Source organism: Ixodes scapularis, unplaced genomic scaffold, assembly GCF_016920785.2.
Source record: "Ixodes scapularis isolate PalLabHiFi unplaced genomic scaffold, ASM1692078v2 PGA_scaffold2__306_contigs__length_199485367, whole genome shotgun sequence".
NCBI classification, from domain to species: domain Eukaryota; kingdom Metazoa; phylum Arthropoda; class Arachnida; order Ixodida; family Ixodidae; genus Ixodes; species Ixodes scapularis.
In genome coordinates, this window is record NW_024609857.1 from 86,231,213 (window position 1) to 86,303,301 (window position 72,089).

At 45.5% G+C, this 72,089-nt stretch overlaps 3 protein-coding genes across 3 annotated transcripts; all 3 read right to left on the minus strand.

The window, feature by feature from the left end:
* Positions 1 to 35,924: 35,924 nt before the first annotated feature.
* LOC120847949 lies at positions 35,925 to 37,473 on the minus strand. The gene is made up of 4 exons (XM_040219896.1): positions 37,438 to 37,473; positions 37,114 to 37,316; positions 36,886 to 37,016; positions 35,925 to 36,790 (listed from the first exon to the last, which is right to left on the minus strand). Exons 1-4 carry the CDS (start codon positions 37,471 to 37,473, stop codon positions 35,925 to 35,927), a joined length of 1,236 nt encoding a protein of 411 aa, XP_040075830.1.
* Positions 37,474 to 63,871: 26,398 nt separating this feature from the next.
* Positions 63,872 to 64,399, minus strand: LOC121046449 (the record flags this gene model as incomplete). Its single annotated transcript, XM_040500689.2, has 1 exon — positions 63,872 to 64,399. A coding segment is annotated over one exon (495 nt), but the record flags the coding sequence as incomplete, so codon positions are not given.
* A 563-nt stretch (positions 64,400 to 64,962) lies between these two features.
* On the minus strand, positions 64,963 to 68,242 carry LOC121836545. The gene is made up of 4 exons (XM_042291470.1): positions 67,117 to 68,242; positions 66,620 to 66,816; positions 65,111 to 66,307; positions 64,963 to 65,037 (listed from the first exon to the last, which is right to left on the minus strand). Exons 1-4 carry the CDS (start codon positions 68,240 to 68,242, stop codon positions 64,963 to 64,965), a joined length of 2,595 nt encoding a protein of 864 aa, XP_042147404.1.
* Positions 68,243 to 72,089: the final 3,847 nt, after the last annotated feature.

Genomic DNA, 72,089 nt, shown 5'->3' on the forward strand with positions numbered 1-72,089 from the left:
CATAGGAAATGCACGTCTGCCATTTTTGTCATCTTTCTAATAATTCGCTACTCCCGAGTTGACGTCTGAAAAAAATAGGCAAAAAACTTTGGAATAAACGAAATTCGTGTGCCCAGTATCAGGTATGTACGTTTGAAAGTCGATTTTTGCTAGGCGTACCAAATGTCAAAGTTTTTACGGCCGCACCCTGTATATATATATATATATATATATATATATATATATATATATATATATATATATATATATATATATATATATATATATATTGCAGACAGTGGCCCTAGTGAATATCGACAAGTCGCGGCCACACCATTTGGCTGCCCGCTTTCTTAAATCCTCAACAACGCGCGCCCAATATTCTGCATCAGTTTGCATATATTGTAGGGGGGTTCCAAGGTATTTGCTCGGCAAGCAGCGGAATATTAAAGTGCACTCGGCCGTACCAGGTACGATTACATTTGTCAACATTAACAACGGCACCTGCTGCCTTGCAAAATTGTTTACACAGTTCTGAAACGCTAGCAACCTTAGTCTCTACGTCACCCTTCCGAAACCTGTGCACTTGTTTCGACCGAATAATACCTAAACGCAATGGTTCCAAATAGGGAGAAAACAATAAAGACGGAATTGGACAGCACTGGCGTACCGAGGAAAAAACATTTATAGCGAGGTACAGTGAATTATTTAAAATTAGTTTTTTTGTGCACACCTTATAGGCCATTTTAACGCCTTCAGTTATAGTCTTTTCTACATTAGCCCGCTCCAAAACCTTCCAAAGAACGTCGTGACACACCTTGTCGAATGCCTTTGCTAAATCAATTTGCAGCGTTGCGATTGAACTTCTTTCAGCTGAAGAGTTTTCCAAAATAGTCCACGCCACGTGAATGTTTGTTTCGATAGACCTGCCTTTCATCACAGGCTTGGTTGTTTTCTGACCAGCCCGCAAATCACATGTTGAAGTCGTCTGGCTAGAATTCTTGAAAAAAATTTATAGTAAAAATTAGAAAGTGCTATAAGTCGACAACCAGTTACACGCTGAGGCACAGGGGGGATCGGTGGCCGACAATAAAGAAAAAAAAAGGATCGGTGGCTGAGTGGGCTAGTGCACACTAGTGCACACCAGCTCGGAGCACGTGGAGCGAAAGCTCGCGCTGCGGAACCCAGGTATCCTGGGTTCAATCCCCACCCCTGCCCGTTTCGATCTGGCTGAGCATCGTACCGGGGTGCGGTCGTGTACCACTACTGCGTGGTGCACGTTAAAGACCCCAGGCTAGCGGTTGTACTGTACTGGGTAAATTGCTCATCTATAGCGAGTGACTCGTCGCAACTTTGAAATGGCTGACCGACTACACGCTGTATAAATATACACACAACCCAAATTATTTTGCTGTCGCATTCTTATATCATCAGATTTAAACATCAGCACTGTGTGTGACCGAGGGAACGAAGGAGGAAAAGTTTGAGTCATACGCTTCATAAACTACCCCAAGAAGAAATAGGGACAGTTCGTTCTTAAATTGCTGGTAAAACTCTCCTCTAAGACCATCCGGGTCGCATATTTTTACGGCGCAGGCGATAGACCCCCTAGCAAAGCCGCTCACGTCGGATTGGCTCCTCGCAGATGGCAAACAGCGCGCGAATATTTATTGCAGAACGTTGAAGCAATATGGACGGGCCTGTATGCCACTTCGACAGGTGTACGTGTGGTACAAGAAATTTCAAAGCGTAAAGTCAAACTGACGCACCTCACCGGTCAGGCTCACACTTCGACGACTCCACACTCAGTGCCAGAAGTTGAGTGACTTGTACGCAGAAACCGCCGTGTCCCATTTAATGAAATGATTGAAGAAATGAGCATTAATGATGGCGAAGTACACCACACGATTCACGATATTTTGCAGTATGATAATGTGTCCTCCAGTTGGGTACGAAGGCAACTTACGCCAGCCATCAAGGAGCGCCGTGTAAATATGTGCGAGTCGTTATTCTTACGGTATGAAGCTGAGAGAGATGATTTTCTTCGACGCATTGTTACTAGGGACGAATGTTGAATTCACCCTGCCCAGCCAGAGACCAAGCAAAGATTTGAGGCATACCTCGTCACCAAGACCAAGGATCCAGGCATTCACGACGCTGGACGAGGTTATCCTCACAGTCTTCTGAGACTATAAAGAAATAATAGTCGAACATTGCAGAGGATCGAGGGACAACAGAACGTCGTACTGTGACCTTCTCTAGAATAACTTGAATTCTGTGATCAGGTTGAAACGGCATACTTTGCTGACCTTTTGTGTGTTACTGCAGCACGACATAGCGCATCCCCCCCCTCCCTCTCCCCGGCGCGAGCGACAGGAGAAGACAAAAGTCAAGGTTCTACGTTTGCAGTGCAGTCTACATCGGCCATTCTCAAAGGACATGGCACCGATGAATTTTAACACTTGGTGGGAGCAGTCAAAGCAGTTTTCTGGGTAACGAAGTTCCATGCAGTTGATGAGCTGAATGCGGCGGTGCATCCCATGATTTCGGGCAAAAAACATCAGCGAGATGTTTTGTTCCGCGGCATCCACGCGTTGGTGAAGCGTTGTGCTTATCTTTTGAACACGAGGGACTATGTTGAAAAGCGGCAAATTGACTTTAACCCTTCCTCTATTATTATGCGCATGAAAAATATATTCCGGTTACTTCTTGACTCTGTACATTAAGTTGTTGACGCCACATAACTCACATGCATGGTTGCGGTTTCATCGCTGTGCTTTTTTGATGTTGTGCTGCTTTAGCACGTGTTCTTTAGCCGTGCACTTTTTGATGCTTTAAGAAGCGTGCTTTAAGTAATACTTGCCGACGGGCAGTCAATGACGCCAAAATTATCGCCGAAGACAATTTGACTAATAATCGGTGGTTAAGAGTGCAGGAGAAGCTCCTTCCACCAAAATCCTTCCCTTCTTCCACTTTAACAGAGTGAATGCTGAGAAGGAGGCGACAAGGTATTCGCCTCCTCTCCGGCACAGGCACTGGACAAAAACTGTCTTCTTCAGCCCTGGCGCCGCATTCACTGAAATCCCAAACGCGAAAGAGCGCTCAGAGCCCGTCTCTCTAACGTTCTGACGCGGCCATCGACCAAAGCTTTTTTCTCGGCCTCTTTTACGTCCGGTGTCGCTGAAAACCGGACTTCCTTTTTGAAATGACCACAGTGAAGCGCCCGCAGTAGCCGCTTTTCATATTTTTTTCTTATTTCCTAAATGGAGGCAGAACGTCTCCATTTCTATTCGGCGTGGTTTTACTGAGAGGATATGAGAATTTAAAGATAAAAACCTTTTCAGTGAGAGTTGTTTTAACTTTGAATTTAGAGGGGGGTCGAATTTCTATACTTACTTCTTTCTCCGCCATTATATGAGATGTTTAGCTTCATCCTCGCGCATTACATCACTAGTGGGGTAATATCCAGTTCAGGGTCAAATACTGAACAAGTGAGCAAAGATGGGAACCCATAATTATAAATAAAATATAACAAAGACTACAAGTAAGCTTTTTCTGAAAACTGCGACCATATACCCCCCCCCCCCCCTCCAAACGAAAGGAAAAAAATGGAGTTGTTGTTTTGCTTTTGTCGACCTAGTGAGGTGCGAAAAAATTGAAGGTGGTTTTCTACGTCGTCGTTAAACACCCTCGTGTTTTTTTTTTGTGTTCGCGGGTGACAGCGCTACCACAAACAGACGAGTCAACATGTTGCCCTAGTTAATTAAAGCTAAACATATATCAATTATTCGGTAAGTTATTCGATCAATTGCCCGGCCCTAGTAAGATGATTGTCTTGCTTGTAGGAAACCAAGAGAGAGAGAGAAAAGGAAAGGTAGAGAGAAGGCTTGCGAAAGAGGAAACACTAACGTGGTTGTCACAGCCCGATGCCGGACGGTCATCATTAGTTGGGGGAGGGGAGGAGGAGGTAATAGCTGATGACGCAGACAATCGAGTTTGTATATGTTAGTTTAAAGGGGCGATGCAAAGATTTTTTTGTATTTTCCGCAAATACCACTTAGAACGGATCCCTGACGTTAATGACCTGTGAAATACCTGTTCGTTTTTCACCCCATGCAAATCAAGTCGCAGAAATAAAAAAAAAAAAAAAAAAAAAAATAAAACGAGCAGAGTTCACCCTTTCAACTTGCAGCCAGAACAAGCGGCCACGTGATTTAGACCCGATTATAAGCCGCCAATGTAGATCATAGCCACGCGCTGGGGTCGGCAAAGCATAGGCCACGCGCTGAGTTCTGGACATTGTTATGGTTCGGCTCACTGTCGTCATTGAAGCGATTGGACACAGGACACTACCGGAATGCTTCTCGAGCTAGCAATTATCACGAGCCCAAATTGAGTGTCCACGAATGAAAACACTCGGTTTTGTCCTCAAAATTACAGTGCAACAAAGGAGTTTCTTGGTCAGTGGCGTTGCGTGCGAGTATCCTTGAGTCCCAGTAGTGCCAGTAAGCTCGTGTAAAGTGAAAAACATTCCAATTCAATATCGTTGCACCGCCCCTTTAAAGATGCGATGCAACCATTTTTGTACTTTCAGTAAATACTTTTAGAGTTACTGCTTGGCAGTCATTACATATAAAACACGCGTTAGGTTTGTTTACCACGAGATGACAGTCGATGCAAAATATATTTTGAGAAAAGCTAGATGCGCTCACTTCCTCCAACTGACCCCGTAAGTGTGACGTCACTGCTCTAAACAAACCGTTGCTAGGGGCGTTGCTATGGACTAATACATGGGATGGGATTTCGCTCCGAAAGAACGATCGGTCAAATATCGGACGTTGGATTTAAACGTCTAAAAATAATAGATATAGGAATCCTAGTCCCCATACTTACCGCGACAGGAGTTTGCCGATAATCGACTGCTTCTGAAATATTTACGACGGCAACTTCCGGTCCTCAAGACGTCTCGAGATGCCTGCAGCAGGCGACGAACACAGGGAGTTTTCGAGAAAATAAAAACCTATTTTTAGGCACGGATAAATAAACTATGCATCGCAGAAAGCTCGAACTCCGCGAGAATCTGAAGCTAGCGGTTGGGATAGAACGCGAATGTTTGAAGAGATGATGTTGCCTAGCTGAAATAAAAGATCATTAAGAGAAGCGAAATTTCTCTATGAGCCTACGTCCACCTAAGCTTAATGTTGTCAAAACAAGAAATGATATTGCGAACTATCGTGGGTATTTTTTTATTTATAAATAAAAAAAAAAAAAAACACTCGTCAGAAAGAAAAGAAGAAAGGAAAACCGTTTTCTCTCTTGCTGACAAGTTTGTTTTACTGAAATTGAGTCTACACGCGCTCAGCGTGTCATTTGTTGTTTTGACGAAATTAGGCTGAGGTGGATGTCAGCTCATAAAGAAATTTATTTTTTCTCAGAAGAAGTATTTCTCTTACACGATATGAAACCAGCGTTAGGTTCTCTTTTTTGGTTTTGGAATTGACGTGCATTGTAACGGAACAATTATTTTGACCCTAACGTGAGTGACTCGAAACCCTAGCTTTAGTTTCCAGGTTTGCAACATGGGAGTGTGTTGTTTACCTGCTTGTACCATCACAGTGAGAAAAATACCCTGGTGATTCTTCCGCTTTTTAAAAGACCCTAACTATGTAAAGAACTGGGCAAATACATCAAGTAAGTTTATATCTGTTACAAACAGTTCGTTTGATAACACAAACGTGCACTGAAGCAACTTCTGAGCCGTCATCACATTTTATAACTTGTACAGGCCTGCGCTTCGATGTTGACACACTTCACGTCGTCGTTATAACTTATATAATGAACGATTCGGACTTCACAGTATTTTCACCGTTCTCAAATATAGCGTAAGCCTTTATGGGTGCAGGCGTTCGCGCGCTCGCGGACATCGAGCGTCAATCAAGGCTGTGCACGGGTACAATACGTTCCCGAAATCCAACAAAAGTTTCACCCCGAGAATAGAAGTTTCGTCGATTGTCACCAACTTCCTTCAACGCAGTCGCGTACTCCCTCAGAAAGAACTAACGAACCCGCGACGCCATCGTGTCGTCTGTTAGCAAGGCCGAACCGCTTGGAAAACTTCATTACGGGCTTTTATTATGGCTATATGGCACTGAGACAATAGAAAACGTCTTTATGGTGAGCTATTGAGAAGACACAATGCTTTGAAAAAAATATTAACTTTTTATCAGCCAAATTCTAACCTCGCGTCGAGCTCTCATGCATTTTTCCATAACAACAGCCCTAGCGGATGTTTGTTTGGAGCAGAGCGCCATGTTGTAACGCCATCTCTTATGGGGTAAATGGGGCCGTACACAAGTGCTTGAGAGGAGACGTGCATAAACGCGTGAAACTCGACACTCTCATTCCCTTAAGAGGTAAACCACTTTGGTTTTATTTACTCCAGAAAAAAGGCGTTCGTAGGTAATAGTTATTATATGTAACAAATAAATGTTTTCATTGAAAGTACCTAATGGTAGAAACTCCAAATTTGAACAAAAACTGTATTCTGTAATATATGTTTCGGGGAATGTTTGATTAAAATACGACTATAGACATTTTTCATGTTTACAAACATGAACTGCCGCTTGCGTCTCAAGTGACATCCGGTCGCACCGTCTTTGCGAGCCTGTTGAGCTGGCTTATGTCACCAGTGCTAGAAAGCACAAATGCTACATGGATAACAAAGTTGGAGATTTAAAGAGGGTCTTTGGCTGTTCAATATTACATCTTGGAGGAGGCAAGTTGGTTGCAAGAATGCTCGAAACATTTTAACAGATCTCGCACTCCTTCGTTCTTTTGGCGTTCACCTGGAGAATAGGTGGTTAAACGTTTCATTTGCATTTCTAGCAGTGGTGTGAAGGCTGCCTTTGCTCATTCTTTTTATAACCCCAAAAGTTCTCTGGGACGTCAAAGACTGGAGCACCATCTGGTGCTCCAGTCTTTGTTTTGTCACTTCGTTAGATATTATTAGCCGTAGTCAAAACACGTAAAATAATCTTATAAATATTCAATTAAAACGTAGGGATTATCCGGGTTAATTTGTTTAATTGACATCCAGCCCTAGTTGTTTCGCCGTTTCACCTCTTTCTCTGGTGGCCATGTTGTGCCCGCTTCACAATAGACCTTATTCATTATTAGCGCCATCTCTCGGCGGCCACGGGTACTATCAGAGGCTCGGCGCCATCTTTGAGGCTTCGCCACCGCCCCGTCGCCCGTCGCCCGCCGTAGTACGAACTCCTCTCCCCGCGTTACGTTCGTGCACGTTCTTGTTTCTTTTTTTTTTTTTTTTTTGCGTGTGTTTTTTTTGTGTATCGATGGTGACAGCCGCTCTGGAATAACTTACGAATATTAAGCTCAAGTTTGTTTTCAGTAGTTTTACTACGAATCTCTTTTTATAAAAATGAGCTTCGTTCCAGCACCAGAACAGGCCGCTCACGCACTGTTTTAGAATCGTGCGTTAACTTGCCTGGCCAGTTTATTATGCCTTTTTGCACAAGGACGATTTGTACGATATATTTAGCAGGGCCGTCAGCCACCGTGTGAGTTTGTTTTTATTTGGCATTCGCGGCTGCGAGTTTAAAGAATGCGAACAGTTCTTCGCCCAGTGCGCCTTGATCCAGCGTGTGCAGACCCGAATCGCTGAGTTCTATGATGGCGGCGTTGAACGCTTAGTGTTGGTTCCCCGTTGTCTTAACCTGAGGAATATTGCAGATATGATTCCACAAAAAAAAAAACAAAAAAAACATGGAATTAAATTTACTACATACATTTTTATTTAGTTCCTTGGGGAGATCATCGAATAGTAGCTCAAAACATCATTATGAGGAGTGTGTGTGATACAGCACGAATTTACGATAGTAGTATTTTTGTTGCAGGTAAAAAATAAAAACTACGCTGAAGATCTACACTAGCATACTCACACAAGCGTATGCGAGGCACAAAAACGTAAAATGAAATGACGGGCGTGTCGCCGCGGTGCAAGTAACGTATTAAAAAAACAAAAAAAAAAAACAACAGCACTATTTTACTGAAAGCGGAAACATTTTCCTCTTATAATCATAATAATAATACTAAAAAATATATTCAATACTTGCGCATATATCTTTGGCTCCTTGAGAGAAAATGCAATAATAAATGTCAGCGACATTTTAATGTGCTCCTCCTGGTAGCGCGGTCGCATAGAGTAAGATTTCATGCTTACTAGCAATAGAATATGACCAGTGCTCATCAAAGTGGTGGCGACAAATAAAAAAGCTCCCGCAGGGCGAACCCCGATTTTTCGGGAAGTGAGCAAGAGCGACTGTTAAACTCGCCAACAAGTCCAGGTTAGCAGTCAAGAGCCCGCTTTTGTGCTTGCGTCTATATTTCTAAAATGTTTCTCGGAATCCGAGAGTGGTGTGATAATAATGAGACAGCGGGTAAGCGAGAGTTCACCTTTGCTTTTAGCACCATTGTCTTTGTCATTCATGTGCGAAACGAAGTTGTTTCGTTGACTTCCTTTTCTGCACTTTGCATTAGCCTTCAACCGGGTGTGAAAGACTTACTTGAGAGAGAAAGAAAGAAAAAAAAAAGAAAAAAAAAAGAGCAAAACAGTGTATCTGAGGTATGTTGACTGGACTTCGCGGTTCCTCTGCGCGAGCGAAGCTACGATGCTAGCCAACATCAAGCTCCAAAAAAATCACATACAATGATAGATGCTTACTGATGTTACATACAAATATCATGAGCCCTTCATGCGATTGTGAAAGTGTGATATATTAAGAAAGTTTTAGGAGCCCGGTAAAAGCACGCAACACTAACGGGCTAGTGCTCTTTTTAGGAGCGTGAATAGTACAGGAAAGCGCTACGGCTATTCAAACGTTGGCTATGATACCTTTAACTCGAAAAGAAAACAATACAATCCTGAGCTTCAAATCGGTTGTTGTTCATTTTATTTCCTTGTTGAATATGTAGCGGAACAAAGCAGTCGTACGGTCGCTGCGCATCGAAAGCCGCAAACGGCCACAGCGCTTTGCCAGTCGCCTCAAAAATGGCGTCTGAAGGAAGGTTGGCGCCACGTCCGATAGATGGCGGGCAAATCTGAATAAGGTCTATTCTTTGAGCGTCTAATACATGTGCACTATGAACATTTTCTTGATCAGAAAATACTTCGCTAAAAGTTGAAACGACAAAAAAAAAAAACAAAAAAACTGGTGTTCTTCTATATATCTTTTATACATAACATAAAAAAGCCGACGAGGTTCACAATAAGATACGAAAAGATAGGAAGAAGTAATTGATATAAATGTGTAACGCAAGTTCGTCTGCTTGTTGAGCAGGGGTTGCGTAATGTCAGAACGCCGCGCTCTGATAGACCTCAAGGCAGCTTGCTTTGAGGTCCACTTATATTTTGTTCAATCAGCCAATAAAAGCTCGGCGCTCTGACATCATCGGAGCCTCTGTGCAAGAAGCACACGAACTTGCACTCTGCATAAATCCGATACGTTTGTTTTTTCGCTTAACCAGGAAATTTATTTGTCGGTATAATATTTCTATTGCGGTGCTAGATTTGTTAATTTCGCGCCATATTGTGCTTTTGTTGTCTAGAGTCAAAGCAACGTGTAATTGCTTTTTTTTTGTTTTTTTAAGCGCTCTACTGTTTGTTTTTGTTCTCGTGTTTTTGAACTGTCTGCTGTAGCGGACCGAAACCTCCTTGAAGCTGCTGATGCAGCTTTGTTTCTTCGTACCCTGTTTATAAAAATATGAAACGAAATGAAAATGAAATCAGGACAGTGACAAACAAGGAAATGGACGATATTGTAGTGAGTGCACAGGCGAGCTGGTGGAAGTTTTTAGCTGTGTTAGAGACGTATCCTCGACTCTTCCTTTTTTCTTCTACTTTGAAACTTCCTCTTTTCCTGCCTCAGTCTCAGGCTAACATCAGAATGGTGAAGGAAATGGACCTTTTCCACATACCGACGGTACCAGGCGGTGGCTGCACGAACTAAAAATCGAGGAACTGACCTACCTGCGCTACCAGTTTCTTCGCTCTCTGAGCTGCGGCGCGTACCCACCGCGACCTTAAAGAGGGGCATCCGTGGCGTCCACCCAGACGTCGTGTTTTTCTTTCCGTCCACTTTTTTTTTTTTTTTTTTTTTTGCGCAACAAAAATATATATATGCTGCAATTACGAGTTCTTCTCGCTGATCCACACCCTCCTTCAGAACTTCCTCGATTTTTTCGTGCCGACTTCTTCCGCTTGGTATCGGGCGCTCGCGCGTGCGCAGAACGCTTCTCGGAAAAAGTTCATCCTAGAAAAAGTATGGCGTGGTTATATCGTTCGTTTCGCCTTACGTCCAGACGCAGCCGACGGTATACGAACGGATGGGACCGGCCAGACAGCGTCGAAAGCGCATTAACATGGTGTTCGTCATGTTTCTGTACGTGTTCTGTCATCGCTGAACCAATCAGAAAGAAGAAAGGCATAGTAACTTCCGCTTTTGACGCTGCTTGATCGGTCCCAGTAGCTTGTAGCGTCGGCTGGGTCTGGATTTAGGCTGAAACGAAATATAATACTACGAATGTCTAAAATTGGCGTAAGCGTTAGTAGTGGCGGAAAGGCTTATGATGGTAGGACACACAAGTTGAAGATTCTTTTTGTTTCCGCGAGAGCGCAAAAAATGTGATGGATAGACTTCTGTACCATCATTTATAGAAGGTATTATTGGTCCATACGGCAGGGAACCATCGTTTGTCTTTTTTTCGTTCCGTAATACGTTCCGTAATAATTTCTTCCCCCTCGTAAATCCGCGGGGATCGCCGTGGCTGGCTCCCCAGATGTAGCTCCGCTAACAAGGGACAGCTACATCTCACATCCTGTCACTTCATCGAAAACCGAAAACAAGCTCAAAGTCCCCCCAGAACATTCTGAAAACAAGCATGAAAAAAATTGCTGAGCACAAGTTTTCATTACAGCTCAGTAAAACAACGGTTCAAACACGACAAACAAAAAAAAGAAAAAAAGAAATGGATTGCGTTTTGTACGGAGCACTAGGGTAATAATAAACATGCAACAACAAACCGTCTTTTTCAGTTCTATCGTAAAAACGCACCAATAGTCGGACTATTAATAACTGACAAAATAAGAATGGCAGGGCGTATTCCGACATAGAACCCCCGCTTTATATTGAGCTAGATTGTCCCTCTTCCTAATCAATAGAAGTGCTCAGTCACTTTTGAAAGAAAGCGCAAAAACAAAATTGAATGGTCCGCCCAACAAGCTAGACCGCACCCAGTTTCGATGGCACAACCCCTCTGACAGTATAATCATTCCACACGTTGTCGTTTGACATTGTATAAAGACCAGTGCAGGCAATAGACCGATCTCAGCATGGCCTCCGACGTTTTTTGCGCTATCTACTTTGGCGTTTCCAAACGCTCGGCTTCCCCCCCCCCCCCCCCCCCGCCCACACACACACACACACACACACACACACATACACAACCAAAAGAAAAAAAAAAGGAAAACGAGCCAAGCCAGTTTTTCGATCTCCGCATGCGGCGCTTACAACTAAACCAGAAACGGAAACAGAATCGTCTCAAAGCACGCTGTCAAGTTCGAGCCCGCGGCATGAACCTTCCATCTTCACTGCTCTCATCATCTAAATAGAGACAGGTAAATCGAACTTCGTTGATTCGTAAGTTTTATTCGATGCTCCGGTTTTTGCGCTTTCTTTTTCTGTTCCTGCAGCAACGCAAAATCCCACCAGATCTCAGATCGGTCCTCGATGAAGCTCTACGCGCACTAAACCCATCCTCTGTCACCGTTCGGCGGGTCCCTGGTCACAGCGGGGTCACAGGTAATGAGTTGGTTCATCGACTCGCTCGCGAAATGCAAATCCGAGCGCCTGTGATCCCGTGGACTAGCCCCCCGACCAGTGACGATGCCTTAATTTACAAACGCTCAATCAATTTCTATTACAAGCAGCTCCGTAACTCTCAACAACGACTACCTCAACCCCACCCGAACCTCAATGTGGCACAAAGTCACGTCCTCCGAAAAATCCAAACGAACACCGTTCTTACTCCGGCTAGGCTTTTTCTTCTTCGACGTCGTTCTGATCCTTCATGCCCTAACTGCCCCTCCCCATACGCCAACCTGGAACATTGTCTCCTACAGTGCCCTATTGCACTATCCACACCGTTCCTCCCTAACCCCCCTCCCCTTTCCTGGAGTGCTTGGCTAGCGTCAGACGAACCGGATGACCAAATGGCCTTGGTGTTACAAGCCATGGGTGTTTTGAACACTTAATTTGTGCTCAATACTAAAGTGCATTCTCTCTCTCTCTTTCTGTTCCTCGGTTTTAAATTTTTAGCATTAATACAATACTAGGTGACAGGATGAGAACCCGGCAGAAACTCCGCCTCCATAACGCACTCACTGCCAATTTCACCAGGCTCTTACTGCGAGGGCGCAAAGATGTAATCAGAGGCTGAAAAGTCGCGCAGTATATCGATTGGGTTTTTAACCTGTCACCAACTATAACATTTGCCTAAAAAAAAAACAAGAAAAAAACATAGGGAATAATTTGCAAAAACACAACACCGCTGCACAGCAAATAGGATGTGACATAAATAAGGCTGTTGGCGCGTTTTGAAGTGATGGTCGACTATGTGGACAACAACCAAGAATCGACGCTGTGCTGATGTGAGCGGTCGCAGTCTTCAATGAAAGTTTGCTAGTGTAAGGCGCCCCTTTTCCCACCGTCGATAGATGTCTCTCTCTGAGAGACTACGTAGAAGAGTTTACCTATACCGCATTTGTATTCTCCAGCAATAGATTTTTAAACAAGGCCTTTGCGTTACTTTTTTCGCAGAACACACATAGAGCCAATCATAGCGTTCTGCACTAGTAAAGCAGCGAATCACTAGGTCGGCGACACGATTCTCCTTAAAAATGCAATTTACAACCAAAGGTGAGTATTATTTTCTCCCTTAAAGGAAGAACTCACGTGTTCCTTTTGTTCCTTTAGAAAAAGAAAAACGTTTCTTCTACAAAATAGGGAGGAAATTTGCTCCCCCCAGAAGGGAGGAAATTGGCCACCCTTTTCCTGCCGATGGGTCGAAAACTTGCTCCAATAAACTAACATGGCGGCCCATTAGTGAGATCCGGGCCGAAAGGCTTAGTCAGCTGCACGACTTTTCGCCGGAGTGACAGTGCACGGCGTATCCGACGCCTTTTACGTACGATGAAACATTCCAAACATCCGCCTTCAAGCCCCGGGCCCATACCTCGTACGGGGAAGACGACAGTGTTCGCGTGTAGCGGTTCGGCCTCTAGGGCACCGTAGTTGTGATTGATGTAGCTTCCTCCATATGGCACTCAAAACAGCAAAGGAAGTTTGATTAATCACGACACGCAGGACAACCCGTTATGTATACAACGATTGAAAGTCGCGAGAGTAGAAAAATACAAGTATTTGGGAGTGTGGTTAAACGAGGGGACACAGTGCCTCCAAGAACATGAAAAATATTTGACAACTAAAAGCAACAGAAATACACGAGTAATGGGGAAACGAACATTAAGGAATTCTAACAAATTCGAGGCGGTGAGATGTATCTGGAGGGGGGTTATGGTACCTGGTTTAACATTTGGAAATGCTGTCTTGTGCATGACGCCGCCGGTGCAGTCAAGACTGGAGATTAATTTAGCGTGGCGTAGGCAGGCTGGCACTAGGAGCCCAAGGGAAAAATCCATAACGAAGGTGTACATGGAGATATGGGTTGGCCGTCTTTCGAGGCAAGGGAGGCAAATGTCAAACTAGGATTTTAGGAAGGGCAATGGGAAACGGACGAAAAGAGATGAATAAAGAACACTGAACCGACGACTCGCGTCAAGGTATTGGTGTAACACCGAGGAAGATGGGCGGGCAGAAACAGTGAAGAATATTGGAAGGGAGAAGGAGAGGGAAACGTGGTATACAAGAATGCAGAAGAAGCCAGCTTTGGAAATTTCTGGGCAAGAAAAACTGATATTAGAAAGAAAGGAATATTCGCTAATTCTAGAGGTAGTGCGTTATTGTTTGGGGCTAGGACAGAGGTTTTGAGAACCCGGACGTACAGGGGCCAAATTTGAGGAGGTGGATACAAGATGCACGGTATGTGGGGAGGGTGTCGAAACGCCAGACCATGTCATCATAGAATTTGGGGGACTCGGCCGCCCAAAGATATCACGCGGGAAGGCTGACTTCCTCAGGGCTCTGTGATTCAAGGAAAACGGTGAAAAAACCGTCTTCAAGAAATAGAAATCAATAAAAGAAGATTAGAGGAATGGTGGCGAAAATCAAGGAACGAATAGATTAAATTGATGTCATAAAAGTCAATGTTGAACTAAAAATACTACTTGGCCGGGTGGCGCAAGTCACCGCCCGATTCAAAGGGAAAAGCCACCACCATCCATTTATTCATCCATCCAAGTCAGGAGGGCACCCTTTTCAATATCGCCATTAATACACAAACAACAAGGAATACTATACGATTTGCTACAATGACATACAAGGGGAAAAACGCACACACAACAACACACCAGCGAAACCAATCACGCACACTCCCCTACGAATGCCAAGTTCACCCGCTCGCTGTGCATAGCAGTCTTATTTTTGAATTCGACTTGGCCGGTTACTGCCACATATGCGGCATAGAGATTTTGAGGCTGACATACCATTACTCCTAATTAACTTCAAGATTTCGAAGGGAATAGTTCGTCTCTTAGTCCAGAGACTTGAGAAAAAAGCAAAGTAGATTCCTTACGTGAAATGTATTAATTACATTTTTTATATTGATTTCATGAATATTGTTAAAATGAAGCATTGACGCTGATTTCTAAAAGAAGCTATAGGAATTTATTTATTTTATTTAATTATTTAAACACCGCGATGATTATATTCCTATCTAACGTCCGCCGAGCCCCAAAACACACAGACGGCATTCATGAAACTGACGTCTGTCCTGTGTGCTGATTCCACTTTTGTCTCGTCCCTTTGCGCTCTTTTTAATTATGTAGCCGCCACACCCTCTTTTTATTAAAATATCTTCAATTTAAAATCAAACTACCCTTCTGTAGTCGTAAAAAATCTCTCTCACTTACTGAGATTGGTAACGGGCTAGAAATTTACCACATAAGTAGTAATCCTTCTCACATTTTTGTACGTGTAGGACTACACCTCTATCGAGCCGCTGTAAACCGCGAACGCTAAACTGTCTGTCTTCTGAACCTTTCTTTTTATTGTGAAATGTCGGCGTCTCGGAATGTTAATGGCTTATGCAAGTGTTCTCCACTTCCTTTTGAACATTTAAAATAAAACGAAATGTTGGCGTTTCAAACATCGGAAATAATTACATCAGTTTTAAGGTAGAGCCTAAGCGACCATTGGTTTCGCTCGGCACTAAGCCATGATATGCAGCACACGCGTTGAGACGTAGCCCAGCACACCCATCTGGTCAAACGAAACAAGCCGAATCATTGCTTCCCATAAGCTCCGCGGCCCGGTCATGTTGGGGCGATCGCCCAGTATTGTTATATATTTTTCAATTGTTGCTGAAATGCTTTGCTCGTTATTGTTGAAAAAAAGAAAAGAACAGCACTGATGACCAAGCGTGCTATGTGAGGTGGTGGAAAGGGAGGAACCGGGCGGGTCAGAAACAGCAAAAATTAAATTTCCTTTCTTAATCTAAATTAAATTTCCTTTCTTAATCTAAGATGCAGGGATGGGCAGTATTTCAAATACAAGTATTTGAAATACGTATTTCAAATACTTTGTGTATTTTGCATTTGTATTTAATTACAAATTGGGTAAGGTATTTGACGTGTGTATTTAAATACTGAAACGTGGGTACCCCAAATACAATTGTAATTAAATACAATTTTGTGGGCGAAAATACATCCCTCAAATTTATTGTCACGACTCATTTTGCTCATCCTAAGACGTGTCCAAAGCTGCTCTTTCTTCATCTCAACGCCAACCGCCACAACAAACCAAGAAAATTACACTGTACTGAGAAGGTCTCCTCTTTAATGTTGCACTTGCCTCTATTACGTTAAGTAAATGCTGTTGCCAAAGTTACAATTCTTGTTCTTATGCATGTGGTTGTAAGATATAGTGTCCATCCTTTATTCGGCCATGGGGCTTTTTTCTTTTTCACCTCCGGCTTTATTTTAAAGGCACTGTCCAGAGCAGGAAGAAAACTATGTTCTGCACCGAAGGCAGCGTCTCTCAATCAAGCACAAGCGTTTAGTGACTTTGATTACGGTGCTAGTCCAGGGCAAGAATAGTGACGAAATGTACGTTCACCGGCAGACTGACTAAATAAGTGCCTGTGACAACTTGTGATGCTTTTCAGCCTAATTTTCATCCATATTTTTGCCTGGAACATTCTAAATGCGCGGGTCGTCCAGATGTTCGGAACTGGTGCGAGTTGCAACAATAAACAATTATTTAGCTAGTGCTGCGCGTCTTGGTCGTCTCAGTTCTTTGTTGGTCTATACCAAAATCAATGTAATCGACAAAGAAAGCTGCTTGAAGCTCTGTACTTTTTTCACGTATTACGTCAAGGCTGATTACATTTTTTTTTCTGATTATATTTCTATCACGTTACTAGAGCCTCGCACACTAACTCCCGAGTGTGCGATGCAAAATTAAAATGAGATACCCAGAAACCCGTTGCAGGTGCCTTGAAGTCGCTTACGCAAATTTTGAGGAATGTATTTGTAAAAGTATTTGAAGGAGACAAAATACATTTGGTTGTATTTGTATCTTGTACTTAAATGCTTTTTTAGAAATGTAATTAGATTTGTAATTAAATACATTTTTGACGAAATATTTTGTATTTGTATTTCGATACATATTTGCATGTATTTTGCCCATCCCTGCTAAGATGCAAAAAGGTTATTCGAAATTTCTATTAATGTGATATAAATTCAACGTACCATTCTAATAACTCCAAGTATCTAAAGCAATCAAGCACTCAAGTAGTCGTCGTACCGGCGATTCTACAGTTGCCGGTACAACCGCCACTACCGCCGCGAACATCGAGGAGGAAGCTTTCGTCCCTAGCTTTCTCAAGTGCCACCAGACGGCGCTGCATGGAAATCGATGAAATGAAGGAACAAGAGCAACTTTCTCCCCTTCCCTGTGCGACAGGAAGGAAAATCGTTTTTTCCTCTATTCCTCCTTCCTTTCTTTTAGAGTGTGCTATTTTTGTAGATATAATTTTAACGCCGAGACGTTATCGCTCACCCGTAAATTGGTGGCATCTTTCTGCCGATGGTGGTTATTCGCCATCCACAATGCTTTGCAGCAAAGCGGACCCACATATAATCTTCTTCAACAGTGCATCTATTAGGTCTACTCGGATTTAATACTTTAACAGGTGGTACCGTCACGACAAAGTATTACGAAACAATGTGATACTATGGTATACTTGGTCTTGCCGAGATCAAAATTATGCGAGAAACTGCACAACACGCCGGTATTGTCGGCCTCCGTTTGGCGCATTACAGCAAGATGCGAACCTTTACGATGATTTTTCAGCAAATCGACAACGGCCGACACGCATCGTCGATTGGAACTTTCCGTTCGAGTGGCTTTAATCACTGACAGCAGGAGAACGTCAGGGAGGAGTTTCAGTTGTCCCGCCTGCAGCGCGAGCTCTCTGCCAAAGCCTCTTATATGCTGACATAGCCTGGCAGATCACCACGAGAAGCGGCCGCCGAAATGGAAAAGGTGAAACGGAAGACAACGGATGAGAGGAGAGCCACATAACTGGCGCCCCGCGGCGGCGAGACGCCGAAACACACTTCTCCCGAGCAAACAGGTGTGTTTCGGGTCCTCGCCACTGCAAAAGCTGTGCGCTGACATCCCGGTTCCCCGAGAAATGGCTCTTTGATGCTCTCTGCTACCAGATCCTCGCGCTCCGAATCTGCGACCGGCCACTCATGGCTCCGCCGTTGAACTGCCATGCTTTGTGAGTACAGAGGAGCCCTCTCTGCATTCGATAACGAAACGGCGCCTCGTAAGCCTCGAGTGTGCGCGTGCGGCCAAAGGACAGCGACCGGGAACGAGCGCGTGCTGCAGGCCGGGCGTTCGAAAGACGTCGTTCTCACTTTGTCAGTGACTATAGAAACGCATCCGTTTCCAGCACCTTCCGTCAGAACTACCTCTGGCATCTTAAAAACTCGAGAGCTCTGCATGTATGAACCATAATAGTGATTTCGCAACGCGTGGAACTGACTGTGTAAAAAAAGTTAAAGACGTTTACAATTCTCCGTAATGCCGAATTAGAGCCCAACTCTTGAGGAGGAGGAAGGGAAGGTACGCAGAGGAGGGTACGCGCCTTTTCCCCCTCCGTACCCTCCCCTCCTCCTCGCCAGGTGCCCTCCCATTTAGCGGGAAATTTTCGTTAAATTTCTCGCTAAATTTAGAAAAAATCTCCGCTAAATTTAGAGGCGAAATATTGCCGCTAAATTTAGCGGAAAATATAGCGCAAGTTTTCCCGCTAAATTTAGTGGGGAAGTTGTTCCGCTGAATCTAGCGTTGAAATTTAGCGAAAATTTACCCGCTAAATCTAGCGGGCCACTGAATTCGTGTTGAGGTCACGTGACGTCAATTTTCTCGCTAAATTTAGCCGTTGAACTTTCCCCGCTAAATTTCGTGGGGAAATTTCCTATAATGCAACGCGCGCAGATACGCCGACAGCGACGCCGCTCAAACCTGAAACGGGCGCCACCGTATCACAAGCTGGTCCGCCCAGTACAACAAAAGATGCCTTCACTCTGAGACATGCACACATTTAGGCACCCTAGTCAATTGAGGAGGTTTCAGCATGCCACAATCCTTTTCCTTCCTCGATATATAGCCTTCTTATTCGCCCATTCCGGTCATGTGGAAAACAATTGCCAAGGGTCAGCCGGGTTCCACCATCGTCGCTCACGCCAGTGCTTTCATTGTGGATATCTTCGCGCGTTTACTACCTTTGAGTTCAGTGTTATTTGGCATAGTAACGTCCAGCGAAACAAGAGCGCGTAGCCGACGCTGCCGACCTTTCGCTGGCACATTGCGAGCGTTTCACACATTGGAGATCTCATTAGATGTAAGCACAATGAGGTGCTTGAGTTCATAAAAACAATAAAAAAGAAGTATAAAGCAGTTTTATTTAGTGGAAACGCGCAGGTTTCTGACAGTGGAAGGCTAGTAGCCGGTCACAAACGAAAACAAAATCACTGGCTTTCCACTTTGGAAATGCCTTCAATCACACAGCAGTATGTGCTTGAACTTACAACATGACGGCAAGGCGTGAAAAGTAAGCAGAATGGATTTGTTTTTGTTGGAACCTTCAAAGTTTAGCAGCGCAGCGACGCATACATCAAGAAACCAGCAAAGGATTTTATTATTTTATTTATTTATTTTTACATACTGCAGCCCCGTTGGGGCTATTGCAGGAGTGGGGAAAAATCACAGTTCACAGAATTCATTATTGAATAAGACAAAAAAATCAAAACATCGTAAAACAGGATTAACCGCTGTCAACCACACAGATAAAGTCGTCTGGAGGTAATAAACGGATGTTACCGGGTAGCAGATTCCAATGTTCAGTTGATCTAGGGAAAAAAACTGTATTTGAATATGTCAGTGCGTGCGTAAAATGGTGAAATGTTTAGATCATGGTGGCTCCTTGTTGATGACTCTATGTGAAACCTTATGTATGCGTCTAATGAGGTGAGACGTGGCGAATGAACCAGACCGTAAAGAAATTTAAGGCTCTCAGTGTGACGTCTATTGGAAAGAGGACTTAAGCTTAGAGCAGAAAGGTTTACATGGCCAGCTTTCTGGGACATGCCGGCCTAGTTCCTGACTTTCACGCCACGTGGCGTATCAACCTTGAACGGACTCTGAAACGCCGGTGCGTCGGTACACCGCTATCTTAACCTCCTTTCTTATCGCTCGTTCCCCCTCACACCCTTTCATCTTTTTACCCAGCGACCGCATCTTGAAGAAAACGCTTCATCACTCGTCACAGGCGTAGAAGCCTATCGGTCGGAGAAAAGCGAGGTTTGGGGGCAAGTGTTACCTACTATTGTAGAGTCAGTGCCGTATTCACCTCAGCTGGTACTATACGCGAACCCACACTAGATTATTCTAGCGAAGAAGTGTCGGACGCTCGACCACGTGACAACGCGCCCACCAATCGCGGCACGAGGGCGCGTTGTCTCGTGGTACTTTTATATTTCGCGTGCGTTCTTTTTAGGCCGGAAAAAAATAAGCAAGCAAAGCCTACCTAGGAAACCTAAGCCTACCATGCTTCAAACACCTCAGTCGTGTGTCTCAAGGCCGTCCACAAGTTGCAAATATATTTCGTATCTCCTTATGCGCGAGCGAAGTCAAAGCTAGAAGTGCGAGCCCAGCGCTGTGATTGTTCCTGTTTCGCACGTGTGCCTGTGGATTGCAAGCATTATTCAAGGCAGCCTGCTTGTACTTGTACCTTTGGCTTCGCTCGCAGATAACGTGAAACGAAGTATAGATGTTTTTCGAAATTATCCAAGCCCAAGGAGCATGCTACAGTGTAATTTGACGCGACGTGCACCAGTGCGTTCTGACGTGCACACACTGATGGACGCGCGGGCAACGTGCCATTTGCTTAAAACTTTTGGTTTCAAATTACCGCTCCAGACGGCAGCATGCAGAGCGCGTGTACCTACAAACACAACATGCTTCTTGATGATTGGGTAATTTTTCGAAATGTCTGTTAACTCCTTGACCTTTCAATCAATATTAGAAAAGTAGCTTACTTGTGTTCAGCATCATGGTTGATGTTATATTGCTGAACCCATTTGATATGTTCTCCCGCTGTGACGACGAACTTGAGAATAGAAGTCCGTCCTAGACGCATGATTGAAATCAGTGCTTCTGGCAAGATGCTCACAAAAAATATCCATCGTCAACTGAAAACTAAAAATTCACTTTAGTGCCCCTTTAATCTGTGTTGGCGCTGGCTGTAAGTAACACTATTTAAAATGGTTTTTAAGAAAATTCGCCAATTCTATTTGTTTTACTAGTGGAACTTCCACGCACATGATTTAAAACACCATTTTGATTATATTGGGAAATTGGACGAAGAGCGTTGTCAAGACGCACAGAACATCGTGGAATGGATGTCGAGAGTGTCAAACTGCCCTTTATATGATGTATAAGCATGTCGATGCACAGTGTAAAATTTGAATAGTTCAGTGGAAAAACTGAACGCCTGGCGGTCCGATTTGTAATGAGGGTCTATCATGCGAACAAGGCTACGAATCGCTATTCGCCCGTCAGACCAGGTACAAGACTGACACGCCGCTCTAGAAAGCCCAGCACAGCGTAAGAAGATTAGTTCACAAACACACGCCCCGTTGGAGCCTGGGACCTTGCTAGTTTGCAGATAACTCATTCCACCAAAACACAAAACTAATATTTATCTTTTTCTTTTTAAAGCATGTAGAATGTCGCGTTCTGCTTAAGATTGCACGGCAATGACGCAAAAAAGAGAAACTTGGAGGACACTTAAGCTTCGCCTTTAAGAGTGGAACGCGATTGCGTTATCTGGCCCTGTTCGCATCGCCTTCTCATTCGCTTCTCATGCTCTTGAGTCACACAACGACCTAGTTCTCATGACACAACACTCTTCGTTCCCAAGCCGTGCAAGCTGCCTTACGTGGCTGAGTAGCGTGCTGGCGCGCAACCGAAAGGACGTGGGTTCAAATCCCGCCTAAAATTCTTCAAATTTTTCTTCGTAGAAAATGAATTACTTCATAAAGTGAAATCATTTGAGACATGCGGCGATCTTTAATTCGCATTACATGTAATCTTTTTATCACTTTCATTCCACGCGTGACGTCACTTTTCACGTGAGCGTTGTAGGTTGTGAAATTTCCGCGCGGGCTCATGTGGCTGTGATGTCATCACCCTGTCGACCAATCCCGGGCTTTCGCGTCACGTCACCGACGTCAGCTTTTCTGCAACACGAGCTCATTAACGCTATGGCGTTAAAACACACTGGAAGCTGATTCTATTCACATGAAGACGCGCCGAAAGACGACAAGGCATTCCGCCGCAAGGAAGTGTTCTTTTAAACTGTCGCAGCCCTTTTGCAATAAAGCAAAACAAACTGAGTAAGGGCATACATTTATCATATCCCCGCACGGTAGTGCCGGGTATCAGTTTGTTCACTCCGCTGGTTGCGTGATAGGAAAGCAACACCCAGTCGTCAGTTGATTGTGAGCGCGCATAAATGTCTATGACATTTTACCTACACTCGGGTTCACCCCTAAGCTGACAATGCGATGTAAAGTACATGTTCATCGGACGAATCAATCGACTGCCTGTTATCGCTTCACCCAGAGTGTGATCACGTGTGGCAAGAAGGACAGGTGACTGGTCCAGCAACTACGTAGCTTCCACCACACTGTCAGCTTAGGAGTGTTGGCGAGGAAAAACCAATAAATGTGCCTTGAAACATCAGGGCCGGCTTGCTCGAACCAGCGTCTTAGATGAGACCGTTTGAAGGAAAGAAAGCCTGCCATACATGGGGCGCGTGAGCATTTGAGACGCGACTTCACGCGCCACTCCGCTCATGCGCTAGCTTTGGCAGTGCTTTCTTTCAGACAGTCCCATCTCAGACAATGGTTCGAGCTAGGGTGCCTTAGTTCGAGCAAATCGGCCCTGTTTTAAGGAACCTTATTCTTTTCTGTTTACATGCCAAATCAACGCGGAGCATCTATACTTCGTTTCACCTTCAGTCCGAGCGCAGCGGACGCTACGAGCCATCCCAGCCAATCCAGCGCCGGGAGAGTATCACGTGACCTTGTGGTTGGGCGGAGCGACACGCGGAGCTTGAGATCACGCGATACTCCCCCGGCGCTGGATTGGCTGGGACGGCGCGTAGCATCCACTGCGCTCGGACGGAAGGTGAAACTAAGTATAGCACAACCCAGCGAAGGATTGATGATTTATTCAGAAAACCTAGGGGTATTTTGACGTGCAACCAAAATGTCGTGGAGACAAGATCGAACAGCCACGCTGCTTCATGCGTGGGGGCAACAAACAAAAATTGCTTGTTTATTATTGGTCCGAGAAGCCGAAGGCGATTATTCACGATGCGCGAAGCGTAGGAAATAAATTTGTGTCCAAGTTCTTGCGTGACCAGAATAGGGGTTGAAGCGACGAGCTCGAGCCCAAACAGTGGAATGGGGTTTTAATTTTTTTGTTGTGTGTACCGCAACCATTGTTCTTATCCTGCGTAAAATTGAAAAGGACAATCGTGGTGACGCAACAGTCGCCATGGAAAACGAGGGACGTCTCTACAAGCAAGCCGATCTCCACGAACCAAGGCAAAGACCAGAGAAAGGAGCGCCAATACAGTAGCGAAGATCACATAAAGAAGCTTCATCAAGTCAAAGATGGCATTGACGTCCCTTAAACCGACGCGGACACAAACGAGCCTGAACGTGCATCGCTTGAGAGTCGGGACCATCCTACCCGCGGTCGAACGAGGAGAGGAGAAACACACAAGGCGAGCATCCAGAAGACGGCAAAGCGGCTGGCCATATTACAGATGGCCAGGGAAGCCACAAACAGTCACCAGCGACCCTAATCACTCATGTGCACCGATTCGCCAGACGCCTTCAGAAAATGCACACTTTTCTATTGGCAGGGCGGCGTCACACTTCAAATTCAAAGCTTCGTGAAATAACCGAGTCGTCATAAACTGGATCTCGGGTGACGAAGGCAATCCGGGAAACAAAAGGTTGAACAACACCGCGATTGCGCAGCAGTACGGATGTACCCACTCACTCGCGGTTCCTCGAACCGCGAGAAGATAGGCCCGGCATAGCGCGGTCTAAGACGAGGCATAGAGAGATGATCTGTTAGCCTGCAAACTCAGGCTAACCTCCCTCCTGCCACCAGATTCTCACCCAATTTCACCGGGCTAGAGCAGGTGGGAACAGGTGATTCTCAGGCGGCATCAGACCAAGACAGCTATCACCCATAATCACTCTTTTCTGGCAGACAAGGTTTTGCAGACCTACGGACCCAGACGACCTATGAATCGCCCCCAACATTGAACACTGTAGGGCCCTGGCGATATGTTCGCACTTCGTAAGGGACTGGGCCGGGGTCTCGCGATATCGCGAAGCGTGGCATAAGCTCTTCCGAAGAGGAAACGAAGTTCACATCATACGAAGGATGGGCCCTCCCGAATATGGGAAGCTCTCATAGAAAACATATAGTGGAATCTATTAGAGTTTCTCCGTCTATGAGGGCTGGCGAAGCATGTGTGGCTACCTGTTTCCCTCCCCCTTCCTTTCCTTTCACCCCAGATGGCGTTAACCAAAAAAAGATGACATGAATGGTTTTCTGAGAAGCGATACATACATATTGTACTACTACTACTACAGGGAAACAGTAAATGCACTTTGTACTACGACTTATCTCAAAACAAACCCAGATGGACAACAAACTCGAGAAAGCGCCCCATCTAGGTCGTTCTCCTTTCCATTAGATCTTCTGTATCCCATACAGCGTACTATGTTACATGCACGACTGTATTCATTCTTGCCTAATCTGTGCCTGGATTACTGCCAGCATGAAAGTTGTGGGATTTCCCCTTTGGGGGGGGGGGGGGGGGGGGGGTTACCACTTAGAAACACAAAAGGTTCTTTGGGTCCGGATAAAGACGTGTTTATTGACTGAAATGCCAACACGCTTCGCTCTTAGACAATGAAAAGTCTGGGCGCTGGCTCAATTGCCAGTATCACCCGGTCGGTTTCCCGCGCTGCCGCATTAGACAGATTCACGGGAAGTCGGAGGCCCACAAAGAAAAACCGAGCTCCGTAGAGCCAGGGCCTCCGCCGACGAGAGCCCATGGCCCACCTTCGGGGCCAGCTTATGTAGCCTCGGAGAATGGACGCGCCCGGAGAGGCCACTAGCAGTCGCGTCCATTATAACTCTCAAGGGTGTGCCGAAGGCGCGTTCACCCAAAAGGGCAAGGGAGAGCCGGCCCCTTCGGGGAATTCGGCCTCGTGGTTCCTTGTATCCGGGAGGCCGACGCCATTGGTGACGACGACTCCCACGGCCTGCTTGAAGCTAGGCCTGGATAGGGATAGAGGGAACCCAATGGTTCCCACACTCCCCCCTTCTCAAGGCTAGGGTAGGCCTAAAAATAAAATGGCCTACCGGCTCTCAAAAACAAAATAAAAAAAAAACGAAACGCTAGAGCGAAAGAGCATGCCGCGAAGAAAAGTAAAGAAATAAAAAAACGATCAGCGCGGTACATGCTGAAAACTCTAGCTCGCTGCTTGACAGTGGACCCCGGGTGCAGCCGAACTCTGCAGCCCACGCTTCTTGGCAGGCTTACCGGGAGTAGCGTTGCAATGTCCGTGTAGTGGCCTGGCTTGTGCAGGAAGGACGGCCCGGACACTCCATGACGAAATGTTCGAAGAATCACAGAAAGTACGGCGGCTGGGCATCTCTCCTGGGGGACGCACTAAGTGGCACGGGCACTGTCACTGGGTGCGTGACGGGATGCGAGCTGCTTGCTGTCGGCACGGGTCCACAGCCCGGGTCCGCGACTGGATGCCACGTGTTGCTGGGCTGAGGACGAGTCCAGGCAGCGGGAGGATGGCTGCCGCCATCTTGGCCAGCAGCCGACGAGCCGGATCTGGACACGCAGGCCGGCGACGCTGCGGCGACGATGACGCTCCCTGGCGTCGATGCCACCTCAATGTGGCCCCATGAGTCAGGAAACGCCGGCCACTGGAATGCGGCCTGCCTTCTGCCGCCCTCTCCCGTTTCTTTCCCCAAGAAGGAAGCTTCGGAAATTCCGAGCAAGGTGGAGCCGTCCAACTGAGGACACTCGACCAATCTCTGGGTGCACAAGGCCCCAGAGATAAAAAAAAAGAGGCAGAGACAAAGGTGTCTTTTCTGCCGTGAGTCACGTGCATCACACTTGCTCGGCTTCACACTCGATTGCGGGCGCATTGCGCCAAACGCCGAGAAGCTAGAAGCTATCCGGGAGTTCCCCGCACCAACGGACGTAAGCTCACTCCGTCGCTATTTGGGAATGGTGAATTTTTATCGCCAATTCATCCCGAACTGCGCCTCCCTCCAAGCGCCACTAACGCGGCTACTCAGAAAAGCCGTGAGCTGGAGTTGGGGTCCCGAGCAGGAGGCAGCTTTCCGCTGCACTTCGAAAGCACTCGCGGACACCGCGGAACTAAAGCTTCCCGACTTGAACAAGCCTTTCGTGATCCAAACGGACGCGAGCAAACTGGGCTTGGGAGCGGTCCTGCTCCAAGAGCACGAAGGTGTGCTTCGTCCCGTGGCTTTCGCTAGCCGCTCGCTCGTGCCGGCAGAGGTGAACTACAGCACCTGCGAACAAGAGTGCTTGGCTATTGTATTTGCCTTAAAGCGCTTCGACATTTATGTCGACGGGACCACATTCACGATCGAAACAGATCACCAGAGCCTAATATGGCTGTCAAGACTTCGCGAACCCGCCGGGCGGTTGGCGAGATGGGCTTTGCTACTGCAAAAATACGACTATGTCGTGCGGTACCGGAAAGGCAGCAGAAACGTTGTGGCCGACGCACTGTCGCGAGCCCCCGTAGACTGCGCAAATCTTTCCGCGGGGAGCCTGGCCGAGCCAACGGCACATGCAATGCCCGGCGAAGCCGAAATTCAGTCCCAAAAGGAGGCAGCACCACTGACCTCCTCGGACGAGAGCGTGAACCACGTAGACGCAGTGAGCGCAGTGGGGATCGTGTTCAGCAAAGAAGAGCTACTGAAAGCTCAGCAGAATGATCCGTTTTGTCGAAAGGTGATCGACGGACTCTCGAGTGAGTCGGGCTCCGTGGAGTCGGGCGGCGCGTCCGCCGGGCGTACGACTGCTGGTATTGCAGTAAACGCCGAGTGTCGGGATGTATCTGGTACTGGTACTGACACGCTGGATCAATTTCTGCTGAACGCCGATGGGCTCCTGCTGAAGTATATCCCATCTGAGAAGGACACAGATAATGTGTTCAAGGTGGTAGTGCCAAAAAGTCTGAGGTGCGCAGTAATGCGTTACTATCACGACTCGCACTTGGCCGGACATGCGAGCGGCTCCAAGACTTACACAAAGTTATGTCACATCGCAACCTGGCTGGGCATGAAAAGGGACGTATTCCGCTACGCCCGCACGTGCCACACTTGCCAAAGCTTCAAACCAAGAGGCGGCAAACCTCCGGGCCTAATGCAGCCGACCCACAGCCAAGAACCATGGTCTTTGGCGGCTTGCGACGTGGTCGGCCCTTTGCCGAGGAGCCCCAAAGGACACCAATATTTGTTGGTTGTCACGGATCACTTCAGCAAATGGGTAGAACTTTTCCCACTACGAAAGCTGACAGCCCGAGCGATCATGGAGAAGCTCATGGAGGTATTCACCCGATGCGGGTTCCCGGAAGCTCTCCTAACAGATCGAGCAAGCTACTTCGTCGGGAAGGTATTTGTGGACGCTTGCAAAGCCCTTGGCATCAAGCACAAAACAACCACACCCTACCACCCACAGGCGAACATCACGGAGCGATGTAACAGAAACATCAAACCCATGCTGGCAGCATTTGCCGAAAAGCACCGCGACTGGGACGCATACATTCCTGAAATTGGGTTTGCTCTCCGGTCCACTGTCAATTGTTCGACAGGCTTCACCCCCGTCTTCCTCACATTCGGAAGAGAGTTGGCGAATCCCATGGACCGTGTCCTAAGGGCGAACGCCGGGGCAAACGAAGCGCAGTCGACACAAACCGAACACGCGCGCTCGCTACAAACTCGGATGACGGAAGCCTTCTCGGAGGCCCGTCACAATCTCGGGGTAGCGCGAGCTAAACAAAAGGCTCAGTACGATCGCTCTCGCCGAGATCTCCGCTACAAAGTAGGCGATCTCGTGCTCAGACGAAACCACGTTTTGAGCGATGCCAGCAAAGGCTTTTCTGCTTCGCTGGCACCAAAGTGGCTGGGCCCGTACGAAGTGCGAGAAATACTTTCACCGCTCGTGTACAAGCTGACTGACCAAGAGTCACGAAAAGTCGGAGGGCCAGTGCATATTTGCGATCTCAAACCCTACCACAGAAGGGAAAACGAGGAGCAAAACCCAAAACCACTCTTGCGCAAGAATGCACGCGAAACGCGAGACGACGCCAAAAACGAGGCGCCCCGCTGCAATCTGCGAACTCGGAGAAACTAATATCCGGAGTTTCGCAAAGGCAGTCCCAATAAGTGGCGAAATGTCACACTAAGGGAAGTGCAAGGGCAAAGAATGCACCAGCTGCCTTCGCGAACGCGTCAGCCACCATTGTTGGCAAGCCGTGACCTAAATACAAGGCCACCTCAACGTTCGCTCCCGTACCATCCCGTACGGGGATTCCCCTACATACGGCATCTGAGGGAAAGGGTAGGCGTAACGCCCATTGGTCAGTTACTGCCGCCCAGGCTCACGTGTGTCACTACGTCATCGTAGGGGCACGGCGAGAGCAGTCGTCACAAGCGGTGAGAGACCGTGATGTCATTCTGCCGCAGTACGACTCCATAGTGACATCCACGAAGAGGATCTCCAGCCAGGACGGTGCTTCGGGCCGTTCGGGAAGCTGCGTCAGCCTGTTTCCTGGCTCCGGGGTTTTCGACGGCGTTCTTGGTCCACGGGTGCTGGCGATTCCTCGAGCAGCCCCGCGACGCCAGCAAACCAGGGGACCGAACCAGCGGCCCGTCGGCTGCGCGCGCCGCCGGGACTGACAGCCTGCGCGGGGTCCTGCCCGCCCTTCGACTTCGGGACCCGCGCGGCGACGGACAACACTCTGTCCAGGGGCCGGCTGTTCCCGTCCAAAGGGCTCCACGAACCACCTCCACGACGGTGAGCGAACGCCGGGAACGTCGCAGCAGACCGTAATTGTGAACCCCGGCATGTGGGGGTAGGCACCGGACGCGGTCGTTTTTTTTTTTTAGTTCTTTTTGTTTTTAAGAGCCGGTAGGACATTTTGTTTTATTCAAGTCCTACCTAAGCCTTAAGAAGGGGGGAGTGTGGGAACCATTGGGTTCCCTCTATCCCTATCTAGGCCTAGCTTCAAGCAGGCCGTGGGAGTCGTCGTCACCAATGGCGTCGGCCTCCCGGATACAAGGAACCACGAGGCCGAATTCCCCGAAGGGGCCGGTTCTCCCTTGCCCCTTTGGGTGAACGCGCCATCGGCACACCCTTGGGAGTGATTATGGACGCGTCCCGTTTTCGAGTGACCTTCTACCGGCCTCCCCGGGCGCGTCTATTTCCCGCAGGCTACATAAGCCGGCCACCCACCTGTGGCCGAGGCTCTTGGTTAGGGGGGGGCTACGCTCGACGGAGCATTCATCGTTATTTTCCTGCTCCCCCTTTTCCGTGATCCTGCCAGTTCCGGCAGCGCGGACCCTTCTCCTGGTGATCCTGTCAATTAAGGCAGCGCCAACCTCATTTCTCTTTTGTTCCGCCTACGGGCGCAAAGCGTGTGGCGTAAGGCCAATAAACACGTTTCTACGGTATCCCTGTGTTTGGTGTGGTCTCCCGTCCACCGGAGCCTAGCGGCAACCAACGGACGGACCCGGCCGTAGCCGCCCTAGCAGCGGACTGCGGAGTGGGTTTTGCCTCACAGCGATCAGCAAGGTAAGTCGAAACCCACCTTTTGCAACCGACGAGTTACGGAGTGGGTATTTGCCTCACTGAGGACTTTGGGGTAAACTAGAATCCCACAAAGTATATGTAAAAATTCTATGTCTGTCTTTTTAGGTGTTGCTACTCCGCAAATTTTAATATTGTACCACAAATACTGGAACCGCGTGCAACAACACAACGTAAAAGAATATACATATTTATGTTAATACGTTGAGCACACATATATAACCTCGAAAAACATATCTCGAAAAAAGAGCGCATGCCTAACCAATCTTCATTTGACATGTAACTACTGGAAGTAGCTATTTTTTTTTTGGAATAGAAGATCAATACAGAGTTGTAAATTAGCCTTTTATTCATTAAAATTCAAGATATTTCACTATATAAATATCAGAGCAGTAGTAAAGTAACTACGCTGTAATCGCGAGCAATATAATGAAACTAAGCAAGTAACATCTTAGACAAAACCCCGAGACTGGGGAAAAAATTAGGGACGGTACAAACACAGCGAGTACGTGGGTTTAAAGGCGCCTATCGTGTCTAAACAGAAAAAACTCACAGCCGCAATAAGATTATGTCTATGCGAACGGCATTCCAGCGGCTGATCTATATTTTTCAGCCAGCTCTCCACCCGGATTCCCTACAATGACTCTGTCAACGACAATTTCGACTGTAAATAGGGAGGCATTAATCAAAATGCTAGTTAAATAGTTAAACCGATGGAGGTTGTCTCTATTGTGGAGTGTATTGACTGCGAATGCGCCAGCGTAATCTATGGATTAAGCATTTTCTCAAACATGACACAAAGAAGAAAAAAGAACAAAAACAAAACGTCGGAATTGTCAATTTCTGTCAATAAGAATACAAACTGCTCGAACTCTTCGTTCTAAGGAAAGTAATATTTTTAGCATAGCTCATGGGCACAAACTGGTTAGGCCATCATACAGCTTCATAAAAATTCACTGAAGTCCGGATCCTGTCCCGCGACCTTGTCTCCGAACGCACAAGCATTGAAGACCCGATTGCATTAGACGTGATCGCTCCAGCCTTTTGTGCCGGAAAGCTGCCAGCGTAATCTAAACTCATCGTCGATAACAACGCCGACTCAGCAAAGATTGGTCAAGAGGGAAGCGACAAGACATTAACGGCCATCAAAAATATCGTGCATGCGCTATCAGTTCCATAATTCAGCTGTTATATAACTGTACTACGTCTCACTAAACCCGCGCAATACAGCCAAAGTTACAGCCGTCATAAGCGAATCAGAAGATCGAACATCGTCTGCTTTTTGCTCATGTGAGCGGACACCGCCAACGCGGATTCATGCGCCGCAGAGTGATAGTGCAGAGTGCCGTTTGATTTTCTGGTTGGTATACGAGGCTGTAGCTTTGGCGTCACTGCACGGTTTTAGTGATACAGAGTATAAACCTTTCCATCGCTTATCACCCGGGCGACAAATGCCGAGTCACTGGGCTGTGGACGCAGGCGCAGCGTACGATATTTCGCAAAGGGAGCTATTGCGCGTGCTCAGAAAGCGTTCCACAGCCCAGCAAAGAAAAATGGCAGCTCGCAGACGGCGTTTATTGGAAAGGTCTATAGATAGCGCGTCGAGCAAACACCACCTATGCTCTAATTAAAGCCTGTCAACTGTCCCCTATTTATTAATGAAAGTCACCACACTCCGACGTTATCAACTTAGCGACTGAGCCTGACCTGGACGTCCGCGCAGTGACTGAGCACGAGTCCCAACCTAGCCATGCACAACGCTGAGCACTCCTGTTCAATCTGTACGTTAGCCCGGTTGTAGTATGATGGTGTCAAAATTCAAATGTGCAAGCCCTGGTGTTTCCATGCGCGTAGCATCCATTAAGGCTGCGGTCCCACCGCGGCCATCTTGAAAGGCAAGAGAACAGTTTTTAATTTATTAAAAGCAACGTATAAAAAATGAATCAATGAATGAATGAATGAATGAATCAATGAGAAATGAATGAAAAAGAACAATGGAAAGATGTTTGCTACGCAAACATCTTTCCACTGTTCTTGGGCATTTGAGGAAGCAATGTAATAGTCATAGCTAGATTATTTAACTAGATAATTAGCGACAAATTATTGCTACGGAGTTCAAAGTTTCCTCCTCTAATATTAACGATAGGGGGGGCGATAATTTTACACTACACACAAGCATGACCGCTGAAGGCAAAAGCGGTTATCCGATTGGCGAGTTTGCTTTGCCTTCTTTTATTTTTTACAGAGCTCTCGAATAAAAGCGTTGCTTTATCGTGTGGCGGCCATGTTTGTGGGCGCTGACTCAGCAAGTGAATAGACTATTGCGTCGAGGTGACCTAGATCAAGCTCCCTCTAAACCACTTTTGTTTATCTTTACGATTATCTTTCGCCCTGAGGTAAATACAAAGAAGCCTTCGTTCCTCTCCTCTCGGCCAGCACGAAGAGAGAAAGGGCGACAGATCCATTTACTCTCGATCCCATATTTCTGCAAAACGTCCATTGACACATCATATGTCAATCTTCGCCAATGTTTGCGCACGAACATTCTGTGCCCTTCAGCTTTGTCACCATGATCAAGACTTTGCAATTTTTTCCACAGGTTCCCAGCTGAGCCGTACCTTGGCAAAACACTCAGCGGTTTGATCATTTCCATAAACGTAGGCAACTTCAGTGCCACGTACCTCAGCAACCAAGACGTATCTCGCAAAGTTCCCCGGGAATCATATTGAACAGTTACCAGGGTACATGTTTTAAAAATTTTCAGACGTCTGAGGCGTTCTCTGTAGGTTCCCAGCGGAGGCGCACTTCGCCAAAAATACGCGGTCCACTGCTTCGGGGAGAGATCTTGTCAAAGGAGCCTACTTCAGCGCTACGTATCTCGGCAACCAAGACGTATCTCGCAAAGTTCCCGGGAATCATATTGAACAGTTACCAGGGTACATGTTTTAAGGATTTTCAGACGTCTGAGGCGTTCTCTGTAGGTTCCCAGCGGAGGCGCACTTCGCCAAAAAATGCGCGGTTCCCTGCCTCGGGGAGAGATCTTGTCAAAGGAGCCTACTTCAGCGCTGAATATCTCGGCAACCAAGACGTATCTCGCAAAGTTCCCCGGGAATCATATTGAACAGTTACCAGGGTACTTTTTTTAGGAACTTTCAAACGTCTGAGGTGTTTTCTGTAGGTTCCCAGCAAAGGCGCACATCGCCAAAACGTGCGCCTTTGCTGACGAGTGTAAAGTAGTCTTTCCCGTAGCACTCCTCTTCTTGTTGGAAAGATGCCTTTACGCGGCGGAAGCTACAGGTGTAATTAATTATCTCGCTGGGAACCTGGGATAATTAATATACATGAAAACTGCTTGAATATTTCGATAGCATAAATATTCTAGAATATATACCTGCGGGAACTTATTGAAATATTGAGGGGTTGCTTTATTAAGTCACTGAACGTGAAAAATAAAGCCAGATTTCAATGGCAGTCTATGGGGGAAATCACTCTTATTTCCTGGGAACCTAGAGAAAGAGTGACGAAGTGGTGAAAATTTTCCTGAAGTTATCAATCACAATGATCTCAATAATTCCGGGGGAACTTTGCGTGATTTTATTCGGATCGCTAGATCCGACTGTTTTTCAGCGATATTGCACACCTACCAAGAGAGGGCGCAAGTAGATCGTGTCCCAGAATCTTGGGGTTGGGATGGGGAAAAATCTCCTTCGTAGCGACGGAAAATAAAACGTACTGCTTTCTTTTGGACTGATTCGATTTTGTTAATATCACATTGTTTCCAGGGATTCCATATTGTTGAACCGTACTCAAGGATAGGGCGTATTAGTGTTTTATATGTTAGAAGTTTGGTTTCTTGCGGGGCAACACGAAGGGTACGTTGAAGTTAGCCGAGTTTTTTAAGTGCTTTGTTACAGGGGGAATCGATGTGTTTTGACCAAGACATGTCTTGCGAGAAAAGAAGACCAAGGTACTTGCATTTAGGAACTCCTTCTACTGTGTCGCTATTGAATGAATATGTAAATATGGAAGGAAGCATACGCTTAGAAAAGGACATTAAGACGGTTTTGCGAAAGTTTATGGTCATTCGCCAGGTCCTACACCAAGTGCAGAAGCTTGCAAATGAACTGTTAAGAAAGTTATGGTCTTCAGGGGAATTAATCGTGTGGTACAGGGCACAGTCGTCATCGTAAAGACGTATTTTAGTGGCGATGTTACGTGGTAAATCGTTGATGTGGAGCAAGAAAAGAAGCGGACCGAGAACAAAGCCTTGTGGGACACCTGATGACACCTCGACAGTAGAAGAATTGGAGGAGTTAAAACATACATATTGAGTGCGATTGGAAAGAAAACTTGATATCCACTTAACTAGGGAAGGGTTGTTTAGTATCAGATTAATTTTGTACAAAAGTTTAGAGTGATGAACGGTATCGAAGGCTTTAGACAGGTCTATGAATATCGCATCCACTTGGTTGCCGATATCGAGAGACTGAGTGATGTCGTGAGTAAATTCAGTAGGTTGTGAAATTGTACTGTAATTACGTCGAAACCCGTGTTGAAGATCACATAAAATGTTGTTAGTTTCAAGGAACACCATGATGTGTTTGTAGATTATGTGTTCTAATAATTTGCATAAATGAGATGTTAAAGAAATTGGCCTGTAATTAGTTAACGAATGTTTGTCGCCGGATTTATACAATGGAAGGACTTTTGCAAGTTTCCAAGACGAGGGAACTGCTGCGGCTGACAGGAATTTTTGAAAAATAATAGCGAGATACCGACTAGTCCAAAGAGAATACCGAACTAGAAATGAATTATGAATGTTGTCAGGGCCAGGTCTTTTTTAGTATCTAAATTTAACACCATGTTTAGCACGCCCTCATCACATACAGTTACATCCCCAAGTGTAGACTGTGAATCATTATTGAAAGGAGGAATTTCGAAATTGTCTGTTGTAAACACCGATTGGAAGTATGTATTAAACGCAGTTGCGATTGTTAGTGGGTCGCTACTGGCTACATCATTAATTGTAATAGAGTCTGAAGTAGAACTACCGGGTAAAATCGATTGCCAAAATTTGCGGGGGTTGCTTTTCATTAAATTTTGCAATGTAACTTGAAAATAGAAATCCTTCGCTGAGTTAGTTTTAAGTCGAAGTTCTTCCTTCGCTTCGTTAAACTGGGTAATCTTCTCTGGATTACCGGAACGTCTTACACGCCGGAGTCTATTGACACGACATGATAAATGCAATATTTCTCGTGATAACCAAGGAACAGAAATATTTTGTTTCTTAGTTTTGGTAGGCACGAAACGCTGGATACAGAGTTCAACCATCTGTTCAAAAAAACTAACCAGAGAATCGACATCACTGGAGAAACTTAGCTGCTCAAAGCTATCAAAGAAATAACTTAGTATGTCAGTAATTGACACATCGTCGGCGCGGTTAAAGTCGTGAAACACGGAACAAACAAAGCGCGTTTTCGGAACAGATCAAGCGATTGAAATCAAAACAGCCTTGTGATCCGATATGTTATCAACGACCTCACAATTAAAACCGCTTTCAAGAAGAGGTGAACTAATGAAAATCAAGTCCAAGACTGACGTCTGTCTAGTACACTGCTGAACCACTTGCTTCAGACCGCATGACAACGAAAAGTTTAGCAACTCTCTACATATTGATACATCGTGACCGGTAATTGATAAAGAAGACCATTAGAGTCCAGGCAGATTGAAATCACCCATGCAGATTAGGTTTGAGGAATACAAATTGTGCATGTGCATAAAGTCACATAGGACGTATGTTTGATCGATAGGGTAACCAGGCGGACGTAAACAACGCCAACTACTATGGACATACTGTCAAAGTAAAGCTTGCACCATACTGATTCAATATCGGAAGGGCCTTGAATCACAGAGAACTTAATGTCCGACCGTAAAAAAATAGCAACACCACCGCCTCTACCGCGACCTCTATCGCCTCTGATCACACAATAACCCGGTGGTGTTACTTCGGTATCGTATATGCCGACATGTAGCCATGTTTTTGTGACGCCAGCAACGTGAACGGAGTGGGAGGAAATTAATGTAAAAAAGTTGGGAAATTCGTTAATTAGGCTTCTAGCGTTAACATTCATAACACGAAGGTCTTGGCAACCACACCGGAGTCAACGAGGACCGGTAGAAGAGGCTGCAACGGAAGCCTCAGGAGTGCGTTTATTACACTTCACTAATGCGTTGGTGGCGTCATCCCAATTACCTCTGACGTTATCAATAAATACGTGGTCAAAACGAAAGCGGACACTAGAGCCATTGTTCCGAAAAGAAGCGGACGCGTCCCACATTTTTTTCCGAATTGAACGCACGTAAGGGGAGAAATCTTCCGATACACGAAACTCCAAGCCTTTAAGCATAACACAGTTCTTCAGGACACGAAGTCTTTCACGTAAATCTAACAATTTCATAATGACGGGGCGTGAACGACCGTCCTGACTTCTACCAAGTCTATGGCACCTCTCAATTTGCGGGCAATCCATTGCCAGTTTCTCCGAGAAAAACTTTGAGCCATTTGACATCAGCACTTCATTACTTTCGCTAACTTGCTCTGGGAGTCCGTGCAAGATAAGATTGTTTCTGCGGGAGCGGTTTTTTAAGTCGTCATTTCTTGACACGAGCCTATCTACCACATCAGTGAGTGATTTAAACTCAGTGAGCAAATTAGCACCTGGTGTACCAGAGTCACCAGACGTACTAGGCAAGGACTCAAGAGCAGCCACGCGCGACTCGAGAGCATCAAATCGGGAGTTTACTGATAGGTGAAATAACTTGATCTCGGCAATATCTTGAGCCAGTTTTCTCTGACCTTCGAGCAATTGGGCAAACATGTTTGCAACAGTGAGCTGGTCGCCAACATCTGCATTGTCGCCATCACTACCACTACCATCTGAAGCCGTCGAGTGCTCGGTGGTCGAATTGCGTCTAGATCGGGTGTTGGGCCCCGAGTTAGCTTGGCTAGTCTTGTTCGTTTTTGGTCCTGGTTGGACTCGACATCCCCGCTCAATATAAGGCTACTCAAGCAGCGTACTAATTCAGAGGAAACGTCAACAAAACAAAGAAGGTGGCCGTAACCATGTGGGCAAGGAAACAGCAGCAAGAGGCGGTTATCAGAACGGACACAATAAGCACTTTCAAGATTTAATACCTGCGTGAAAAACAGACAGCGATTGAGCATCGTTCCAGCGCTGCTGTCACCTTGTCCACTGAAAGCAAACCCAGCCGGAAGGCACTTTATATTCTTGTTGACTGACGTCACGATGCTTGCTCTGTCGAAGATTGGTCGATCCAGGGTGATGTCACCAGACTTGCGGAATGCCGGGAAGCATGAAGTCGGACGAGCCACCATGACTATCATCCACTTTGAAGGTAGTGCAGTCCATGCGTGTGCAAGCCGGGTCGATCACGTACTGAATGGGGGCCGACGGGACAGGGATGACCGACGTGGCATGGAAGAGACGTCCCGAAGCGTTGTCGAGCACGGAATCGGCAAGGCAGGCGAGGAACTGCGTGAAAAACAGACAGCGAATGAGCATCGTTCAGCGCTGCTGTCACTTTGCCCACTCATGATACAAACCTTAGCGTTTGAGTGTGAACGGTTAATATTTATTTGCGAATACTGCTAACCTCCTCTTGGAGGTTGAAGCAGGCGTGGTTGCACATTTCAATGGACAAGAAGGTAAACAAAGCTATATTAAAATATAGTTGAAAAGCAATTTCAGCCTTTCCACTCTGATGAAGAAGGAAGACCAGCGGAGCTGTACTATGGTGGGAATGAAGTATTTATAAATGTAAGGATTAAGGTGTGATTGAGCAATTGGTTATTTTAACGATTAAAGAATCAGACATATGGAATAATCCGGCGCTGTTATTTATTTCGTAACCGAGTGACCATGGCCTCGTAATCGCTGTGGTACACCGCCATAGGGTGTATACGCTGACGGCAGGCACGTTCTTCGGGAATACGAGGTGTATACACGTCCGATGCCTTGTCGTGGGCACCGTATGTTCGTTCAGAACTTCAGACACGCAAGCCCGAAGCGCTCAAGCATAAACGAAGTGAACCACTTTCCCTTCTGGCGTGCGATGTCAACGTTAAAGTCGCCCGTCACTATGGGAGACGTGTCGGGGATCCGGACATTTCGGTGTAGGTCGTGTCGGTGGAGGGCGTTTTGGTGCGGTCTTTTCGGTGCACGGACTTTTCGGTGCACGGACATTTCGGTGTACGGACTTTTCGGTGTGGGTCTTTTCGGTGTGCGGACATTTTGGTGCACGGAATTTTCGGTGTACGGACATTTCGGTGCACGGGAAATCAAAATCACGAGTTTTTTTTAAAAGTTTTTTTTACGTAATAAGCACTATTTTAGCTAGAAATTGTTATTTTTTCCGCACTTTATAAATGTTTAAACTTGGTCATTCATTTACAATCACTTACTGATATACCACCTGAGTGACTTTGTTAGGCGCAGTACCATGCTGTGTAAAGATTGGAGACGGTGGACATTATGGTTCGTTTGTCGGTGTCTCTTTTCCAACCTACGCATTATACTTTGTTTCAGCTTCGGTCCGAGCGCGGCCGATGTTATGAGCCAAAGGGCCAATCAAATAGCGCAAAAGAGCAGCGTCATGGCGTATTCTCTGCACTTGATAGGACTAGCCGGCGGAGGAGTACGCACAGAGAGGCGGCGAATACCGGCTGGTCCTATCAACAGCAGAGCGCACGCCGTGACGTTGTGCCTCTTTCGCTGTTTGATTGGCCCTTCGGCTCATAACATTGGCCGCGCTCGGACCGAAGCTGAAACGAAGTATAGACGCATCACTTCGTGTTTACACGTTGGTTTGATACAGACGTTTTCGGCGCCTTCTATAAAGGTGTGGGCTTTATCATTGGTAATATGTGCAGGAAAGGCCTTAACAGCAAGCTTGAGTTTGTTGAAAATTACCCGAGACATGTGATGCGACTATAGTGTGTACGTTGGAAAAGAGACACCGACAAACAAACCATAATGTCCAACGTCTCCAATCCTCGCGCAGGAGGATACTGCGCCTAACAAAGTCACTTACGTGGTATATCAGTAAGTGACTGTAAATGGATGACCAAGTCTAAACAGTTATAAAGGGCAAAGAAATGAATTTTTAGCTAAATAAATGCTTATTACGTTAAAAAAAAAAAAAAAAAAAAAAAAAAAAAAAAAAACCGCATCTCCACGTGGTGAATGGTGTTGATTGGGGCGAAGCTCTAGTGGTGCTTGTCTGCGTAGACGCTGAGCCGCATCATGCCGAGCCTTTCGTTCGTTTTCATCCATGTCACGCTGCGGTCAAATGCTCGAATGCGTATATAACCACGTTCCATACCACACATTCTCTTTCTCACATGGATGAAAACGAACCAAAGGCTCGTCATGCTGCGGCTCACCGTCTACGCAGACAAGCACCACCAGAGCTTCGCCCCAATCAACATCATTCACCACGTGGAGATGCGATTTTTTTTTGCCCTACACGAGCACGGGAGCGCGTGCTCACGTGCTCGTGAGCACGAGCACCCGACGCCGGACATCGGACGGATATACGGACATGGCTAGCCCCTAAGGAGCTTCGTCCCTAAAAAAACTTGCTATTTTGATTTTTGTGCACCGAAATGTCCGCGCATCAAAAAGTCCCACACCGAAAAGTCCGTGCACCGAAAAGTCCGTGCACCGAAAAGTCCGTACACCGAAAGGTCTGAAACGTCCGTGCACCGAAAAGTCCGCACCGAAACGTCCTACACCGAAACGCCCTACACCGTAAAGTGACGTGTCGTCACCGAGCATGACCCAGCCGAAGTCGTCCATCATGAATGCTTCAAAGTCTCTCTTGGGCGTCGCGGGGGGTAAGGGAGGGGGGAGACGTACACGACGGCGACCATCAGACCATCGCGCACCTTGACGGAAAGGCTCGACAGCTACCGCCATCCATGAGCGACGGCGGCAACTTGTGCCGACAATTTTTTGGTACCGGACATGATCCTGGGAACCTAGCCCTTAACAGCTCCGCTGTAGAAAAGAACAAACGGTACAACTCGGGTGACCAGGACCTTGAAACTTCATCAGCTCGCCTGCAACTTCTGGTATTTATAACATATTTTGCATGGTATTTTCCTTTCGACGGTCAGCCTTCTAATATGTTTAAGAACAATTCGACTGAAGGTCAATATACTTTATTCATTATTAGCGCCATCTCGTGGCGCCGGCGCGAACTATCGAGCCTCCGCGCCATCTTTAAGTCTTCTCCACCGGCCCCGCTTTGCCTGCATAGCGTTCTCCGCGAAAGTTCTTACGATGTTGTTCTCCTGGGATGTGGTGAATTTTTGGTTCAGAAAAATTAAGTAGTTCCGTTTAGAAGTACTGAAAGTACAGCAAAATTCTGGTGACCAGGAAGACTGTTCGGCATGCACAGCGTGGCAGTCAACGCAAGAAGTAGCCTCATAGGAGTATCATGAGCCGCAGTTGTCCCCGTGTTTTTATTGTTGCTGTCGTTTTGTTTACTCTGGATGCAACCGGGACAAATGTGCGAAGCAAACTTAACCGGCCATTATCACAACAATGGGGAGCTTCATATATAAAAACAATTTGACAGAGTCCGCGGCAGAAGCAGGCCGCACGGGTACTGCCATTTTATTACTCGGATAATCTGATGTGGTAAAGCGCTACAATTATTCCGATATTCGCTGTTAAAGCTTCACATTGAAAAGCAAAAACAAGCGCAATCCGTATAGTTACTTCAGTTGGCTTCTTATTTATTCATTGAGTGCGCAACAAGACACAGCAGTAAAGCGGCCTCACTTTCCCATCGCAGCGCTCTGCCCGTCACCTTAAACATGGGTCGCCAGCCATGTTTAGGGCTACGGAAGAAGGTTGGCGCAACGTCCGACAGATGGCGCGCAAATCCAAATAAGGTCGATTGATGTGTGCCCCAGAAGGACTGCTCTGTTCTGTTGTTCGTGTAAAAAAAAAAAAAAAAAGAAATGAGAAGAGCCAGTGTGACAAAGGCATGGAACTAATGCCCTTTTGAACAAAGTTCGCGTATCTCGGACCTTATCCTCGCTGTACGGCGCCTTGTTGATAGGATGAGATGGGTCTTGGTCTCCTCGCTACGAGAAGGAAACCAAGATTCCGCTTCGCTTGCGAATGATTACGACGTGGTAAAAGATTGGTGCAATCTACCGCGCGGCCTTGTAGAACTTTTGATCTGCTTATATTTTACGCGACGGTATTTTCACGTGTGGAAGAGTTGTGACAATGTCGCAAGCGACCATTTTTCCTAGATTAGTTTTTTTCGCGCAAGTATCGAAAAACCTTTAGCTATACGTAGATCGGAAGTGTTTCAGGGATACGCGATAAATGGCGCCAGTGTGCCAGTGCGTTCTTTCGTGGTTGGCGGTCGCGTGTGGTTGCAACGCTGTCGATAGCATTCAAAAGCAAACTTGTGAACCAGTCTCAACTGCCCAGGACATGCGGGTTTCTTGCGTTGGTATCTACGTGGCGATCTATGACATTGTCTTACTCCATCTCCCAGAGCTCGACAGCTGACCGTAGGTCGGGTACCGCTGTTTGACAGGACAAAAGGTTTCGCTGTCAGTTAGAAACGCGACAGAAAGGCTCGTTGACTGCGTCGAGCGTGCCATTATCGCGGGCAGTTCTGCCTTTCAACGGCTTCGCTTTTGTAGAATGTTTCCCGGTTTATCTATTCCAACCGCTCGCGTTAAAAAAGAAGAAAATTGCAAAGGCCATCGACAACTAACGGTGATAAAGCGTAAAGTGAGCCATGTCTTACAGCACGTAACCAGCTAGCTTCTCAGCGCAACATTCGGGTGCAGAGAGACTGTGGCGGGACTGCCGATCAGCAGCCTGTGGCAGGCGCGTTTGTAAAGTGGGGAGTAGGCCAAACAGTGAAAGCCAATTTCGGACGATGGTCTTATAGAGAGTGCTTAATTTTAACCTTAACAGATAAAAAAAAAAATAATTAAAGTCTTGAAGATATATATTAACGCGCTCTCTGCAGGAGAGTTATACGACCAAGGGGACACATTAAAGGAGATAATCGTCACTATAAATCAAATATTTTTTTGACTTTGTTAATAATCTTTCAATTATTTAACATAAAATGTGGTTCTAATTAGAAACGCGCTGAGCGTTATCGAAAACCACTAAATAACTAAATTTGGAGCGCGTGCGAATGGCGCCGGTGTGCTAAAATTACCACTTGTGCGACAAGGGCAAGGCAGGCGATGCGAAAACACGGAAGATAAGACTATCATTCGCGTTTTCACCCCTCCAGCCTTGAGCCTGTTGCACGTGTGGTAACTTTAGCAGACCACCGAAATTCCCACGCGCTCTAAATTTACTTATTTAGTGGTTTTCGCGATGACGATAAGCGAGTTTCTAATTGGAACCACATTTTATGTTCAATAATTAAAAGATTATTAACAAAGTCCAGGTAATGCTTCGACCGTAGCCTTCTACCGACAAAGCCTGGCAGATCGCCACGAGAAGCGGCCGCCGAAATGGAAAAGGTGGAGCGGCAGACAACGGATGAGAGGAGAGCCACGTGACTGCGCCCCGCTGCGGTGAGACGCCGAAACCCACTTCTCCCGAGCGAACAAGTGTGTTTCGGGTCCTCGCCGTTGCAAAAGCTGTGCGCTGACGTCCAGTTCCCCGAGAAATGGCTCTTTGATCTGTTGTACCAGATTCTCGCGCTCCAAACCTGCGACCGGGCACTCTGTGGCTCCGTCGTTGAACTGCCAGGCTTTGTGAGTATAGAGGAGGCTATGCTTTAACCTATAGTGACGATTACCCTCTATAATATGTCCCCCTGGCTGTATTTTTTTTTCTCGCTAAATTAAGGGTTTTTGGTGAAAATTAGGAAATTTCTATTTGAAACAGTGTGTTTATTTGCACTAAATCAAAGCTTAGTTTACATGCTTCGACTTGTCGTGGCGATCAGCCATCTATATTATTAGAAAGTATTACTGTATCTTTCGCAGCGTTTTAAAAACAATCTGTAAAACCCCAAGAAGAAGAACAATCCTGCGCATGATTGACCCGGCCACCGAGGCAGTTATCCATTCGTATCTAGGCATTTGACGCTACATTTCTTTGTTTTGGTCGCGGGTACGATGGTTCTTCTCCTTAGTTTACATCGATATAGCTCTATAACTGCGGGCGATATGTGGCTGTGTTGGGGGCCACATGTTGAACAAGATGATGCCCGCAACAAGCACCAAATAAGCATCCCCTATCACAAAAACTAATAAAAAAACAAAACAAAACGAAAAAGCAATTTTACATCTGTGCCAGCGACTGAAAGATAAGACCCAAGTTCGATTCTCAAAGCGAGATTTTGGTCACCTAGGGTTCGTCTTCACGGTTCTTGAAAAGCGTATTGTTGGGGCTCGGTTGGAGCCCCCACCTTGAGGTAATCCTCGTAAACGCCCCTCGGCGTCAAAAAAGCTCTGGGTCTCAGCGCTGGGTGCGTGACGGAGCCAGCTTCTTCGAGCTATTTTTATCGAACATTTTATGTATAAGAAGGCGCGAGCGCTGGGGGTGTATGGTTTATAAAATATGACTATGCGACAACATTATTTTTTCATGTCCTGATTTATATGATGTTCAGCCGAACCGACCGAGGTAAATACCCAATAATTAATAGCTCTAGTAAGTATTTGTTTATCACAGATCCGACGATTGAAAATCCCTGCCCCAAAACCCGTACAATGTATTCACCCCACTCTGAAATTTGATGGCAAGATCCATAGGGAACGGCGTCCGCGAAAGAGAAGGACGCTTTTTCGAGCACCACTCATCTGTCATCGCCGACTCTCTGCGGTTGCTTTCTTTACGAGATTTGTTTACAAAGGGAAGAAGGGGCGCTTTTACCGAGGGCTTGGGGATTTGTTGAAAGATGGAGCAGAGGAGGACGAGCTCGGAACGCGAGCGACGTTCGCAGCAGCCGCCTCCGGACTCGGTCCTTCGCCCACGTTTATTTGTGATCCTTCCACGTTGAGTATACGGCAGGGTGCGCAAAGCCCTAAAAGTACTTCATCGGCGAGAACTTAAACGCGGCTAATTTTTATAATTAAAGCGTTGGATTTTGTTTGTTTTCGAATATACGCAGGCATTACAAAGTGCACAAAGAACAGGAAGGAAGGAAAGGCGCAATCAGCACGGATGACAGCACCGTTTTTTGTGTCGTGCCGTCCGTGTGGCTTGTGCCTTTTCTGCGTCATTGTATTTTCTGGCGCATTTTATTACCCATGTGATTTTGGGAAGTTGTCGGCGTATTGCCATATTTTGTGTCGTTTTGTGCGCTTAAGGACGAATAATGCGAGTGCATGTTCGTAAACAAGTACGCTCTTGTTGGGGTTAATTACGATAAACACCGCGTACGGCAAATTTGGTTAATGCGAGAGACGTAGAATGATTTTAACAATCGAATAAATTTTCAGGTTCTAATCCTGCAACAGTCTATTGCCATATCCCGAAGGAAAAGTAGCAAATTCAGGACGGACTATTTTGCTAAGCATGCGCATCACGTACTACATACCGTTTCACGATAACTTGGCAAACTGTGGAGGCTGCGGTCCCCGCCACCCAATAACGTCGTTGGAGCAAGGCAGGTGACAACACTCCATCGTCGAGGCCACGGAGACCTTGTTACCGCCGCATCAACAGCGCCGTCCGCGACAGAAAGTAGTTCTACGCTTCTTGTTATTTTCGTAGCGTTGCGGTCAGACTCTTTTGATCGCAACACTGCACAACTCGTAAGAAAGACGAAGACATATTACTTTTCATCAACACTTAATTCGGATCAATACTTTTTCGAGAACAACATGACTTTTGAACGATGTTTGAACGATCGCTGCCGTGAAATCGACCGCTTCCGCTCAAAACGCCGCACTTGTATTAGCACCTTACACAAACTCGCGGGTGAATGGAGCTTATAATTATCTCATGAACTGTTGCCGAAGAGCTCGCTACTCTAGCAGTCGGCAATGTTGCGGCGTTGGAAGTTCATCCGAAGCTGGTTGGATTCGCAGCAGACGACCTTTGGCCAGCACACGACAGCCGGTTCCTCCGTGCCTCGCCATTTGGTGTAGTATAACTAATATCTTGAGCTGCCAACTATATATTTCTAGTGAAAACGAGGCTGAGACCCGGTATCAAAGATTCAGAAGTGTTTTCTTAATTCTAATTACATGATTGACAGAAGAGATTGGGTGTTGCTTCATGCTGGCTATGCCATCATTGCTGCTCGGAATCATGTAGTACCTTCTCAGGTTCGAGTTGTTGCTTTCCACAAAACGGACTAATTCCGGCAGTATCCACCCTCCTTGAATATTTTTCCAGGAGTATGCTGTAGAGCGACTAACTAAGGGATTTTCTGCAAAAACAAAGCTATGCATTTGCCTCGTTTCGAAATAATCGCCATTCGTTTTGGAGGAACCTAATTGTCCTGATACGATTAGGAAACTCGCGTTGTGGGCGTACTTCAAGATCGTATCATAACATAAAATAGATCCTTGATCTTTTTCATACCCCTGGTCCTGTGTTTAGGCATGATATCACGTTTCAATCATTTAACAACAAACACACTGCGATTCAACTGTTCATGTTTGTTTTTCAGCAGTGATCATCATTCTTTAATTATATTATTGATTAAAACGAGGCTCCTGTGGGGCCATTAGGAATGAACTTCAAAATAGTATTTATCTCTTTATTATTGATTGCAACGAGGCTCCTGTGGGGCCATTAGGAATGAACTTCAAAATAGTATTTATTCCTTTGATATATATATTTTTTAAAATTAAGCTTACGGGTCTTGTTGACATATTCTAACAATTAGCATAAAATCGGGCGATCTAAATCCATGGGTTAAAAAAAAATCTTTATGAGCTTAACATAAAGAAAAATAGACAATCAAAACTCTAAAAAAAATTGCCTACCTATTATGAATGTGTAATGTACAGTTTTATTACTAAAATAAAAAAAAATGCATATTTGAGTCAAAGACAGCATTATTTCAACATTGACCTTTTAAACACTCCTCGTAATAAGCCTAAAAGATTTGGCAAATATTTACTTCAGAACCACTAAACCTGCACAACTAACGAGTTATGATAGGCTCTTATATTTTAACGAGCGAGGTGCCAACAGCCTCAGTCCATACTTTCAGCCATGTCTAGATGCTTACATTAGTAAACCACAACCAATGTTACTAAAAGACTCAGTTGGGAAACTCACCGTTGAAACCTGGGCCGCTGGCGTCCACCGAGACCGAGCTAAATACGACAACAGCGCCATTGTTAATCTTTTTTCTTTACTGTGTTCATCTTGAGCTTTGAGAAATCATGTTTTTGTGTAAAAACAAACAAAAAAAAAAACCACTTTTTCTTGTAACTTTTATTGGAGTTTGGCACACAATGACTGGCGCGTGATCTTTTGTAAAGTATTTAGTTTGCAAGGTTTTGGAACAAACTTAATATTGTTTTCGTACAACCATGTTTCAGCGTTGATTTCAGGTAGCGCGTCCCGACCTAGGCGCATCATAACCTCGGTAGTAAATCGCGGCGCGTCCCCTGGGGAGCGTGTCACTCCTCTAACCCCATCCACCGTATATGATTCGGCTCCAAAATTGTCGATTATAGCCAAAATAGAAGTCACACAGGACGCTGTCAAATGCGGTATTCGTGCAGTTCCCCGAGTAGCTGCTGCGGTGGAAATGGCGGCGTAGCGATCGCCATTAGCTCGGTTCTCGAGTAGGGATCGGTGCCACTTTTTCAGAGGAGGCTCTATGGCAGTTTCCCAACTGAGTGGTTCTAGTAACGTTGATCACAACGTAACAATTTACAAAATCCTCTCGTGACCGCCATGGAATTCACTTATTTGGGCATTAAAAAAGCCCCCCCCCCCTCCAAAAAAAAAAGAAGAAAAAAGGTTACAATAATTACCCACTTCTGAAGATGTAAAATCATAAAAAAAGTAAATAAAAACACACCACACAGCATATCCCGGTTTGTTTCCCATTGCTTGCATGTAAGCAGTCTTAGACTTTTGACTAAAATCCTACTGACCGAGAAACTTGTCCGAAATTCTCCTGTCTACAAATGAGGCGACTTGACCGTATACACCAACACAATGTTTACAAATAAGTCCGCATTTGCCCACACCAGGTATGGGCACTGCGCGCGCGCAGAAACCAGATTCGGGAGGAGTGAAGCGTTTGCACACGCGCAGTACCGAATGCAGCGCCACCGCAGTGGCGTGACGTCAGAGAGGTGAGTTGGTCTGTACTCCGTTCCACACTAACACCAAGCGCAGCCAACGGCTTCTATCCGACGGAGTGAATCAAGCAGCGTCAAAAGTGCATCGTCACGGCACTCGTCGTCTTTGGGCGTTTGCTATCACGGGCTCAAACAATCACGCGCAGGAAAAAAAAATTTCGAGAAGACTCTTAAGACTGCGTACATGCAGGAATGCGAAAGCATTCCTACACGCAGCGCATTCCTACAAGCAACGTGCCACGCCTCCCTTTCTCACACGGCGCTCCGGCGGTGACATCACGGTCCCCCACTGCGAAGGCGCGGCGAACCTCGCCGGCTTCACGACAGCTTCCCTGACGAAAGATCTGCGTGGCTGTGCTTTTATTTTTGTGTGCGTGTGTTTTATTGGGAATGGGAAAATAGCGCCGCTTGGCTCAGCCAATGGAAACTTCGGTGCTGTTTTTCGCCGGCTTCACTCCATGAGGCATTCAATGTTTTTGCATTAATAAAAAAAAAAGATAACGCCCGATTATGGCGCGTTCATTGTGCATGACTGCCTTAGACTCTGGTAAAAAGGCCTAAAAAATTAAAGACTTTTACAATCCCCTGTAACGCCAAATTAGAGCGCAGCTATGAGGAGGAGGAGGGGAAGGTACGGAAAGGAGTGTAGCCCCTCCTCCTAATCCGTACCCTCCCCTCCTTTTCTCGTGCTTCCCTCCCATTTGGCGGAAAGTTGTCGGTAAATTTCCCTCTAAATTTAGCGGAATTTTTAACGAAAAATTTAGCGGGGCATTTCCTTCGCTAAGTTTAACGGGGAATCTTTTCGCTAAAATTAGCGGGGAATTTTTTTCGCTAAATTTAGCGGGGAAATCTACCGGTGAATTTTTTGCGCTAAATTTTGCGGGGAAATTTTTTCGCTAAATTTAGCAGGGAACTTTACCAATAATGCAACGCGCGATGACGTCACGTCATTCGTGACCCTCCTGACGTCACACGTGACGTCCCGTTTGACGTCATTATCCGAAACGTGTCATAATGCAACGCGCGGTTATGCCGACGGCGACTCTGACGGCGACCCCGCTCAATCCGGAAACGTGCGCCTAAGAGCTGCGCTCTAACACGACGAGCGCTGTTAGCAGTTTCGGTGCTGCTTGATTGGGCGGCTTGGGCTTATCGGGTCGCTCGGCGAATTATCCATCAAGAAAGGATAATCCTTTGTCAATGAGACACACCGACGGCATTCTGACGCACTTGTCTCTCGCTTTGTTGATAAAAAACGCCGCTATAATTTCCCTCTCTGTCTTGTCCTTTGCTCTCTTTAGGAACTTGTTCAAATTCAAAAACTGTTTACACCCATGTCGTTTAACGTGCTCAGCAAGATGACCACCCAAATTGCTTCGTACCGACAGATTATGCTCGCGCTCTCTCTCATTGAAACACCGACCCGTTTGTCCGGTGTAAATCCGGCCACAGCCCAAAAGGAATTTCGTAAACAACCCCACTTGCACAGTTAGTGTATGTGCATGACGGCATGTTTTTTTGCTCATTGACCACTTTTCTGCCCAGTCAGCATAGGACATATCTTGCCAAGCTTGCAGGGAGCAAAAAAAAAAAAAAAAGGAGATTAATATCATATCTACTAGCTATCTTTTTTTAAATTATGCGATACCTTTTGCATATAAAGCACAACTTCCACTGCTTTTTTTGTTCATCTGTTCTAGAATGCGCTTTTTATTCTGTAGCCCTTTTAGGCTGTCGCAAACACTTGATAGTAGCATTTTAGGGTACCCCGCAGGTTTTAACTTCCTAAAACGCAGATCGAAGCCGGTTGACAATTTGTGCTCGCAACTTTTTGTGAAGGCCACCAGTAAACAATTTATCCTTTCTTGATGGTTTTATCTGAAGATAGGCGCGTGGTAGGCATGGTAATCTTAATGTAAAACTATTTTTTTTTTTATGTCCTCAGGCGATGGTATATTGCCACGCGCGTCGCCGAGCGCGCACGTGCGTGGCCGAGTGGTACCACGCTTGTCTGTCGCGCGGAAGTTCTCCATTCGATTCCAGTCAGCGGAATGTCCTTTTATTTATTCTCTCAATTTGGCGTTCTCGTATGTTCGAGAACATTCTCGCCTGATTGATTTACGAATGTTCTACGCGCCGAAAGGTCTACGCCGAATGTTCCAGAAACCGACGAGGGTACATAAGGGATGCCGCATGGCGAGGTGCACTTCGCGTTTTTTTATCTCCCCTTCTCTCCCCTTCTCCCCCCTTCCCTCCTGGGTATAGTCGGCTGCTCGCTGTGGAAAGTTTACTCGCCTGTTGCTAGTTGAAAGATGTGGTTGTGTTGTCCCTGTTTTAATTGTTTTATTCTTTTTTCATCCATGACTTGAACCAACACGCTCTTCTCCCAAGCGATGCAATAAACCTAGTTGGAAGTCAGCGCAAGTCCTGTCGTACGTGTGCCTTTTCTGTCCTTGTCAAGTTCGCGCTATTTTAATCACGTCTACTGCTATTTGACTTAGTGTGAGACGGAGCAGAGTGTCTCCTGCAATCCGCTTGAGCACACAGGATGTTCAAACACCGTGAAACGTACGAAAAAAACCCATTTCCAGTCGGCGTGGATTGCAACGACCCCGCCCTAGTCAAGAACAAGTGGTTTTGAACAATTATTTAGGGACACTTTAATATCTACAGCAACATGTACAGGCCCGAGCCATATAAATTCATCTTAAAATATTCGACGAGGTATGGCCATATAGTCAACTCACGATTGAGCTAAATAAGCTTCGCCTTCATCCGTGGTTTGCACCCCGTTACATCTTTACTCGACAATCTCTCATCTTGAGTACGGCGTCTCATCCGGATTCCCCCGAGGCAGCGTCCTTGGGTTGCCACTCTTTTAGTAATTGTAAATGACTTCCACCATCTGACGACATCTTGTGTTCGGCTGTTCTCCGATGATGGCGCGATTGGCCAAGTTGTGCGCAACCGGGTCGATTAAGCGGATGTCTGTACAAACCCAACTTAATCTAGGAGATGACCTGTGCAAAATGTTCAAAATTACACTGAACTCTGAAACGTAGCTTGTTTATTCCACTTTCTCTCGGTGTTCTTTGTCGTTTACCTACACCACGTGGAGCTACCGATTTTGTTTGCGATTTCAGAGCTGGGGCGTTGAGTACCACAGGTTCCACCACAATTTGTCTTGACCAGTGAGCGACGTCGCAATCGCGAAATCGCCCACACGCAAGCAAAATAGCGCAAGCAAGATCGCATCATGTAAATTAGGCATTACATATATCTTGGCACCAACCATTGCACCTGTGATGGAACACGCATATAACACGCAGTTTCCTACGCTAACTTCACCTTCGGATATTCCGTCACAATCTAAAACTTGCACTTATCTTAGTGTAGAATCTAACTTTCATTAAACCTGTTCGATCACAACTCGGTATTGCGGCATCCGTCTTTCCTCCTGCAGCATTAGATGACAGCAAGCACAAGACTAGAGGCACTAATTGTGCACCCAGATTAATTTTCATCATTGCTTACTAAACGCAAGTATTATCTGAATAAGCATGATTTAATAATTGTTTTAAATCTTTGCCTTAATCATTTGTTTTAATCCCAAAGACAATTATCACGTCTGGTTTTCTTATGTAAAAGTTTCTATCATAACAGTAATACAAAGGTTTCGCTGCTACTTCACGAAATTGTATTTTTCCTTGCATTGATGATGTGTGCATTTCTAAACTTTTTCCATTGTCGAACGTGTATTATAATAACATGCCTAGCGGGACAGCATTATGATCCAAAGTGATCATGCCGCGGCGTGATACCATGACGTGATGCTGTGTAACTTGACATGATGTCAGGGGACACCATTACTTGACATCATAAGGTCTCGTGACGTCACGTGACCACATCGCGTGACGTCATGTCACGTCACGTTTAGATACGGTGGGGCATCATACTGTTCTACATGACGTGACTTCATGTAACACCAAAATTCTACACCGTGACGTCACGTGCGTTTCGTCTTGTGACGACGTCGCGTGACATGAGGCATAGCCTCCGTATAGAGGAGGCTATGCATGAGGTCGCGTGCCCCCCCCCCCCCCCCCCCTCCCCTGCTCGTCTCTCATCACTCGACGCGCCACCGTATTCGGCGGACAACTGCTATGGTAGCTGCATTGTATTCTTTGTACTACGTATGTTTTAAAGCACAGCGTCTGGTGGCGTTTCACCGTACTCTGGGGAACACAGTTTTGAAACGAAAATCTATATAGGACGCTTTAAACAACGTGAGGCGGACTAAAGGAAGTGAAGGGGGGGGGGGGGGGGGTGTCTCCCCTCCGCGGGAGTTCCATAACTGAGGAAATCTAGTAACGTTGTTGGCACCGCAACGTCACGTGAAAACGTGACTTCAAGAGACGTGACGTGACCACGCTGACAAGATTGGCGTATGCAGGCTGTTTCAAAAGCGACGGGGAAGATCGTTTTTTTTTAAAGAAGTAAATTTGAAGTAAAGATATGCTTAATTCGAGCTAACGTGTCTACCACAGGGGATGTCAGGGTGCGAATTAAACGTTATAATTAGCAACCTATAATTACCTAACATTCTCTAATTTACTTTTTAAATACTCGCTTCATTAGCCACATTCTAAGTTAGAGACTTGTCATCTAAATATGCTATAGCAGTTGTCAGAAGCGAGGAAACTAGATACTCCGCGTTATTTAATGGCGAAGCTTGATTGCCTGGAGGCTGAAAACCAACCCCCCCCCCCCCCCCCAAAAAAAAAAAAAAAAAAAAGAAAGAAAGGCCGAAAGCATAGCGCTTGAGGAGACATCAGAGTCTGGCACTCCTTCTGTATACAAACCGTGACACTTAGGTCACGTGCCTCTGCCAGATCGGGTCGCAATAACTCGCTACCAGCGGCAGCGCCGGAGAGCCGGCGTCACTTCCGATTGGGAGTTCGTCGCTCTCTTCATGTTATGGGGAATTGCCTTGGCGAACTTGGATGGCGACGACGATGACGAGGAGTGCTTCCTAGGCGCAGTGAACAGCGGCGACATGACACGACGTCAAAGAGACGATCCTGAGTTGCGCGCGCTAATCGAGCACCTCGAAGGACGAGGGGGTACTGTTCGCCTTGTCTTCTCGAGGGCCCAGCCGACCTTCGTCCTCCGACAAGCTGTACTTTACAAGGAGAACTTCGGAGACAACAGCTCGCCATGGCTGCGGGTAATCCTTTCCGACCTTAGAGCGGAGATCTTTCAAGCCTGCCACGACGACCCGACGTCGGGACACCTTGGCTACAGCCGTACGCTGGCCCGAATTCGTGAAAGGTATTACTGGCCCAAGCTGCCGAAGACCGTTCCCCTCTACACACGATCGTGCCACGAGTGCCAGCGACGCAAGAAACCGGCGACGAAGCCGGCAGGTCTCCTGCAGCCGATTGCTCCCCCGACCGCACCGTTCCAGCAGATTGGAATGGATCTACTTGGTCCTTTCCCACCATCGACGCAAGGAAACAGATGGATTATCGTCACCACAGATTATCTCACACGGTGCTCCGAAACGAAAGCCCTTCCTTCAGAGACTGCTGTGGAGGTCGCCAAGTTTTCCATCGAGTCCATCTCATGAAGACTAAACAGCAGCGAGCCCTTGCCACCACACAAGAGCAATCTTTTATGCAGTATATATTCCAAATGGACCGACGCTCGCAAATCTAAGCATTATTCGCCGAGTATTACGATCACTCGCTTCTACGAAATGATCCCTTCATGTTTTATACTCCTGTACACATTGCATTCCGACCAAAACAGTAGTTTTTGCATCAACACTGGAAAGCATGTCTGCTACAAAACGGGAAGCTGAGAGTCGGCCACTAGGGTGGCACAATAACTACTTGTAAGTCCTGCCTTCTATGCCAAGATGACATCATATGCAAACTATGTAACACATTTATATACATGTTCAGTAGGGTATGAGCTGATCAGTTCTTGTTAAATCCACAGAACTGAAGATATTCAGTATCATCACCTCAAATCTCCTCGCAACCTACCAGAGAACACCGCAGTACAAAATGTAGTTGTCTGAATTCTAACTTCGGCTATGAAATGTTTTGATGACGGGCCAATTCATAATTAGAATATGCCAAATAAGAGAAATATTTCGTTTTCTTCATTTGTTTAAAATACCCTCAAAGTAATATGTTAATGAGAAAACTGAGCTTACAAAAACAATAAAAAAATGTGCGTACAACATGAGTGAGAGCATTTGCAATTACTCGACGCTGAGGTATGAAAAAAGACTGAAAAGATGAGCCTTTAGAATTGGGAATACCAGTTTATTGTTTATGATCAAAGCACGACGGGATGTACGATAGGGGACACGAGATTGTTTTAATGTGATATTTAAAGATATCAATACGCAAACGGAGTACGGCGATGCACTAGATAGGACAGATCTGAAGAGTCCTTCATGGTAGGAACGCTGGCAGTGCAGTGATTTTTGCTTACGATGAAGCGCACTAAGCAGTTTTGGACGGATTCAGTCGAAGAGATTACCGATGAAAGGCTGGAAGACACGACAGCCGTATATTTCAATTTTGGACGGATAAGTGTTCTGTACAAGGTGAGTTTGAGTAAAGAGGGAACGAGGAGCACATTTTCTTTCAAGTATTATAACATACGGTAAGCACTGTTAACCCCATGTTTGGTATGCAGTTCATGTTGTTTTTATAAGAAAGTTGAGACGCCATATGAACACAAACATATCTGCAGACAAACACTGAAACGAGAGGTACGTTGTTCAGATGACAGACATGACACGAAGATTAAGCACGTGTCACTCTCATATATTTGCATTTGTCAGAGTGAATTGTTTCATTAGCCACTGTTCACAGCACTGTTTGGTTCGATTAAGGTCAGGTTGTAGCAGAATGGCATCAAGTATATGAGCTTATTTCCAATATATTAACCAATCGTCAGCAGGCGTATGAAAGAAAAGACGTCCAGTGCCGAGACATTTCAGTCAATGTCAAGTCAAGTCAGCACAAAACCCTGTGAGGCCCCTGAGGTAATTTGAACAGAAATATGGTTATTGTCGTTAGCAGTGACACATTGTAGGCGATGAATTACAAAAGGCATTAATCTAATTCAGTATACGGGGTTCAGTGAATACAGTTTATGACGCATGAGGTTGTGAGAAACATTGTCAGATGTATTTGCAAAATCTATGAAAATACAATGAGATTTATAATCATTGTCAAGAGAGTGACGCAGGCAGAACGTGACGTATAGCAGTAGCATCTTCTACAAAAATTGCCTTCGAAAGCCAAGTTATGAACTTGTGAAGCAGTTATTTCTTTCTAGAAAATTAACCTATTGAAGGTAGATGGATGTGTTCGAAAACTTCATGTAGCACACTTGTTAGTGAAATGCAGACTTGTACGTAATCCGTTACAAGTAACGAAATTACTTGTAATCCCTTACATTTATCAGTAATTTGGTAGCGGAATAATTACATATTTTCTAGAGTAATTTTAAAGTAATTCCCTTACATTTTTGACGTAACGGATTCCTTGTAATCCGTTACATTTTTTTTCAGAACCACCCCCCCCCCCCCCGCCCCCATTCTTAACAAAAGTTTTTCATCCCTTTTTTTTTTTTTTCATTTTTGTAAAATTGAGCGCAGTGACACTGTCACCCGAATCGACCAGCGCAAAGGGAAGCTTGGCACTATTCAGTTCCGCAAAGCCTTTTTTTTTTTGCGACACCAAGCCCCTGAATTTATCATTTTTTTAGACCCTAACATCAATGTTAAAAAATCTAAATGAACAATTCACGAGAAAAAAAAAAGAAAAAAGGCAAGTTATTTCCGCTTTTTTTTTTTTTTGTCCCTTTGTTTTTTTTTTTTTTGCGATTGAAGGCGGGGAGAGGTGGACACCAAGTCATATTGCGCCTCTTCGAGAAGCTCGGGGCGGTAAGTGCACTGAAAAGAATTAAGAATGTCCTTCTCGGATATAGTGACCACGACCATTTTCATAATGTCACAACAGGAAACGACGCTCCGTCTACCCTATCCTTTTTGTGAGTCAGCTTTTTGCGAGCACTTAGAAAATGGTAATAGTCTTTCTTTCTTCTCCTTCCTGTTTTGCCCCAGCAGGACGCATCTCACCTCAAGCAGATATTTTTACAAATAAAACAAAATGGTGACTGACGTAGACTTGATATTCTGGGTTTGAGGAGAGAGTGAAATTCGTGAGTGGGGCCATAGCGCGGCTTACTTAGTACTCTACACTACACTACTGATGCCCGTGGCATCAGTAGACGCCTATCTGGAGAACACCGGAGTAAACTGCAGTCGGTTTGTGCTCCGTGCGTTTTTGAACGGCACGAAGAAAGGTACACACGGCGAACGTGCGTTTACATTTTCCTGTTTTAACTGACGTTCTAATTAATTGTTGTTATGAGTGTCCTTCTTTTTCTTTTATTACTTATATTCATATACTGGAAACTTTTTTTTTCTTCACCAACGTCTCAAGTGAGGCTCGAACTGTTCAGAGCCAAAGGAAGAAGAATATCGAGCCAAACCTTTATTATTATTTAATTATCACCTTACTGTTACAACTATGTTTTGCTATTGATGGCTTCTACAGCTTCGCGATTTAGAGAATGGTGAATTTTAGTAGATCGGTCCGATGACTCCGATAACGATATCCGATACTTTGCCGCCGTCTTTGCGTATGCATCATATCGTTATCGGGTACCGTTATCGCGGGTATCGGAGGTACCGGTAGGATCTACTAAATCTCTCGAATAGCAGGCAACGGCTGCAACGACGAATCTTTGCTCTACATTCGAAGCAAATAGTACTTCCCTTGCTTCGCTGAAAAAGCTCAATGCAGAGCATGAAGCATTTGTGAGGAACAATATGGCACTTCCATCCAGTGCCTCAGCTCAAATGGTGTTCAGCGTAGCAGTCGACATATTGAGTAAGAGGAATGCAAAATGTCTGACGAGACATTCGAGAGCCAGCTGTTGCTCAAAATACTCAAGGTCATTAAATGGAACAGGTGGCAAGAATAAGAACTTGAATAACCCTCTTCCCTTTGTTTCTTACTAGAGGACAATAATGTTAAAAGTAACGCCACGAAAGTAACGGATTACTTTTGGGGGTAACGGTCAGTTACTTTCATGGGAGGGTAATTGTAATTGTAATAAATTACAATTTAGCCTTGAGTAATAGTAAATGTAATTCCTTACTATTTTTCAGTAACGTGCACAAGTCTGGTGAAATGTGTCGATATTTAAACGCGTTATGTTTTTTCTCCAAATTTATGTACAGGAATCACCTTTTTAGCTTCCCAACCGTTTGTTGATGTCAAAATAACTGCATATAAATTTGGGCATAAACGATCGATCAGTTCATGTTACGATGTTTAAAAAAGTTAATTTATTCCATTGACTCCAGAACATGATGATGGTTTTGTATTATTAATAATGCTGACCACTCCTGTGGTTCTTTGCTAAAAAAACAAAAATCGAAATGGTGGTGTCTGCTTAAACATCAGTTGCTGTAAAATACATGATAAATAAGTAAGCACAGTTGCACTTTCAGTACCCAGAATACCAATAACATCAGAGGACTAAAGAATAATTTTAGTTACTATTGTGAGATTAACGACACTCCGTAACTGTAAGGATTCTTTAATACTTGGTAGAGTATGATTATAAAATTGTGACCTAGCTTCACTAAGAGCGTTTTTCTACTTATTATCTACGTTATGGTACGTAGCCCATCGTGTATCTGTGGTGAAAGATTGGCAATGCGAAACAGTTATTTAAATTCAATAGCATTTAAAAAAAAAATTACCCTGTAAGAACATTGCGAAGCGCTCCGAGCAACGAAAAGAAGCACCTCTCCAGGCGCAGATGGTGTCACTGCTCAAGCCCTAGATAACCTTGATGCCAAGAAACTGGAGCGGCTACATGCAGCTTACAACGAGATATCGATCTCGGGAAAGATGCCTGTCACGTGGAAGGAAGCTCTGATAGTGCCGATAACAAAACCCAAAAAACTACCAAGCGAACTTGATTCATACCGGCCTATATACCTGCTGTCCCGTGTCGGAAAACTAATAAAGCGCATGGTACTAAGAAGGCTGCAGTGGTTCGTCGAGGAAGAACGTTGTCTCACAGATGAAATCACAAGTTTTAGACAAGGGTACTGTACAGTAGACAGCATCACGGACGTGGTTTCTCTTATTAAGCATAATAAAAGTCGGGGCCTACACACGCTGGACGTTTTCCCGGACGTGGAAAGCGCATTCGACGCTTTACCACTAACACTGTCCCGAGGAGGATAAAAGAAATAGGAATCATGGGTCGACTACTAGCACTTATGACCTCGTTCCTCAAAAGTCGCACCCTGCAGGCACGTTTAGGAAGCACAGTGAGCAGCACAATGCCTGCAGGGGTTAAAGTTCCACAGGGCAGCTGCTTGAGCCCCCCGCTTTTTATCATCTCACTGGAAAAACTTCCCGTTACCGCGAACTGCAGTAGACTAGCAATCCGTGTGTCCGTTTATACGGATGACTTAGTGCACGAATGCAAGTGGCTCTCACTCGCATCCGGCGTCCCCTGGACGGCCTTGGAGTGCGAGTCTCCGTGTCAAGAACAAAATTAATGTTCTTCCCTCCAAAAAAAATTGTACTACGGTAACGAATTGTGCGAGCTGGTAAACGTTTTACCTGGTGAAAACAGCTGAAACGACAAAGACGAGATAAAGAAACATATACGACAAAAATATTGGGTTGTGTGTATGTTTATACAGCCTAGAACTTGGTCTGCCTTAACGGGTGACGAGTCTCCCAGCTGTAGATGAGCAATTTGGCCAGTGCAGTACTACCGCTAGCCTGGGGTCTTTAACGTGCATCACACAGTAGTGATACACGATCGCACGCCGGTGCGATCACCAGCCATACTGCCACAGCCGCCCTTTTCGTCCCGAAAATGGATTTGGCGTGGAACGAGCGCTTGAATAAAGCGACGTAATCTACATCCGTACCACTAGCAGGAATAGCGTCCGCTTTGATACAGACTTTAAAATTGCCGCCTTGTTCCGCAGTGATGTACACAGTCTCGCGTGCCAGTCTTCAAAAGATCAAACGCCCAACGTCAAAAGATGTAGATCTAACAACTGCAACAAAAGTTAAACCGCTCTGACAGCGGAAGGTTGGAACCTGGCTTTGCAATGGGTGCCTGCGCATTCAAGGATACTTTATTTTAGCCGAAACCTCACGCGCGCTTTCACCGCCACTAGACACGCTCATCTTCCCCAATGTCAACACGATAGACCACGAGGAATACCCCTGCCAGGAGAGACAGCAGAAGTAAAAAAGAAACCTGCCGCAACCTTTTTCCAAGAGGTCACTTTCGATGCCAAGAGGAGAAGTCACAGTACTGAGCCAGCTGTGCGCAGGCGCAGCCCTGGCGCGAGAAACGTGTTTTCTGCAGCGCAGCATCCGAGTGGCCTCTTCCCCTCTGTACAAACACTACAAAGTAAAAAGTGACGTCATGCACCTCATTTTGGTGTGTCCAAAATACGACCAGCAGCGCGATGACCTACGAAAGAAAATGCAAAATGCTGGTCTGAGCGTCGTAACACTGTACATCTTTCTAAAACCGCAGGAAACAGCCCACCACAAGAGGAACACCCACCACACTTTGTTCCCGGCGCCTGCACTCAACAGGGCTGTCAGAGACGTTCTAAAGATATCACCGAACCCGTCATCGCAAAACTGAGAAATAACCTACAAATTGTAACTCACATAATCAAACCACATACGCACCTCTCACGTCGCGCTGACTATCAAGTCTGGTTATTATTTTAGAGCGCATATAGACGTCCGTTTCCGGGTTAAGCGGCGTCGGCGTCGGCATCAGCGTCGGCGTAACCGCGCGTAGCATTATGGGACGTTTCCCATAATGACGCCACAGGGGTAAAATTTTCCCGTTCAATTTGGCGAGAAAATTTTTCGCTAAAGTTAGTAGGAATTTTGTTTTCTAAATTTAGCGGGGAAATTTTCCGGCAAAATTTAGCAAAACATTTTCCCGCAAAATCTTGCGGGAAACATTTTCCTCTATATTTCACCACTAAATTTAGAGATGAAATTTAGCAAAAAATTTATGGTTAAATTTAGCGGAGAAAATTAATTTAGCGCGAAAATTTTCGCTTAATTTATCTGTAAATCATGCGAAACTTTCCCGCTAAATGGGAGGGGAGGGGAGGGGCACACCCTCCCCTCCGTAGCCGTCCCTCTTCCTCCTCAACAGCTGCGCTCTAATTTGGAATGAAGATAATTGTAAACGTCTTTATATTGTGTCGCCTTCCTTTACACCAATAAAAAATAAAAATAAAGCAATAAAAATAAAAATAGAAATAAAAGAAAATAAAGAAGTAAACGAGAAGGAGTTGGTATACCTAAACTCCACTCGAAAGCAACACGTGCGTTAAACTTTAAAATGCTTTAGAAGAGTACAAAATACCACGCAGAAGATGAATTGTCTTACTTAGCAGCGGAAAGAAAACAACGAAGTGTTAGAACAATATTTGGTTCTTCTCTTTTTGGTTTTATTTTCTATTGTTTATCGGTGTAAAGGAAGAATACGAAAATACAAACGAGAGCTGATAGTCAGTGCGACGTTAGTGGTTTCTTTTTCTGAGTGTGTGAGTTATCTTTTGCGCTGTTACCTTTGAGTCATGAATAGCCAACTCGCCCAAGCCTACATTTAAAGGGGCGGTTGTATGGATATTCAATTAAAAAGTGTTTCACTTTACACGAGCTTGCTGGCACTACTGGGGCTCACGGATACTAGCCCGCAAGGGCACTGGCCAAGAAACTCCTTTGTTGCGGTGTAACTTCAAGGACAAAAGCGAGCGTTTTCATTCAACCCCTCCTTCCCGAAACTTGATGACGTAACTGAGGAATCGCCATACAACCCCCCTCCCCCTTCCTCCCCCCCACCAGTGACGATATTTGAATGCGGCACATAGATTAGACCCGAGCATTGCGTGAACATTCGATTAATGCTCGTGATACCTGATGGCTTGGGCAGCATTCGGATACCGGCAGGTGTCCAATCGATACAATGACGACAATAGTCGAGCCAGAACAATGTCTGGAACTCAGCGCGTGTCTTGTGCTTTGCGATCCCCAGCGTGTGGCTATGATCAATACTGGCGGCATATAATCGGCTCCAGATGACTTGGCCACTTCTTCTGGCTGCGAGTTGAGGGCGTGAACGCTGCTCGTCTTTCTTTAATTTTTATCTGCGACTTCTATTGCGTGAGGTGAAAAACGAACGTGTGTTTCATAGGTCATTAACGTCAGGGATTCGTTCTAAGCGGTGTTTGCGCAAAATACAGAAATCGTTGCATCGCACCACCCACAGCACACACGCCTGTGTGATGTGCCCGCAAATCCATGAGGCCACCAAACGCCAGAGGCAACACCATAAGAACAACAACACATTCGTAGTAGTCCAAAGTTAAAGCGCGAAAAATATGTTCGACGAAACCGTCCAATCCGACATGCGAACTGCCGGAATGACCTTCGGGGGCGAGGGTTTTCGTAGCACCGAAGTGCGTTGAAGTTCTCGCCTCCAACCGTCGTATTGCCTGATCGGACGTTGGATCGGACGGTTTCGTCGTACATGTGTTTCGCGCTTTAGTGACAATTCGGAATTTCTTAGGTACTTTCACAGATGACGGCTATGACCGGCCTGGTGAAGAGGAAGTAATTCCTCTTCACCAGGCCGGTCCGAAACCGGTGGTGATTGGTCCCGAATCCCGGAGAAAAGCTCACTGGAGGAAATTTCACTGGAATTAAGCTCACCGGAGAAAAGCCCAGCAGTATTTAGACAGACACCCCAAAAACCTCACGTGGAATTAAAAAACAACAACATTGAAATGTATTACCATAGCCGTAGCCTAGTGGCACGTAGCGTCCGCCTCGGCTACCGAGGTGGTTGGTTCGAAGCCCACCGTCGGACACCCAACGGCTAAACGGGGACGAACATCCCCCGACCCCGGCGCTCGGGTTCACATCCAGAAGATGACGTTCGGGAGAGGTTCCGCAAACCCCGCTAAGCCTAGCTGCGAACACTTAACCGCAACCGTTCGTCGGTTGCGGGAGTATGCCGCCTTTGGAGACGTTGTCGCGTTCATGCGCAACAACCATTTTGAAGACCACAGTGCGAACACCATTTGCTAGAAGATATCGATAGAGCTCCAGACTCATCTGTCACAATGACCCCCTATAGAGGGTCACGAAGCCGAGGGAAGAGTTCTTAATTCAAAGTAGTAAAGACGAGTTGAAAGTTCGATTTCGGACTTTTTGTGAGCGGCATTATTCGTGAACGCTTATGAAATTCATCATAAACTCACCGACAGCTCAAGAAACACAGGGCGCGGCGAGTACCGTACATCTTATTATCGGTTCGCAGCCAATCAAATGGCGGCATTGCCAGATAGGAAAGCATAGAACGGCCAATCAGGAGGCAAAAAGCGTGAACATAACCGGCCACACCCTTTGTTGCTTTCAGTGACCATAGCATGGATTCAACGTCATAGGGGATCGCGTCACGTGGCGGTTGTTTCGAAAATACATTAAGAAATGTCGCAAAGAGTATCGCGATCGATCATCGTTCTCGAGGCGACTGTTGAAATCGAACGAAATCCCGAAGGAGGCCTCAATAATTCGAGAAACATCGGCTATTTTTTTTCTTTAGAAAATGAAAACATTCACTGATAATAATCGTGTCGTGTGTATGTTTATACACCCGGAACTTAGTCAGCTCCAATGGGCGCCTGCTGTCTCAGCCATAGATGAACAATTTAGCCAGCGCAGTACAACCACTAGCCTGGGGTTTTTAACGTGCATCACGAGGTAGTGATACACGACCGCACGCCGGTACGATGCTCATCCAAATCGAGCGTCGTACACCGGCGTGCGGCCATGTATCACTGATAATGAAAACATTTATTAAAATATTAATACTATTTTCGCTAGCGATATAAGACCCGCAAAGTACTACTGGACTTGTTTGTCAATTTAAGACAAAGCAAAACAGGAATGGCGTACGCAGTTTCTGGTATTAAAAAAAAAAAAAAAAAAAAAAAAAAAAAAGATCCGGAAAGGATAATAAACACGAACGAATGATTGGAGGACACCAGACCGTAAGTGGAGAGATGTGGGAGAGTGACAGAGAGTGGAATAAATAAAATATTTCGACACGGTGGGATTTTACTTGCTCCTTATAAATTATTAACCGAACCTCGAGCACGAAAGAAATAAAAGAATTCTAATATTATCCCGAGCGAAGGATTATTTTTAAATTCGCTCAGCTGGGCTGAATTATAAGGATGATAATGAATTCGCTATCACCCCTTGCAACATTCTAATTAAAACAGGCAGTACTAAAGCGCGGCGTTGAAGGTACTCGTAAATAAGTAGCGGGACGAATTTATATATGTTGATAGAGTGGTATCTTCAGTCTTTTCGGGATTTCGGGGCACGGTAATTTTATTCCCCGCTCGACAAATTTAGACTCGTCTTTTTTGTCTTCATTCGGGTGAATTTAATTTCCCTAAGATAATTCGCTTTCCGGACTTGGATTTTGTTTCGACAGGGATAATTCCTCGATATTGTTTCATCGTTGGAGTGGAAACAGGGCTTAGCCATAATTAGGATCACGCTCTCCTAAACCAGATAAAAAACCCTTTTCTTAACATCATCGAGCAACATTCGTGGTTGCCATTTCTTGGGCACGAAACGCCTGATTGGATCCGCGTACTTTCCGAACGCTGACGTCGCTCTCGTGTCCCATACATGGTCAGAGGAAGTGCGCCCGAAGGAAGGCGGTCCGCGATAAATGGCGCAGCAGTCACTAAAAAACGCGCACTTTTTAAAACTTTCTTTGTTGTTGTTAGAAAGATGTTTTTGCATCATGAATTAAACTGTGAACTCGCCGACTGGACAAATAAATATGCCGAAGGGTTAAACGTCGAAAATAAGGCGCGTACGCACTGACAAGCAAAACCGAGGACGACAAAAAAGCAGCTGGAGCACTAAGAGTACAGATTTCACGAGATCTGAGACGACATGACAGCATTGTAGCCATGACTCGAAGTTTTTTTTTTTTTTTTTAGGTCAGACATTTTAGACGTAAATGCACAGCAGTACGGTTTTTCCAATTATTTTGTGTGTGGTTTTTGATAACCAGCCTCAAAATAATTTCGAGTCTCACCGTCCAAAAATTATCTTGTTTATTACTGTTGAACATTGATTTTTGTTTATTTACAAAGAAACCTGGATCAGCGTCCGACATTATTGCAGGGTGTAGGTTTAAATTCAAGTTCATGAAACATAACTGAAATACGGAAAAATATAAAATATAGGCACGATCTGGAAACGACGTTATTAGCGCCGAGATGTTTCGGTGGCGCCCTCTGATGGTTTCCCTCCTTGACGTCACGACTGGGATTTGCCTCGCCGTGACGTCACCCGTTGTTACTTTTCTTCGTTAAAAGGATTAAATGTAGCGAGTTCGTTAAGAAGGAAGGGTTTGTGTACAATATTTACATGTTCGTTCCAGTTGCTGCCGGAGTCACCATCGATTCCTCCGTTCTCGTCGTCGTCTTTATATCTTCTTGTTACATCTTCTTCTTCTTTTGCACTAATTATTCAACAAACTCCCCCGAAAATGAGCACAAGCTCATTCTTACAGTTCCAGGGGATATAATAACTGTATCGGCTGGCAAAGTTCACGACCACTGGGTGTAATTATTCTGCAAGACCGCACCTTGCCGTCCCTTCCTGGGAATGTCTCGTTGACCCTGCACAGTTTCCACATGTGTCGCGGTAGTCTATTGCCCTTGAGAAGGACCAGGTCACCGGTTTGTATACAGCTTGAATTGCTGGGTTTAGCGATGTGGGCTGACCTCAGTTCTAGCAAATATTCTGATCTCCATCTTCTCCAAAATTGATTCATAACTGTGTTTCGATATTTCCAACCTCGCGCCAAGTTTTCGGGGCTTGCTTGATCTTCTTCTGGCATTTGATGGGAGGGAAGGCTGGTCAATTTGTGTCCCACCAGAAAGTGTGCTGGAGTGAGAGCCTCTCGTTCTTTTGCATCGGTGGAAATGAAAGTCACCGGACGGGAGTTGACTACGGCTTCTACCTCCGTGAGGACAGTTGTCAGTTCTTCGAAATTCAGACTACTGCGGCCTAGAACCTTACCCAGCGAAACCTTGACTGACCTCACTAGTCTCTCCCAAAACCCACCCCACCAGGCAGCTCTCGCTACGTACGTTTTCCATCTAATTCTATGGTTTGCAAAGTACGTTTGCACTTCCTCCCCTTCTATCGATTCAAACAATCTCTGGATGTCTTTGGCTGCTCTTTTGAACGTTGAGGCATTGTCGGAATAAATCGTTTTCGGGATACCTCTGCGTGCCACGAATCGTGTGAATGCCAATAAAAATGCTGTTGTCGTTAGGTCGCTCACCAGTTCGAGGTGCACAGCACGTGTCACGGCACAGGTAAACAGGACGATGTAAACCTTGTAGCTTCCGCAGTCACGTCGACAGATAAGCGGCCCAGCAAAATCCACCCCTGTTTTTTCAAACGGTTCGCACCTTAATACTCGGTCTGCCGGTAGTGGAGCTACAGGCTCGGAGGCTGGTGCACAAGTTTGCCTTTGGCAAGTTATACAGCGACGTATGACCTTTCTTACGGCTTGCCTTCCCCTTAGAACCCAATAGGTTTCACGTATTTGCGTCAACGTGTCTTGAACTCCGGCGTGCAGCAGTCGACGATGTTCTTCAGCGATGAGAAGGAAGGTGAATCGGTGCTCTGCAGGTAAAATAATGGGATGTTTCACTTCTTCTTCGTTGCCGCTAAATTGCAATCGGCCACCAACTCTTACGATCCCATCACAGTCTATATTTGGGTTAAGCATCTTGATTTTTGAAGTCTTCTGAACTTGTCGTTGGTCTCGCAAGAGTTTGATTTCCATTGAAAAGGTCTCATTCTGTGTTGTTTTTATCCAGAATGTTTCAGCTTCTATAATTTCCTCGCTCGTGAGGAGACCACTTCGTTGGCCTTGTTGTTTTACGTTGTTTATAAACCGTTTTATCCACGCCGTCACCCGAATCAACTTGATAAATGAACTGTAGTCTTCCAAGCTCACCAGTTGATTATCTTGAGGTACTGTGAGTTGTATAATAGTCTCTTTCTTTTCTTCCGCGAGGTATTCATTGCCTTCTGGTTTGCCCTGAATTTGACTCGGCCATGATGTTTCGGAGCGATGCAACCAGATTGGTCCATTCCACCATGTCTTGCTCTGTACTAGAGACTTTGGCATAAGTCCCCGTGTTAGGAGGTCTGCTGGATTTTCTGTACCAGGGCAATGCCTCCAGTTCCTTGGTTCCGTCAGAGCTTGGATTTCCGTGACTCGATTTGCTACGAATAGCTTCCACCGGGTTGTTGAACCACGAATCCAATACAGGACAATCGTAGAGTCCGTCCACAGATATACTGGAAGTCCTTCTAGCTTCAACTTGCTCGTGAGGAACTGCGTCAGTCGAGCGCCTATTAATGCCCCCATGAGCTCTAGTCGCGGAAGAGTCAACCGTTTGAGGGGTGCCACTCTCGATTTCGCCATTATTAGAGCCACCCTCTTCCCATTTTGTTCTTTCGATGTCAGGTATGCTACAGCTCCATATGCTCTTGTACTTGCGTCACAGAAGACATGTAACGCCTTTTCTGTTTCGTCTTTGGAAAAGTCGAGAGCAATGAGTCTTGGGACCGCGATGTTTTTTAGTGCAGTGAGGTCTTTACACCATGCGTCCCACTCTTCGTAAAGGTCAGCAGGTAATGTCTCATCCCAATCAACTCCTCGCTCCCATAGCTGCTGAAATAAAATTTTTACAGTGATTATTGCAGGAGCCAGTAGTCCCATTGGATCGAAAATGCGAGATGACGCTTGCAACACAAAGCGTTTGCTGTCCTCTCTTGAGCACAGGAAGTTGATGAGAGAAGTGAGATCGACTTTGATCATGTCTGTCCGTGTTTCCCAACCAACACCTAAAACTTTCGTTGGACCAACCAGTTCGATTAGTTCCTCTTGGGCGGAACTTTCTTTCGTCAATTCATCTAATAATATTGGACTATTTGACTTCCACTTCCGAAGCTTCATTCCTGCCCTCTTCATTATCTCCCTTGCTTCTCTGCAGAGGACTTCTGCTTCTTTCAAATTTTCCGCGCCCGTTATTAGGTCATCAACATACAGGTGGTCCTTTAAAATCTTCGTGGTTTGAGGAAATTCTTCTTCCATTAGGTCTAAATGGTGTCTCACCGTGGCCGCCAGGAGAAACGGACTTGATGTTGCTCCAAAGGGAACTCTGGTCATTCTCCACGTTACTACTTGTGGTAGTTGATGTCCTTGTTTGGGTGTACTGTCATACCACAAGAAACGTAATGCGTCTCTGTCTTGCTCCGCCAAGGTGACTTGCAAAAATGCCTTCTCGATGTCAGCTGTTACTGCGATGTTGTGTGTACGAAACGCGATCAGTAAATCGATCAAGTCAGGGTTTAAGTTTGTTCCGCTGGACAAGACGTCGTTCAGAGAAAGTTCCCCAGCGGTGCTAGAAGACGCGTCAAAGACAACCCGTAACTTTGTTGTTTGTCGGTCTTGTCTCACAACTGCTTGATGTGGCATGTAATATGCGGGATTGCCGGCTTCCTTTGTATTTACGACCTTTTCTGCGAAGCCATTTACAAAGTATTCCCGAATGGTGGTGTCGTAGTCCATCATAAACGCTCTGTTTTTCATGAGGCGTGCGGTTAACGACCTAAGTCTTCTTTTTGCATTCTCCTTGTTGTCGTTCAGCTCGTCAACTTGATCATTCCATGGCAGAGAAACTTCATAACGTCCTTCTTTATATATTACTTTGCTCTCAAATTCTTCGAACAGTAGATTTCCTTTGGTCGGCGACTCTTTTGCAGTTATCCCAATGTGTTCCAGTTCCCAGAATGACCGCAGCTGTGCAGATATGTCAGTTATGTCAGCTGTAGTCACTTTCAATACTCCTGTGATCGATGAGTATATAGCAGTAGACGAAGTTGAGGGCACGGGACCTTGTAGAGTCCAGCCAAAGATAGTGTCGACGGCCATCAGCCCTTTTTCCAAGCGCTTTACACTTCCACTTACTACTTCCCAGTAATAGTCAGCTCCGATTAGAAGGCTGATGCCTTTCTCACATTCGTTGTTGCTGAAAGCGCTATCCGCAATGAGCATGTCTTCAGGTATGCTCAGCGCTACCTCTGGTGGTGCGGCAATGATGTCGGCACAAATCTGTGGGACCTCTAAAGCTTCAATGCGTACGTCTTTTCTGCTGTACTGATTGCGCAGCCATAGTTCAACTCTTCGACATGTTCTTGGAGCAGTTGGTGCGCCTTCTCCAAAGGTAAATATGTTCAAGTCTTCCTCTCCGAGAACCTTCAGGTGAAGTTTCTCCGCGATGTCCTTTCTAACAAAAGTGCGTTGACTTCCACCGTCAATCAGGAGCCGAACGAACGCACGGTCTCTTTCTCCTTCGGCCCACGCTTTTGCTGTTTGTAGAAGCACTTGGCAAGGCCCTCTGTTTTCCTTATCAGTTGCCTTTAGAGAGGACTGGAGCAGATTTCCGGTAGGGACTGCTTTGTTACTTCTTATTAAGGGCTTGTTCAGAGTTTGCTTTTCCAATACATTGTAATTCGGGTCGCACATCGTTGTTGCATGTCTTCTGGAACAATTATCACACTTTAGCCACCTTGCGCTTTTGCAATTCTTCGCACAATGGTTAGGTTTAGTGCATCGAAAGCAACGATTGTTCCCTTTCAGGACTTCTTTTTTTTTGTCCAGGGGCATGCGCACCGAACAGTTGGCAGTTATATGGTCAGCTGATCCGCAGAACAGGCACTGATTTTCGTTGGTGTTCGTTCCTGTCGCGAACATAGCTGTCGAAGGAGGATATCGTCTAGGTCGTTCGTTCCTCCAAGTTGAAGAACTGGCCATACTGGCAGTTGGTTGGACTCTTTGGTTTCCATGCTGAGTCCGCTCTCGACTTTCGATTTCGCTTTTCAAGAAGTTCAAAAACTTTTTTAGTTCGTTGCCTTCGTTTGTCGCTTCCGGTGTTGTTTTTCGATGATATTCTAGTTCGAGGTCTGATGGCACAGCCTTTCGCAGGACTGTTAGTAGGAGTGTCCCGTACGTGTTTGAAGAGACACCAAGCGCCTCAAGGCTTCGGACTCCTGTCTCAACTTCGTCATACAACAACCTGAGCTCCTCCACGTTGTGAGAGTTACTGACTGTTCTCACTGCCAGTAATCGTGACATGTGTTCTTCTACGATGAGCTCTTTTTTCCCGAATCTTGTTTTCAGGAGGTCCAGTGCAACGGTGTAGTTTTCACCTGTCAGTTGTAACCCCTCAATTGCTGTAGCAGCTTTAGCTGTAAGGTAACTTTTCAGGTATTTAAACTTGTCAATTTCAGACAGAGAGACATTTTGGTTGATTGTAGCGTCAAACTGGTCCCAGAAACCTTGCCATGACCGTATGTCACCCGTAAATTTTGCAATTTCCAGCTTTGGAAGTTTGACCGTTGCGTGTTCTTGACTGATGGGCCGTGGTGGTCTTGAACTTGCGCCTGGCATTGAGGTGTCCAACGTCATGTTAGTCATTCGTTCATGCTCTTTTAGTTTCCGTAGGACTTTTGTTTTCGTTGAGCTAATTCTTTCGGCGTAACCTTCTGCGTTTACCATCTCCTGTTCCAGCGTGTCATCGATGATGGCTCTCTCAATCTGACCGTCGATCTCTTTTAACGCAGATTCTTTGAGTATCAAGATGTTAGGCCTTTCTTCCAGCTCCCCGATGGACGTTGGTTCCATGCCTAGAAGAGTGACGATTTCGGAAATGATCCTGGTGGTCGCCGATCGAATCACGGTTCTTCTTCTTTTAAGTTGTTCGATGGCGGCTGGCGTCAGTTGATCCATTTTCGTTGAGGTAAGTCCACCCGGGTGATCGTTGGGTTTTACGATGGATGTTCCAAGCCTTTTTTTGCCTTTCCTTGACTCAGCTACTCCCGGGTTTCGGCACCAAATTTATGTTACTTTTCTTCGTTAAGAGGATTAAATGTAGCGAGTTCGTTAAGAAGAAAGGGTTTATGTACAATATTTACATGCTCGTTCCAGTTGCTGCCGGAGTCACCATCGATTCCTCCGTTCTCGTCGTCGTCTATATATCTTCTTGTTACATCTTCTTCTTCTTTTGCACTAATTATTCAACACCCGTTGCTATTCTGGCTACTTACCATCGGGTGCGACGACGAGTTCGATGGTGTGTTTAAAAAGCAGAGTAGAAGCTAGGAGCCATCGCAATCCGAAACTAACACCGTCAAAGTTGACAATCTGACAGTGCTCATATGCCCATGGTTTGGCCAATCGTGGAAAGCTGACCACAGCGACGCTTTTGGCCGCGCACATTGCTAATAATATCAAAGATTGGAAAAAAACTCTTTGTAGTTAACGACCATAGAAAATACAGTCTGGATACAGATTCGATGGCGAGTCACCGCGAGATCCGTGCTTCGAATGCCGCATGGCAATGAGTTATAGGAGAAACATGGCACGCGGCATTCGAACCACGGGTATTGCGGTGGCTCGTGTTTGCAGACTGTTTTTTGTATGATGTATAAGCAGTGTGACCCCTCCTTAAAGGCACTCTCAATCAAACACAAGTTGGAAAACGATACCAAACCACATTGTGAAAATTAGTCCACAATATACCCTTCGGCAACCTATTCCACTCATTAATGGAGTGGATTAGTTTTCCGAACTCGGGGGTGCGCCAAAGTTACCACTCGTGAAGCGGGCGCAAAGCCAGCAGCGGCGGAACGCGGATAATTAGATCGTTATCACGTTCCGCCACTGCTGGCTTTGCGCCTGCTTCACGAGTGGTAACTTTGGCGCGCCCCCGAATTTCCCACGAGCTTCAAGTCGTTCTAAAAAGAGTTGATTCGATGGTTTTTATGACGCTCAGTAGGGTTGTAATTGATATCATATGTATACTTTAACTAATTAAAAGTTAATTAACGAATTTTAATTATTTAGCCGACTTATCGTAAAGATTAGCCACCCACACAATTAATGTCCCTCTGGCCGTATAACTCGACCTGAACAAACCGTATTAGTGCATCTTTTACGGAATTCGTTTTGTAATAAATATTTTCAAATAAAAAAAAAAAAAGAAAAAAAAAAAAAAAAAAGAACAGCACCCGGTACATATTCGAGCAGTGGTGCCATAACCGGCAGACGATCCTCAACATTGAAAAATGCAATTTACTAACATTCACTCGTAATACCATCGCATATAGTTCAAGTTCAAGTTCAAGTTTTATTCGCCTCAAAGACGTTCGTTCGAACGTATTACATGAGGGGGGGGGGGGGGGTAGAAAAATACAATCAAATGCAAGATGGAATGGCAATCAAAGAACTAACTGAGGTGAAAAATTAACAACAAGCAAAAACAAAGAACGAACTATACAGGATTCGGAACAAAGTTTACACAAACCGGGCACAGCAGAACTGGGAACACAGTGTGCAATATATAGTAAACACAAGCAGACATGGCGCGGAAAACATATCATGGAACCAAAGCCGAAGTTTTTTCGCGGAATATTATTTCGTTCTGTTCAGTGACTATGTCGTTAGGGAGAGAATTCCAATTTTTAATGGACAGAGCAAGAGGAGAGTATTTGTATCTATTAGTGCGACCGAACATAGGTGCAATTTTTAAGGAATGATCATGACGCAAAGAAATGTATGAGGCAGGCTTACAGTGAGTGAGCATGAATGATGGCATGTTGTAATAAAACTTATGAAAAAGAGTAAGGCGAGCGACTGTCCGACGTGATTCAAGAGAAGTTAAATTAGAAAGAACCTTTAGTTGGGAGACACTGATTTTCGTACTGTAGTTTCGATGAATGAAGCGGACGGCCTTATTCTGGACTGATTCTAGTCTATTAATGAGGTAAAGTTGATGAGGAGCCCATATGGTGCTAGCAAATTCAAGTTTCGATCTAACGAGGGTTTTATATGCAGTAAGTTTCACGTCCTGTTGAGCAAGGTATAAATGCCTTCTCAGAAATCCCAGAGTTCTTAATGATGTATTAACGATGTTTTCGATATGGGCATTCCAGGTTAGATCATCGGTAAAAGTGATACCTAAGTACTTGTATGAATGAGTAGATAAAATAGGATCGCAAAAAATTGAGTACGAGGGATTGTGGTGTTTTGAGGAATTAAAAGAAACGAGCTTGGTTTTAGTAACATTTATGTTCATTTGCCATGTTAAGCACCATTCACCCAAGATGTCGATGTCGCGTTGAAGGAGTTCCGAATCGCTAGGATGAGAAATTCGGCGGTACAGTACACAGTCATCAGCAAAAAGCCTTACTGATGACGAGATTAGTGAAGGTAAGTCGTTTATGTAGATGAGAAACAAAAGTGGACCTAAGACGCTGCCCTGTGGAACTCCGGATTTAACTGTAATGGCGGGCGAGGACGTGTCATCTATACATACATACTGCTTACGATTGGTGAGAAATGATGAGATCCAACTGACGATTTTGTCATTTATGTTTAATTGAGAAAGTTTTAGAAGTAAGCGTTGATGAGGGACAGTATCAAAGGCTTTAGCGAAATCAATGAAAATTGCGTCAGTAGTATAAGAGTCGTTAAAGTTATCGTGGAGATCTGTTACGAATTCAAATAACTGAGTATCACAGGAAAGATGTTTGCGAAAGCCGTGTTGTTGAGGGTGAAGATAGCTAAAGTTGTTAAGATAGTCCATGACTTGAGAGTAGAT

Excerpts from the sequence above, each read along its gene's own strand:
- LOC120847949 (XM_040219896.1), bottom strand. The coding sequence starts at position 37,473 with ATGTGCAACCACGCCTGCTTCAACCTCCAAGAGGAG. Across the intron at positions 37,317-37,437 it reads GCTTCAACCTCCAAGAGGAG|TTCCTCGCCTGCCTTGCCGA; the intron begins GTTAGCAGTATT and ends TTTTTCACGCAG. Across the intron at positions 37,017-37,113 it reads CCCGGCATTCCGCAAGTCTG|TGGACAAGGTGACAGCAGCG; the intron begins GTGACATCACCC and ends GTTTGCTTTCAG.
- LOC121836545 (XM_042291470.1), bottom strand. The coding sequence starts at position 68,242 with ATGGCCAGTTCTTCAACTTGGAGGAACGAACGACCTAGACGATATCCT. Across the intron at positions 66,817-67,116 it reads AGTAATATATAAAGAAGGAC|TTTCTCTGAACGACGTCTTG; the intron begins GTTATGAAGTTT and ends CCGCTGGGGAAC. Across the intron at positions 66,308-66,619 it reads CACCCAAACAAGGACATCAA|GAACTAATCGAACTGGTTGG; the intron begins CTACCACAAGTA and ends TCCGCCCAAGAG.